Source organism: Drosophila teissieri, chromosome 2L (assembly GCF_016746235.2).
Source record: "Drosophila teissieri strain GT53w chromosome 2L, Prin_Dtei_1.1, whole genome shotgun sequence".
In the NCBI taxonomy this organism is placed as follows: domain Eukaryota; kingdom Metazoa; phylum Arthropoda; class Insecta; order Diptera; family Drosophilidae; genus Drosophila; species Drosophila teissieri.
The window spans coordinates 16,952,295-17,016,103 of record NC_053029.1 but is presented as its reverse complement, the minus strand read 5'-3'; the positions used below and the strand labels follow the sequence as shown (position 1 = coordinate 17,016,103).

The 63,809-nt window shown below is 42.5% G+C and overlaps 10 protein-coding genes across 12 annotated transcripts; 5 read left to right on the top strand and 5 right to left on the bottom strand.

Moving 5' to 3' along the window:
* Window positions 1–7,128: 7,128 nt before the first annotated feature.
* LOC122625909 (matrix-remodeling-associated protein 5) lies at window positions 7,129–9,227 on the bottom strand. The gene is made up of 4 exons (XM_043805968.1): window positions 8,966–9,227; window positions 8,796–8,898; window positions 7,749–8,706; window positions 7,129–7,680 (listed from the first exon to the last, which is right to left on the bottom strand). The coding sequence occupies exons 1-4, from the start codon at window positions 9,145–9,147 to the stop codon at window positions 7,271–7,273; spliced, it is 1,653 nt and encodes a 550-aa protein (XP_043661903.1). The 5' UTR covers window positions 9,148–9,227; the 3' UTR covers window positions 7,129–7,270.
* Window positions 9,228–9,732: 505 nt separating this feature from the next.
* On the bottom strand, window positions 9,733–10,634 carry LOC122626338 (seminal metalloprotease 1). The gene is made up of 2 exons (XM_043806556.1): window positions 10,418–10,634; window positions 9,733–10,343 (listed from the first exon to the last, which is right to left on the bottom strand). The coding sequence occupies exons 1-2, from the start codon at window positions 10,632–10,634 to the stop codon at window positions 9,796–9,798; spliced, it is 765 nt and encodes a 254-aa protein (XP_043662491.1). The 3' UTR covers window positions 9,733–9,795.
* Window positions 10,635–16,506: 5,872 nt separating this feature from the next.
* LOC122626448 (odorant receptor 35a) lies at window positions 16,507–17,938 on the top strand. Its single transcript, XM_043806720.1, has 4 exons — window positions 16,507–17,388; window positions 17,452–17,547; window positions 17,613–17,795; window positions 17,845–17,938. Exons 1-4 carry the CDS (start codon window positions 16,507–16,509, stop codon window positions 17,911–17,913), a joined length of 1,230 nt encoding a protein of 409 aa, XP_043662655.1. The 3' UTR covers window positions 17,914–17,938.
* A 4,497-nt stretch (window positions 17,939–22,435) lies between these two features.
* Window positions 22,436–23,221, bottom strand: LOC122626568 (zinc metalloproteinase nas-4). The gene is made up of 2 exons (XM_043806878.1): window positions 23,014–23,221; window positions 22,436–22,950 (listed from the first exon to the last, which is right to left on the bottom strand). Exons 1-2 carry the CDS (start codon window positions 23,219–23,221, stop codon window positions 22,436–22,438), a joined length of 723 nt encoding a protein of 240 aa, XP_043662813.1.
* Window positions 23,222–23,840: 619 nt separating this feature from the next.
* Window positions 23,841–24,832, top strand: LOC122626337 (seminal metalloprotease 1). Its single transcript, XM_043806555.1, has 2 exons — window positions 23,841–24,064; window positions 24,122–24,832. The coding sequence occupies exons 1-2, from the start codon at window positions 23,854–23,856 to the stop codon at window positions 24,670–24,672; spliced, it is 762 nt and encodes a 253-aa protein (XP_043662490.1). The 5' UTR covers window positions 23,841–23,853; the 3' UTR covers window positions 24,673–24,832.
* A 609-nt stretch (window positions 24,833–25,441) lies between these two features.
* Window positions 25,442–26,316, top strand: LOC122626309 (seminal metalloprotease 1). Its single transcript, XM_043806509.1, has 2 exons — window positions 25,442–25,685; window positions 25,755–26,316. Exons 1-2 carry the CDS (start codon window positions 25,469–25,471, stop codon window positions 26,300–26,302), a joined length of 765 nt encoding a protein of 254 aa, XP_043662444.1. The 5' UTR covers window positions 25,442–25,468; the 3' UTR covers window positions 26,303–26,316.
* Window positions 26,317–27,064: 748 nt separating this feature from the next.
* On the top strand, window positions 27,065–27,935 carry LOC122626279 (seminal metalloprotease 1). The gene is made up of 2 exons (XM_043806476.1): window positions 27,065–27,300; window positions 27,354–27,935. Exons 1-2 carry the CDS (start codon window positions 27,099–27,101, stop codon window positions 27,905–27,907), a joined length of 756 nt encoding a protein of 251 aa, XP_043662411.1. The 5' UTR covers window positions 27,065–27,098; the 3' UTR covers window positions 27,908–27,935.
* Window positions 27,936–28,604: 669 nt separating this feature from the next.
* LOC122625997 (seminal metalloprotease 1) lies at window positions 28,605–29,592 on the top strand. The gene has a single exon (XM_043806093.1). The coding sequence runs from the start codon at window positions 28,640–28,642 to the stop codon at window positions 29,423–29,425; it is 786 nt and encodes a 261-aa protein (XP_043662028.1). The 5' UTR covers window positions 28,605–28,639; the 3' UTR covers window positions 29,426–29,592.
* Window positions 29,593–37,494: 7,902 nt separating this feature from the next.
* Window positions 37,495–38,850, bottom strand: LOC122626683. Of its 2 annotated transcripts, none has more exons than XR_006326726.1 (3): window positions 38,709–38,838; window positions 38,442–38,643; window positions 37,495–38,070 (listed from the first exon to the last, which is right to left on the bottom strand). XR_006326726.1 is itself a non-coding variant. In XM_043807039.1 (3 exons), exons 1-3 carry the CDS (start codon window positions 38,771–38,773, stop codon window positions 37,883–37,885), a joined length of 411 nt encoding a protein of 136 aa, XP_043662974.1. In that variant the 5' UTR covers window positions 38,774–38,850; the 3' UTR covers window positions 37,495–37,882. The 2 variants fall into 2 exon arrangements, 1 of the variants encoding a protein (XP_043662974.1); XM_043807039.1 differs by having other exon boundaries at window positions 38,442–38,599; window positions 38,709–38,850.
* Window positions 38,851–50,498: 11,648 nt separating this feature from the next.
* On the bottom strand, window positions 50,499–54,990 carry LOC122619916. Of its 2 annotated transcripts, XM_043797147.1 has the most exons (3): window positions 54,648–54,989; window positions 52,837–54,434; window positions 50,499–51,832 (listed from the first exon to the last, which is right to left on the bottom strand). In XM_043797147.1, exons 1-3 carry the CDS (start codon window positions 54,756–54,758, stop codon window positions 50,656–50,658), a joined length of 2,886 nt encoding a protein of 961 aa, XP_043653082.1. In that variant the 5' UTR covers window positions 54,759–54,989; the 3' UTR covers window positions 50,499–50,655. The 2 variants fall into 2 exon arrangements, with proteins under 2 accessions (XP_043653082.1, XP_043653073.1); XM_043797138.1 differs by having other exon boundaries at window positions 52,837–54,990.
* Between the last annotated feature and the right edge of the window lie 8,819 nt (window positions 54,991–63,809).

Below are 63,809 nucleotides of genomic sequence, written 5' to 3'. Positions count from 1 at the left end.
GAGCAAGCCAAGCCAGAGGCAAGATGGTTACGGGGATGGTAATGGTGGCTTTTGGGAGGAGGGTGAAAAGTGCAGCCAGCCAGCCGTGACAACTCAATCGAGGACAGCGCGCATACGCCACGTTGTTCGTTGTTCGCAGTCACCTTTGGGGAATGAAATCGGAATGGGGATGCCAGGGATGGCAAGGATGGCAAGGATGTGTCGCTTGGTCAGTCACCGATTTCGCCTTGTGCTCTCCTGCTTCCGGTTGCATTTTTTGGAAAGCGATTTATAAACGTTGCAAGCATAAATAAACAAACAGATGCTGGAACAAAAAATAAGACCAGGGAGGACACCGCATAAAGAACTGAACGGCAACATGTGCCTGGCCTTCGTTTTTCGCGCTGTATTTATTTACTTTTGCTCTTTTATAAAATATTTTTTAATGCAGCCACAGGGCTGCCAATTTGTGCAGATTTATAGAGGCTGCCAACGTCATGGCTCCCGGGAATAAAACCGACAAAAAAATACATAACCAACGCTCTCTGTTGACAATCGCCACAGGAAGTGGGCAAGCAAGTTGCCAAGGATGCCAGAAATGTGGATGTGCATGGTTGTTGCTCGTGCTGCTGCTGCTGCTGCTGCTGCTACTGCTGTTACAAAAGGGTCATAACTGATTGCTGCAAACACTTACGGGGGGAGAAGGGCGAAGAGGAGGTGGGACATGAGGACACTAGCCGGTTGACTGGACAGCAGCGGCCAGCGGAGAATAACGCACGAGCAGGACAACGGACGAGGGGAGAGGACAATGCTGCGCATTGAATGAGCATTTGATGGCTGTTTTTACAACGACTCTGGGGCATTCGGGTTACTCGTACCTCAAGAGCCCCTCGAACAACATCTGAACAGTTTTGGAGTTAGCATGGCAACTATTTTCCGGAACTTTCTAATTTTCCAATGCTCAGCTTCAGTCAGATAATGCAGTTCATACATAATGGTTTTTGAATTCTCAATTTTAACTCTGTAACTTATGTATTTTTAATTATATGGCGAAAACAGTATGAATAATACCGTGAAAAGATGTAAAAGCATGTATTTTTCGATTTAATTGTTTTCTCTGTATGGCATCACAATATTTAAAATATTCGTGGAACAACCCCGGAGCCCCCAGAGTATTTGTGTCGGTAAATATTGAGGGGATAATAGATTTAGTATGTTATGCCTGACATGGCTGTCAGCCACTGGTTGATGTTTTCCTTGGTTTATGGCTGTTTGTCTTTTTGTGCCGTGGAGACTGCAATGGAATTGCACTCCACCCATCGTCTGGCCATCGCTGTCGTCATGGTCATCATTAACATTGACCAACGTCATCGACATCGTTCCAGGATGTGGTGCAATTTGTTGCTGCTGTCGCTGTGTAAGTGGGCGTGACTGTCTGCCAAATATGAGCACCGGAAATTAGCACACAACTGCCACGCCCCCGCCCTGATATGAGGGCGAAAATTGAATGGACATCGGACCAACCCCTGGCCGTATAATTACTTTTGTCCCTGAACGGGGAGCAAGTGCTTTTAGTGACCAACAACCGCCAGCAATCCATCCCCGATGACCCGGCGGGATCACCGGATCTTAATTAACAAAGGGCCTCAAATTAAAGGCTAATCACCCACTTGACCACTTTGTCCACTTGACCTGGACCATCGAGCTCGTCTCGAGCTCCAGGGTGCGGTCATGGATTTATGATGCATGGCAATCAAGCCGGGCACTACTTCACAAACTTCACACACACTTAGGCAATAGCAGCGCTTTCCCGTTTTCCATTTCCATTAAACAAAGATCTTTCCAACCCAACTGCAAATCAGACGAGTTCGATAACTTCAACAAAGACTAGGCAGAAGTTCATAGAGATGGTGATGGTCAATAATTACGAATTTGTTGAATATATTAACTTCATATTCAGATTCATATTCTGACCCTATCGTTTAACTGACTTAGTATTACCCATCTGCGCTTGAAATCAAGAAATATTTCAGTTCTTCTCGAGCGTTCAGAGAGAGAAAAGTTGTAGAGTGCGAAAAACTTTTACCACATATCGACGGCACAAGGAAAGTAAAGGAAAAATGAAAAGCAGAGCACAGATGCAACTTTGCGTGCTCTTGTGCATCGTGCTTTTGTGAGCTGCAACTTCGTTTGCGCCCATTTTGAAAATCAGAAATATGCGAGGGTATGGGTGTGGGTGCAGCGTGTGTGTTTGGCATACATTAGCTTCTCTTGTGTGTGCTGCATACATTTAGGCGCAGCGCAGTGCAGTGCAGTGCACAATTGCTTATGAAATTGAGCAAATAAAATTGTGGAATGCTGTAAAATGGCAGCTAATGAGCCGTGTTGCACTTAGAGGTTAATGCGAAAAGGCTAAACTTCCTGGAGTTTGTTCTTGCACTCCAAAAAATGCATGGTCCCTAAAGACTTATAGAAATTTGTTATATATTCTTTTATGTTTTCTGCTTAGATTGTTTGTAAAAAGATTGAGGTGCCAGAATTTTGGATTATGTGCATTTTCTAATTCCTACCATAATTTACCCTTTTTCTACATTCATACATACATTTATACATTTAACTCTTTCTGCTAAAGAAAACGGGGAGTTTTTATGATTAGCTTGAAAAATATCGACGAAGCCATGAATAATAAAAAACAGCTTCCCCTCTTCAGGCTTCTGGAAGGAAACAAACTCATTAAAAGGTTGCCGGCTAGTCAACCAGTCAACAACTTTGGGCCACAAAACAAGCCATTAAAAAATGTTTAGTACATCGACTATGGGAGAGACAGCCACAGAAAAAGCAACAGAAGCGACAGCCAACTGCCAAACAAGTTGACGGTAGAGAAAAAATAGAAGCACAAAATTGAAGGCAAATGTTTAGTGGAAGTTTAGCAGAGTGGCGAAAAGTTGGAGCAACAGCGAAAAAACACGAAAGTCCCCCGGGCACATTTGAGGGGTTTTTCGCCCCCCTCTCCTTCCCATCCAATCACCCTCACCTGTCACCTGTGCAAAATGCCGCCAACGGCCGAAAGTCCTTCATCCCTGTTTCCTCTGCCCGTGTATCCTTTTGTGCCCTGTTCATGTAAATTGAAAACAGTCGCCAAACGGCATCAAGAAAGCGAATGAGGCAATGAAATGGGCTTTGTGCCCTTGTGTGTAAATTAAAAATTAACTGTCGCCGGGGATAAATTTTCAAATTGTATGAACGACACGAATTGTAGCGATTGTTTGTTAAATAAATTCATTTTTTGAGTCGAACAAATAAAGGCTTTATTCGCGATGTAAGCTGGTGCGTCAACAACAACTTTAACAACTTTAATGTTATAAGTGAAAACTTAGCATGTATGTATGTATAGATTATATATAAATGAATATATTTTTATGAATATATTATTATTTACCCTGAGACATTTTTCCACAATTAGCACAAACAAAATCTAGTAAAAGTGGCAGCGTCCAGATGTGGTATCCGCCCACTTTTATACATTTTCGCTCATATACTTTCACATAGATTCTCAGAGGGCAGTCGGGCATATCTAGAAATAAACTTCAAAGCATTTAACATCTGTCCATTGACCAAGAACGCCCCGACTCGCCGGCGATGTAATCTACACAATGGTATGGCAGAGTTTTAATTGCTATGACACAGCCAAGACACGGCTGACTGGATAAGGGATACCGAGTGGTGACGAAGGGATCGGAATAGGGATTGAGACTGGGACTGGGATTGGTTCCGGGATCGGCTGGGTCCGCTTGCCGTTGTCGTTTTCTAATTTGATAAAGATAAAAATCATTTTGTAAACGCCCTCGACGATGTCGCCGTCAAATATGCATGACCCTGACAGACGGGCAGGCCAAGGGACGGACTCCGAAAACAGGACACTCCCATTCCAGGACACGCTCTCGCAGCTCCTTGGCTGTCGCTTAATTGAATGCTCATTTCAACGAGGACCAGCTCCTCTGCTCTGCAACATCGCTGGGTTTAATTGCATTTTTATTTCATTTCCCAGCAATTATCGCAAGTTCGTGTGCAAATTCTATAAAGCAGAGGAGAAGCAACACAGGCAGAAAGCTTATCTACCATTAGCTCTAAGCTATATGTTATATATAATAAAAGTCATATTTATTAATCTGAACACATTTGTTGTATCTAAAAGTTTTGCTGGAACTAATTAAATACAGCTTTATTTTATTATAAATAGCTATTTTGTAATTAAAATTGATTTGAAATTGACTATCATTTTTAAAAGCGGCTGAATTCCGGTTGCGACTATTTAAAACTATATATTGTACTAGATTATCAATTATAAGCTGAATGATAGCAGACCATCTGAATAGATATGGATATTGGTTACTCCAATATTCAAAAATTAAAATATACATTATAGAATCAAGTATCTAAAACGCCTTTTTAAATAAATCTTTATTCTTCCAAGGTGATTTTCTCGCAGTGCGGAGTACACTAGCTTGAAGCGTTGAGGATGTGGCACCTGCAACATCCCAAAGCCAAGAGGTCAATCGTGTCATGAGTGTATCTGGGCCATGTGCAACTAGTTAGCAGCTTGTGTGAGTGTGCAAAAGTGCGGTCCGGTGTCCTGCGAAACCGTAATTAAAGGTAGCCAGGACTTTTAGCCAGCTCCTTGCCAGTTCCTGCTGATGTTTATTGTCGTAGCTGCGCTTTCTGCCCTCTTATTGTCAGTGCAAGTCCAAGTTGCTGCTGTTGCTGTTGCTGCGAGTTGTTAGCAAAGCAATTAGCATGAGTTTGTTATTGCAACACACGGCAAGCAGTCGGCAGAGAATAGATAGAAAGTTGCAGGGGACACGACCATGTCCGGCACCTCCTGAAAGTTTTACACCGAACCCCGGGGCGAAAGGCGCCGCTCCGAATGCCAGCAAATGCGAATTTAATTTATTTACTCTGCAGAGGTAAAAGTGCTGGCAAATAGCCATGTAGCGCTTTACACTCCATAAACAAATCACAAGTAACTGAAACTTATGAAATGGAGATGTACAGACATGTATGTACATTTGTATTGAATTGGAGTCATATTTGTAGTCGCGGAAACTGGAGGTATAATTGTGCTTTCTATAAAACCAAAATCATTTATCACACATAATGATAAAGCATTGGAATCTTTTTTAAAGTTGTGAAGCTATGTGACCAAAAATAAATAAAACCAATCAAATAATCTTAATGTAGGTAATGCCTCGAAATGAATTGCTAAGGAAAATGACCCGACCGGTCGTAAAGGCTTGTTTTCAAAGGGCACCTCACCCCTTTGATCAACTCTCAACCATTTTCCAATCAGTTTTTCTTACGCCAATTCCCTTTCATATCGAGCTCCATAGGTTTTCGAACCATGGCTTAGATTTAGTGCAACTTTCGCCCTGAAGTCTGAGCCATCTCATCACTTACTTCTTTCTTTCGGGGTAACCTTCAGCACCTTTTAAGCCGCTTGCCATGTCCTTCAATGCCTCAAAAATCCCATTCAACCTCCACCTCCCGGCGGAATCTGTTGCTTTGTTATCCTGGCCCTCTTATATTGCATTTTATTCACTCGATGGGGAGTTCCTACTCCGCTTGGCTGCATTTCCTTTGGGGGCAAATGGGGGTTTGATTTTGGTTTGCTGCTTTTGCCACCGCCAGCTTCATCGTGGATTATGCAAAAAGTTTTTCATTAATGTTGGATTTAGATATTTTTTCACGCTCTGCAACTCTGCTTCCTCAGCCCTCCTGGTGAGAGCATTTTTTCGCCAAGCTTCCTCGATTCCAGCTCCTCATTTCCCCACAGCTCTTTTCCCAAATCCGCTTTTTTCCTGCGTTTTGGTTGTTGACAACGCAACTTTGGTCCCAGGATACGTTAACTTTTGTGCGCCACAGCGTGCTGCAGCGCCGAGCTCAGTGCAATGAAAGTTGGCACCGCAAAACACAGATACGTTTGGATAGATAGATAGACAACTAGACAAACACTTAACAACAGAACCCATGAAGATGCCGCGAAGCAAATTTGCTTCGCAAGTGATCTGGCAAATGGAGAACGAATTAAGGGAAAACGCACCATGATTTCCAATGTCGTTTAGTCCAAGAAAATGCTGAAAAGAGATTCTTTAAAATGGTACTTACAGCCTTTTATTTCTAATTGGAATATCGACGGTAATATCACTCTTTTATCAATAATAACAATTTAAAAGATAGTTTAGCAATAATTAAATTTTGTTTTTAAATATTGCCTAGTGACAATTTTATATACCTATGGGTAAATGAATAATTTTTTGTATTAAGTTGTATGAAGATAGCTCTTAGCTCAGTGCACTGTCACATGCCGTTTTTGCTACATGATTTTTTTACCCATTGCAACATAACTTGGACCTTCTTTCTTTCCCTATATATATATTTATTCTTTTTCCGTATCTGGTCGGGGTTGTGTGGTTGTTTCTTTGGAGACACTTTTGCCGCTTTGCAGTGCAAATTGTTGGGTTTGTCGTTCTTTTTTTGAGTTTTATTCTTGTGGCATTTTTTGTGCGGTTTTATTTTCCTTTGTGGTGTTTTCGATTTATCTGCAGGCAAGGATCGGGGGAAGGGAGCCTAAAAGGACCCATCTTCTTTCGCGTTTCAGCATTTATTTGAGTGTGTAAACTTTTGCTACTTGAATTTTTCGGGGATTTTCCTGTGGCAATTTCACAGTTGGCCATGCCCCATCCCCACATTCCCGCTTACGTTGCCAACTTTGATAGTTTTGTCAAAAGTTTTTATTGCGATTTGTTGCAGCTGCAAGTCCAAGTCTTGTAAAAGTAATGCTTATCCAAAACGAGAAGCAAAAATGCTGGAATTCCCAACTGATATTTTTGTGTGTACGCAGAGAATGAGGAAACATTGAAGTTTTCAAGGGCATTTTGAGCGCCATGTTGTGGGCTCACTGAAATATCGTTTGGGGCCAGGTGCATTACATGTTGTACTTGAAATAGTAGTAAAATAATAACTTATTTCAAATGGAAACCTAATGTGATCTTCCCAACAAAGACTTTTGATAAACACTGTGTATAAATATTGATTAAACATCAAAATTAAAGACGGCTGGTTAGGCTATGCCGATTGTAATCATGGTTTTTAGATATGAAGTTTAATATTTTGACATTATTATTGTAATAGTCTCATATAGATTTGTATAGTAAATGATTGAGGTCGAGAAGAGCGATAACTTAGAATACTTTTACTAATACGAATGATTGGCTATATTAACAAGCCACTCCCTTCACTTGTTATCACAATTCTCGATGACCACCACGTCGCCGTAGTTAGGAGGCGGTGTCTCCGGTCTTACCGCCCCACTTTCCACAACATCCGTGTAGAATCTGGCCGTAGAAGTGGGCGGTTCAGCGGGGGAACTCGGCTCCCGGTCGCGACTGGTGAAGAGGTTACTCCGACTGAGGCGCCTTATGAGGGTGGCTGTGTTCTGATTGATTGTCCGGTAGTACTGACTGCGGGCCGGACGACCAAAGAGCCGGGACACAAAGTTGTCCTGCGGTCCGTAGGGTTGTCGGACTATGGCATGCGATGGAGTACTACGGGGACGCTGGGGATTGGATCGCCTGGGGTTGCGAGTCCGCTGTGGTGACCAGGTGTGTATGGTGGGCAGGCTATCCAGCGAGGGGTCCAAAGGAACTGGGGGAAAACCAAACAGGGAGGAACTCTATCAAATATTGGTCAATCACCTAATTGACCAGACCTACCTGAATCCCCAGTGGCCATCCCCGGGTTACTCTTCTTTTTGCGCATCTCACAGCAACTCTTGAGGCACAGGGCAAAGGTGATGATGAAGATGACCATGCAAACGCCCGTGGCCCCGCCCACCACAAAGGCCAGCTTCAAATCATCCTCATCGTAGGTGTGCGTGCGTAGGATTTCATCTTCCAATTGGGAGTTTCCGCCAGCCAGGAGTTCATGGCTCACACGCTCCAGGCAAATGCGGTATCTCAAGCACAGTTTCTCCGGACTGCCCTGGCACACATCGCTAACCGATGACATCTGCTCGTCATCCTGCTCGCTGTCCTGCTCCTCACTGGAGTCCAGCTCCCGCCAGACGGACAGCACGGATTGGGGTCCTCGGGTGCTGGGCTCCACGATCTCCATGCTTTCGAACTTTTCGCTTTTGTTGGGAAAATTCACAACTTCCGCATCCTGCTGCTGATCCTGAACCTCCTCCTCCGTGCAGTCGCTCATGAAAACGTCCACTCCACGCTGTCGCAATCCAGTGGCCACTTTGGCCAATGCCCGATCGCAATTGAAGGGATTTTCCTCTACATTCAGTGAGGCCAGATAGCGGGGGGCATGGAAGTCACCAGGACTGAGGGTTACCAGCAGATTCTGCGCCAAATCCAGCTGGCGCAGTTGAGGCAGCGCACTCAGAAGCTGGCTTCCAAGTTGATTTACCTGCGAGTTGCGCAGATTGAGAGAGCGAAGCGATGGACTCCTTAAAATGGGTCCTTTTCCCAGAGTGGACAACTTATTGCCCTCCAGATTGAGGTGTGTCAGTTGATTGTTGGATTCCAGGATATGCTCATCGATCTGCTCCAGCCGGTTGTACGAAAGATCCAAATAGCGTAGTCTGGTCAACTCCACAAAGGCATCTCCATAAAGTGTGTGGATGGCGTTGTGGGCCAACGTAAGATTGAGCAGGTGTATGGTGATCTGCAGGAAAAGACAAGAAAGTAAGCTATACTAGACAATGTAAAAACCTAAACTTTTTTATAACAATTCTTCTCCATTCTATGACTTACTTTAAAGGAGTCATCATCAATAGTGGTTATATCATTGTAGCTCAGGTCCAACAGCTCAACCGTTGTAGGTATTTCTATATTGGCGCTTATCAAGCGCTTTGCGCTGCACAAAGAAATATATATAAGAAAAGTTAAGCAGAATTAACTCCCAAAATCCGATGACAACTCACCTGCATATTGCGCGATTGCGCTGGGCGTGCAGATCACAGTGGCAAACAGAGGGGCAGAACATCTGCGACTGGGTCTTACTCCTACAGACCTGAAGGAGAACGCAGAGCAACAGGCCTACGTAGAGGAGGATCTGCTTGAGACCCAACCACATTTTGGGTTTTATGACACATTGCAGAGCCATATGTTAAGTTCAAATACTGCTTTCATCAACCGAAAGGGACCTTCTCAATTACACTTCTTCGTCATTTTCGAGATGGTTGGTAGTTCTGAACTGACTGAGTGTTCAAAACCCGACTCCCCACTCACTTCATGACTAACAGCTGAGCTGCTTTCCAGTGGTGGGTTGCCTTACATGTACTGGGATCGGTAAATATATTAAAGAACGAAATTCATTCGATTATTAATGTGCTCGGCTTGTGCTCTACACTTCCACTGAAGATAAGATACGCGTTTTTTATTATCTAATCAGCTGAGCAGACTATGTTCGTGTTTCTATGATAGAGCGCCAAGTTTCGGCCTTTCGTTTGTTTGCAAAATGCAGAGCTATAAAATTTGGGTTAACTTTGATGCTTTACATTTGCTTATCTTCAACCTAGGGGTATCATTACTTTTTTTAACCTAAGAGATGAAATCTATCAGTTAAGACTGTTAAGGAATGAGTTTTAAATAATCGTTCATCGCAGTGCATATATTTCTAATTGTTATGTTAAAAGATAAAACACAGGCAAGAAGTCAATGACTGAGAATTTTATTGTACAAAACAAAAACATATTGCTCTGTTATATTATATATAATTGACAGGCCTTTTTGACCTTGATTATTGTTATTTTTACAATTGAACCGGACACTTGTACATGGTATTGAGTCGTTTGATATCGGTTTCGCTCATTATCAAGCGCTGACCCATTTGCGCCTGACCCTCCGGATTCAGAGCAACAATGGTCGCTTCTCCATTTATTGAAAATGCCAAGGAGCTGTAGTGTAGAATGCTTCCGTAGTCATAGGGCTGATCGAAATCCTCCACTTCGTCTTCCTCGTACTTCACGAAGTTCTTCTCGTGACCCTCCGAGATGTTCTCCTCCACGATCCTTACGAACTCATCTCGATCAGGGGAGCACTGCTGGTGGTGGAACCCCAAAGTGTGAAGCAATTCGTGCTGGACGGTTCCCAGTTTGAAGCAACCTGAGTCCAATGGGTCGGGCCGAAGTTTGACGGTTCTTTCACCTGACTGATAGCCCACTTTGGAGCTGCATCCAGAAGTGGAAGGAAGCACAAAAAGATAGTTTTCCTCATCCTCATCAGCGGGCACAAATCGAATACACGACGAATACTCGATGAATTGCATGCCAAGCTTTATGTATTCCACATGAGCAGTGTCTAAAAATAGTGAAATTGTGAATAAAATGAGTAAGTAAATTAGTTAGCAAGCCATCTATCCATCGCTGTCTTACCAAACTCTTCTGAGATCCTATACGGAACGGTGGCGTTTGGCCAGCGACGCGTCTCGGACACCTGTCCGTTCCGGACGTAGTCCACATCCATATCACCCTGGAAGTATCCGGCCGTCAGCTCCGGATCTGTTTCCTCATAGTGAGTACTAAAAGGGGCTGAGAAAATGCCAGAACACAGCGTGCCCAGCAGGAACAACTGAAACCCAGCACCAATCATTTTTGACTGACTTAAAGCGAATTAACGGCTAATGTACTGCCAATTATCGCAGAACTACTTGTGATTGATTAGCGATAAGAGACCGCATAATATAAAATACAGCCAAATGCGAACATTCGCACAAACGGTGGGTGCTGAAGTACTTCCATCCGTTGTTGCTGAGCTCAAGAAAAAATTAGCAAATTCGCTTCTCAGTAAATTTTGGGAAGCTCACTGGCAAACAAGAAGAAAATGACAGCATATGTAAATGCAGGAATGGTGTTGCATCTGATTTGCATTACCATATAATCATTCTATCAATATATCTATATACATTATGTATTTATTTTAATTGTATAAATATAGTTTGGTAAACAGTCGTTTGAGTATTGAAACACAAGCACAATGTTTAAGGCGACAAGTTGCCAGTCTATTTGTGCTCCTGTGGGGAAAAGAATTAGTTTCCTTAAAGAGATGTCTCTGTTTTCTCCGACTGGACAAGTTGATCGTTAGCCAGCGAAGCTCGAGGCTACTTAGCAGCCCAGCTTGCGCTTCCGTTTGGTCACAGTCCCAGGCTCAGTCCCATTCCCACTCCCATTCCGATTCTCATCCCCATTCCCATTCCTATGGCAAGATGTAATGGCTGAAAGTCCACTCGTCCGCTCTCCCCCATTTCCCCCTAGTGAATCTGCTTCCGCACTTGGTTTGTTGGCTTTAATTTATGGCCATGGCCAGACGATTGCGCCTGAGTCTTTGGCTGAGACTTGCACTGCGACTGCAAAGGCGCCTTCTGTCAGTCACAGTGGGCGTGTCCAGTCGTCGTCACATCCGCTGTTTGTCAGGGGTTGGCATTGTGGCCCTCTTGGACCACTCCACTCCTCTGCAGCACCTCCCATCGTATGATCACCGCAACGGGCAACCAAAATGGAAACTTTTTCACACACATTCTCAGCTTTTGCCGCTCGGGATTTTTCAGTTTTCAGTTTTCAGCTTTAGCCAGCCGGCCCGGTCCGTCGGAAATAGTTAACTTTTATGCGCATTTCAAATCGGAAAGTTTTGCATTCAAACTTTATTAAAATTACGCTCGATGCACGTCCAACGTCCAATTGTGCTGCCGTCCAAGTCCTGAACAAATCCACTCCGAACTGTTGGTCGCCATCTTCAATGCCATTGTCGCGAAGGTCCGCAGAGGTTGGTTTTCTTTGTTGCAAAGCCATTTGGAGCTAACTGGGCATTTGGACATGGAGCTGAAGTAGGACACATTGGATAAGTTCAAGCCACTTAAATTACGATGCTGCCCGATAGGAAACACTGTACTTTTATCTAATTCTACTTAAGTTTGGAATAAAGAGTAAGAGCTCAAGAGTCGACGGGCTTACATTAAAATACAAAAATAGTTTCTGATAATAACTAGATTGGCTTTACCAGTAGAGCTATTACTTTGTTTACAATAACAGGCATACCACTGATCCTTAAGCTGAATTTGTATGTTTATTAAAGCTGTGGAATTGATAAGGTATATCTTAATTATATATTTGGAAGATATTATATATATTTATAAGAAATAGTGTGGCGTAGTGTCTTTGGTAATTTTGTAATTATCTCGCGCCGAATTCTCCCACTAATTCCGAAAGTGCATTCCATCTTCCTCCATGTGGAAAGTAAACTCTGGAGTTTTTCCCCACAGCACATTTGCATTATTGTTTTGACTGCCGGCGCCTTTTTGTTCCCATTCCCGAGTCTCTGTCCCTCTTTAACCCTGCTCTTGGCCAACAGTTCCCGCACTAATGACCGACATTGCTTCCTAATTACAAAAGTTTTGCATGCACTCGGTGCAAAAGGGTGGATGGCCGAATTGCTTGCCGAAAATGGCAGAAAAAAAATCCAAGTTGTTAGTTTATTTTATGTTCTTTATTTAACATTGGAGCGTTTAAAGTTGAGCTTTTCATTTGGCTTTTAGTGGCCATAACTAACGACTCCATTATCCCAAGGCGGCCGCAATACATATGCTTGAGCAGTAAAAAAGGGGTAAGCCGAACGACAACAAAAATTGGTTGGCAGTGGACAAGGAGCACTAACACTCAGTACATTACAGTTGTACATATGTCATGTGACACATGCTGACCCGGGAACTGGCCGGATCCCGATCCTAGGACTCTTTCTGGCCACTCTCTCTAGCCATAGGCCGCACTTAATGATAAACAATGCTTGCGGTCAGTTTAACAAGCCGCGCTATTACCCTGCCACTCAGCCTTCCCACATCGTCCCTGGCCCACCACCCCTTGTGGCAGGACCAACAAACCCACCGCCCGCCCCTCTCCCGCATAACGAGTGGACAATTTACACGCTGAAACTGAACGACAGCGGAAGTCGGGTGACAGTGCGCGGACTTATTGATACCTAAAATCTTGGAGGGACGACCTATTACCTAATAACCTGCAACTCATGAGATCTTCATCTCTTCATACCTTAAATAATAATGGTCTCTTACTGCTGTTGTCGGTGCTTTTGACAAATTCGCTGTATTTAATTAAGAAACGATTTAGCACAACAATTAACAGATTTAGTCATTTACAATTGCAATAAATAAATAAATACCCTTCTTTAAAAAACCTGCAACGTCGCCATACATTCTTGTGCATAACACCCTTAAAGTCCACGATTCCCCGATAATCCCACACCAAGTGTAGCCGGCCAACCAAGGAAAAGAAGAAGCGACAAAAACAGCATGCTTAAAAGAGCAGTAAATGAGAATTTATCCACTTGCTGACCAACGAGACGCCCCTATTCCCATCCTCGCCATCCTATTCAGTGCCACGCCCCCCATTCGCAGACGGAGACACAAAAAGCGGGGCGGAGATATAGGGGGTGTATAACTGGCGGACACACGCACATCGTAAAGTTTTAATCGGATGTTGTCCAGCTTTACATGACGCCATCTACTGGCTTAGAGTGCAATATCCTGTGGCACGCGATAACATCGAGCAAAAGAGTTGGGTGGCGGTGGCCGAGACCTCGTACAAAGGACGATGGGAGGGATATGGGCAGGGGAGGGGAGGCGTGGCCACCCTTGTTTATGCGAAACGCCCGGCCGAAACGCTTCTGGCCCTTTGCTTTTTGACGGCATTTGGCATTGCCACTGCCACGCACAACAACTACGAGGATCCGCCAGGATGCCCAGCAGTTCCATCTATGGTCCACAAAGTCGGCACAGTTTCGGGCCCGGCTGCAGATACAGTTATACAGATACAGATGCCAAGGCTAAAGCCAAAGCAACAGCCGCTACAAAGGCTTAAAAAGCGCTCAACACGAGAAAAAATGAGCGAAATACTGGGAGGGCGAAAGACAAAAGGAGGTTCTCTTGAAAGCCGACTTATTGTGGCTCTGCAAACTACTCAATTGTCATAGTTTTTATCCAATGATAAACCTTTTTTATTGAAGGTTTTATTGGTAATCTAGAAGCAATCGTATTTCAGCATGGATAAGCAAATTACTTTTATTTTTTACATATATACTTTATGTTTATTATTATTTATTTTTAAAAGCTTGTACATTTAATTTGCTTTATTATACTTAGCTAATCTGCTGTTGACAGACTTGACCTTTTGCCAAGATTAATTTCAGACAACAGACATGGGTAATTTAAATTTATGAGAAATATTCCCACGATGCCTTCATCATGCAATAGTTTCACCTAAGCCTGCTTGAAACTTTGACTTCAAGTCAGCCTGGCGACAAGCCTCATAAACAATACATTGTATCCTTGCCGGTGAAGTGCATACAAAACGGAAGTGAAATGTGTGGCTCTCGTTGTTTTCTGGACTTCGGTCAGCCGCTTGGCTAGACGCACACTTGGCTGGATGTCCAGGATTGTCGGGATTTCGCAGAGCGGAGTGGACTTCAGCCATTACACACGAAAGCAACCCACTGAACCACCAAGGCAACGAACCTCGTTGTCATTGTCGTGACAGGAAATTAAGATGAATGTGGCGAGCAAACTGCAGTTTCTACGCCGGGGCCCCAGCTCCTCGTCGCTCGATGGTGTCCTTTAAATTTCGCCCTCAGCCCGCTGCTGTGGCCCTGTTGCCTTATTGTCGTTTTTCTATTCGGTTAGACAAGCGAGAGACAGACGGCTGCCTCTTAAAATATTCATAACACAAACTGTTGCCACTATCTCCAGTGCAGACCGCAGCGGATGCAGGCGGACCGGCACAAATGGCATCGCTGGGAGTAATCCGGGAAAGCTGGAAAAGCTGGGAGAGCTGCAAAAGCGTGCGAAAGTTGCGCGTTTGAATTAATTGATTTTTATGAATTTGTTAAGTGAGTTTTTCATGCCGCAGTTGACAGAAGGGAGTTTACGGCTGCGGAAATGTTGGCTTTATAAAAACAGCAAAAATATGTCACGAATTAACAATGTTTTCAATGGCAGGATTTTGAGCAAGGTTAGTAATTGAAACGGAAATTTATTCTTGTTTTTTGTAGTTTCCCAATTGTAGTTATAAGCTCAATGCTTGTTTAAATTATATAAACAATCACTTTTAATCATGGTTTGGTGCTCATTAAATGTAGGATAGTAAATCAAACTTGACTCATAAAAACAAACGACATTTATTTGCTTGTACATTTGTAAATGTAACACTAATATAAGTACATATATATTTATTCCCCTTACTCGTAGAGTAAAAGATTCGTTGTACTAGATTCGTTTAAAAGTATGTAACATGTACTGTACTGTAACAGGTAGTAGAAAGCGTTTCTAACCCTTTAAAGTACATAGCTATTATCTTGATCTGGCCATGTCCGTCTGTCCATCTATTTTTTTTATCCGTATGACGTAGAGATCTCAGGAACTTAAAAGCTAGAAAGTTAAATTGGACATGCAGATTCCAGAGACATAGAAGTTGCCACGTCTACTCAAATGCCCACAATCCCCAAAACTCCCACTCCCTCACTTGTAACATTTTTGTTAGATTTTGATCTTGTCAATTTATATCGATATTTTAAAAAGAATGTCGAACATTCTCGATCGGACTTGCAGGTGATTCAGTCGACGAGTGAGAGATCGCATTGTTGTGATAAAGAGTGATCCGTCGAGGGCGGGTGGTTTTCCTGTTTTCTTGGAAGACAGCTTACAAACAAATGAAATTGTTGAAGTTATAATTCACTGTTTTACGTTGTTCTAGTGGTACGATTGCGACATGTCCAGTTTTTCCGAAAAAACAGTCGATTATTTGCATGGAAGTGCTTCGTGCGCGAGCAACTTTTGTTGGATTTGGCTCATCCTGAAACACCCAAACAGTTGACTGCTGTTTACTTTCCGGCTCATACGCGTTAATCCACGATTCATAACCTGTCACGATTTCCTGGTAGTGTTTCGAAGCACCGCAACCGTATTTCTTTCGACCAATCTACACGAACTTCTTTTGAGCGATTGACAAATTGAGCTTTACGATGCCGCTTTCAGTTGACAGATTGCAACCCTAAAGTTGTCCATTCCCGAAATATTAAAGGCAACCCTCATAAATGTAAACAAACATTTTTGAATAACAATAAATAAGTTTTTACATTTAATTGGCTTGTTTACCGCTGCTTACATCATTACCTGCGTTTAATAACCCCCAGTAAAGGCCAATTCCCTGGTGGTGGTCCTGAAAGTTGTCTCAATTGTACGAGGACAGGCCATTACACCGTAAATGAGGCAATATTAATGTGAGACTTTCAAATGTTTCCGTTCGGCTTGGAACTGGAGGATAATAACTTAATTGAGCCATTGCACGCATGGGAGACTTCATTTAAAAGTTGAGAAACTGCCATCGTCTGTGCTCCCGTCTAATCCCTGGTGCATATATAAGTCGGAGGAGAGCAGCCATTATTCAACAGTCTTGACTTCAATATGGTTCGTTACGTGCCCCGGTTCGCTGATGGTCAGAAAGTTAAGTTGGCCTGGCCCTTGGCGATTTTTCGGTTAAATCACATCTTCTGGCCATTGGATCCGAGCACGGGAAAGTGGGCTCGATATCTGGACAAGGTGCTTGCTGTTGGGATGACATTGGTTTTTATGCTGAACAACGATGCAGAGCTGAGGTACTTGCGCTTCGAGGCGAGGAATCGGAACTTGGACGCCTTTCTCACGGGCATGCCAACGTATTTAATCCTCGTGGAGGGCCAATTCAGGAGTCTTCATATTCTAATGCACCACGAAGAGCTTCAGAAGTTTTTAGAAATATTCTTCGCTAATATTTATATTGATCCCCGGAAGGAACCCGAAATGTTCCGAAAAGTGGATGGAAAAATGCTGATAAATAGAATGGTTTCGGCCATGTACGGAGCAGTTATCTCTCTGTATCTAATCTCTCCCGTATTTTCCATCATCAACCAAAGCAAAGACTTTCTGTACTCCATGATCTTTCCGTTCGATTCGGATCCTTTGTATCTATTTGTGCCACTGCTTTTGTCAAACGTTTGGGTTGGCGTCGTAATAGATTCCATGATGTTCGGGGAGACTAGTTTGCTGTGTGAATTAATTATCCACCTAGATGGAAAATATCTGTTGCTTAAGAGGGACTTGCAGTTGGCCATTGAAAAAATCCTAGTTGCAAGGGATCGCCCTCATATGGCTCAACAGCTGAAGGTACTAATCATCAAAACTCTCAAAAAAAATGTGGACCTAAACCATTTTGGCCAGCAGTTGGAGGCCCAGTATACTGTACGGGTTTTTATTATGTTTGCATTCGCTGCGGGCCTTTTATGTGCTCTTTCTTTCAAGGCTTATACGGTGAGAAATCTCTTAAAACTAAACATAACTATAGCTTTTAGTAACTCTTTAACTTTCCAACAGAATCCTATGGCCAATTACATCTATGCGATTTGGTTCGGCGCTAAAACCGTCGAGCTGCTTTCTTTAGGGCAGATTGGTTCAGACCTGGCGTTTACTGTACGCTAAACTATTTATTACTTTTATATATAATCAGGCTATTATTATTTTTGTTTCCAACACAGACGGATTCCCTCAGCTCGATGTACTACCTAACCCACTGGGAGCAAATCCTGCAGTACTCTACAAATCCCAGCGAAAATCTGCGACTACTAAAGCTCATTAACTTGGCCATTGAGATGAACAGCAAACCCTTCTATGTGACCGGGCTAAAATATTTTCGCGTTAGTCTGCAGGCAGTCTTAAAAGTAAGTGAAAAACGAGTGCAAAACCCATCAATTGTCCGCTGTTTTTCAGATTCTACAGGCATCCTTCTCGTACTTCACGTTCCTCACTTCGATGCAGCGGCGACAAATGAGCAATTAAATAATTCACATTTTTTTAATGGCGCACTGCCTCCTTCTGCGACTCTAGTCCGCTGATACAAATGATTGCATATTAAAAGTCAATTATTGGTGAATTAATTTTAATTAAATTGAATTGATAAAAGGAGCTGGCTTACACGCATCATTGGCTTTTCCTTTGCTGTTTTTTTGTGCCTGTGTGTGTGAGAATGTGTGAGCATGTGAGAATGTGTGTGTGAGTGGGTGGAGGCGCCTGAAAATATGCAATAAAATATTCATGATTTCTGTGCAGCAAAAACTTGCAGAAAGTTAATAAAACTTTTGCCACTGCTGGTGGGTAATGAAATTAGAATATCGCAAGCATTCCGAACGCAAAGAGCCAGAAAAAAGTATAAATTTTCAGCTCTCCATGTTTTGCCATCTCTGGGAATGATCAGCGGCCATTAAGCCGGGCTTGGATGGCGTCTGTGGCGTAAGCCATAAATCTTCAACTTCAGTGGAGCTCTTCCCCCGCTGCCCTGCTCCTTCACCCACTATGTTTCAATTTCCTCTGGCACGAACATTTTGGTAAATTAATCCATTAAAGTTTCGCCATGAAAATGCACAAAAGTTTTCACATAAAAAGCCCATGCATCCCGCTCGCACCGCTCCTGCCGAACTTAGGCTGTCTCCATCTTCCGCCCATAACTCCCTCATAAGAGGAAGTCGAACTTCGACAGGCGTCGCGCTCATTGATAATTAGACCCTGTCGACGTCTCCATGGCCGTCGATTTAGGGCTTCGACCCGCCCCATTAGCCAATTTGTACTTCATTAGCACCGTGTTGTTCCACTGGCGTGCCGGCACTCGAACTGGCTGCCCATACTGACGACTAATGAGTTTTATTTATCCTGAGTATAGATGGGAAATGGGTTAGTTCTACCACGCTTAGAGTGATAAGTTTGCATCAGTTACATAAAAAGAATGCAGTTCTTTAGTTTGCAAGCATTAAATAATTCAATGAATTTGATAACAGTCGTTAACAGTTTTGCACAGTCGACTTCTGTTCAATATAATTTGGAAATTTAAATTGGACTATTTAAATAGCTTAATAATGAAAAAAGACACAGTTGCAAAGTTTTAACAACAGTTCGTGTTGGAAATAATTCAATGCTGAATGGAGACCACAAATACACCACATTTATTCACAGTCGCCACTCAACTGCTGGACCGTACTATGCATTGAGTGCAAGTCGAAATAATAACGCTTAATTAGACAGACAGTCCGGGGAAAGACGAGGATCTGCGGGAGCTGAAATATTCCAGTTATGGACTTACTACCCCTTATCATTCCCTCTTAGCACTGAACTTTTGTGCTAACCACTGAAAATTTGATATTTATGCTTGTGTTGCCAACTTCAGCTAAGGCCAAATGCACAAATGTATAGGGGGGCTTAAGTAAATGCTGCAAAAGTTTTTAGCTTGTAATTATCATTAGCGATATTGTGTCTAAACTTTCCAACCCGCGCATGGCGCAACAGCATACGAATAAAGTTGGACAGGATTGTGGCACATCGCGAAATTAAACTTTGATTCGAGGGCCTCAAATCAATTACAAGTGAAAAAGAAAAAGAACTTGTTAATTGCTAGATAAAGCAGCACGGAGTCTTCTTAATTCCCGTACCTGTCATGCAATACTTTCTGAACTGGCAACACGTCGTATGCTTAATTAATTTTAAATGCACTTTAAAAGTTTGCCCTCTCGAGAAGAGTTCTCCTGGGAAAACAGGTGGCGGTGAGTTATTTTCACCTTCAAGTCAACCCTCCCCCAGCCCCGTTAAAAGTAAAAACAACCTAGAAACAGAAAGAAGCCCAAAGAAAAGTCCATTCATGTGTGACTGCATTTGTCAGTCCTGGTCGCAGAATCAGAATAAGGCTCGGAGTCCTTGCACTCGCATTCCTTTGCCCAGCTCCTGTGAGTTGTGTGTGTAATTATGTCTGAGATTATGCCCACAGCCACGGCGGTGCTCCTACTACAGCTGTCTGTCTTTAATATGCCACCGCAACGCCAACTCCCACCCTTTTACACTCCGCCCTGTTTCTCAGCAGTGTTGCCCAGCATTGCCATCATAGACAGCACTTGAGGAAATTTCCATAATGCAGAAATACAATATTAATTTAATTAAAAAACGAGGCACAGAAAATAATTTAACTAATCTGATTAGAATGATATTAAGTAGTTTTACGAATGATTTATGATTAGAATGATATTAAGTAGTTTTACGAAGTACTTATATTTTAAAAGCCCATTGTTGGTATACACACTAGTTCAAAAATGGGTTATAGCTGTCATAAAAAGCCTAATACTTTCCATGTTTTCCCTTGTTAAATATCCAAATTTGGCTTGGAAAACGTTAGTTTGCCAGGACTTTTCCGCAGGCTTTCCGCCTGTCGTCAGCGTCAAAAGTTTCTGCGGTCTGCCAGCTCATCCACCCTTAGCACCGCTGATGTGTTGGCATTTGCTTTTGCTTTTACTCGCTGGCTGCTTTAAGTGGAGGTCTTGAGATATTTTTCAGGGCTTGCCTTCGCCACGTTGTTCATATGCAGTTCCTCTGCAGCACTGCGAAAAAGTGCAGAGCTCTTTCAACATAAAGTGCCTTTTAAGTTCGATTTCCTGAACTGCGAAATACCTCAAATAGTATTTATACTGAATTAAAGTAAAAATATCTAATGCTAACTAACTATCTTATGCTAATTATAAATCTATTTATTATTTATAGCATTGTCTTACTGAATAATTGAAATAATTCTTCACAACAAAGCTCTCAGTTACTCAAAGAGGTGTCAAAAATACACCTAAAAATTAGTTAAAGGAACCTGAAGGTAAAAGTTTGAGCCAATGCAGCCCGCTAAGTACCAGCAGCCTTAATAGCAGTGTACTCTGCTTAAGTATTCTCATTTCCCTTTAGTTGCCGCTGCTGCTGGTGCTGGTGCTGGTGGGTTTTTGGCTTTTGCCTTGGCTCGTAAAGTCGCAGGAAGTTATTATCCTAAAAACTTTACCCCTGAGGGCAATACAAACAAAGGCGTAGCAGGGCAACAAAGCGCAGCATTCATGTCTGACTATGAAATGGCTATGGCTGCACTCGCCCGCCTCCAAAACCACCCACGCCCCCGCAAAATCACCCACACATGCGTCTCGTTTGCTATGCATGAAAATAGAATGTCATAAAATTAGAACGATCGCAAGAAGAGCAAGGGGCCAAACACAACACAAAGGGCCCGGGAAAAGAAAGCGAAAAGAAAGCCGAGCTCCAGCCTGCTGACTTTTTTACTGCTCTTGGCGAAAAGTTGATGGCCAGGCGTCCTAGTGGCCGCCTTAACCCATTAAATTCTCTTTATTATTCCAGCAATATTTTCTCAAAATAAAAAGCTGCAAATTCCCCAGACAGTATGGCTTGAGAGCGTAGTAATCGCGTTGGCCTGTGATAACATTTTATAAAAAACCTATTTAATTGAGCTCAGGGTTGCAGGGCTGTCAAAAATTCGGATTTTCAATGATTAGAGATTTTGGCTCTTCCGGCAACTGGCTTCGTCTAAGAATGATCATCATCACTTGGCTTTTTAATGCTGTACAGCCAAACAATCTATAAAAGTTAGTTTTTATAAGATTTTAAGAGATTAGTTATTAAAATGTGTAGTTTTTTCGTTATGTTTATAAGCCCTAACACCCTCGTAAAGGTTTTTGTTGAGGTAAGTATACATTTAAAATGTCCTGTCGCCAAGGCAACACACTTGAGCGTTGATAAAACCGGCAGCAACAAAAGCTAAGCCACCTATTCCATACTGGATGACGTTGGCCCATCTTTAGTTGCAACTAAAAAAGCGAATGCACTGCTTGCATAAATTAAATGTTTACGACTTCCGTTTTGTGGGCAGGCAGCTCTGGAGGAGCTTTGGCTTTAGTACAATTTGTGCCATTAAAAAACCAAATATATGTATATGCCATGCCGGTCCTTGTGTGAGAGAGATAGAGAGTCGAGAGTACGGGACGGTCTACGCAGATAGTTGGTCCTGGGATTACACGGAAGGACTCAGCCGGCAGGTAGGTAGGTAGCTGTAGGTGCGCGGTCGCATGGTTAGTTGCCTGGCGCGCTAATTTTTAATTACGACCACTAAATATTCAATTTTTAGTTGCTGGCAAAGGCAAACACTTCCTCTACGTTGGCCGGGGCTTTTTGTTTTGCAGATTAACCGGCTTGTGGAATGTGGAAGAAGTTTTGCGGGGCAGGAGACTGCAGTTTCCTGTCAAGTGCAACAGCTCGTTAGAATTGCAAATGTTGCGATTACTTCGAAAGGGTGTAGTCTGGCTATGTATATGAAATTAACACCGTTATTTGGTTTTTTGTCTTTATATTAAAGTCCATATAGTTATGGGGCGAGACAAATTTAATATGATTATGATTTCAGTTCACAAACCCTCCAATACGATTAACATTATTTTCTTTATTTCAGAGACAGCTAGTCTGCAGGTTACTGGCTTCTTGTGTTATTTATCTAAATATTAAATTAACAGTACATGCGTTTCAGTGTTTGCACATCCCTCGGACTCATTTGCGTTGCCTGGCCGATTTTTGCATCCGATTTGAAGGGAACAATTGTCGGCTTTCCATTCTCGGAGAACGCAAATGGACCATAGTGCATGATGCTGTCGTAGTCGTAGCCAAGGCCATAATTTGTCACTTCATTGGCCCGAAGCTTTTGAAAGTTACGTTCATGACCGGATCTGATGTTATCCGTTTGGATCCTCACATATCTATCCCGTTGCGGATCGCTGTGTGTGTGATAGAAGCCCAAGGCGTGAAGAAGTTCATGCTGAATAGTTCCATTCGACATACATCCACTGGCTAGATTGAGGGCCTGGTCTGCCCTTCCCAAGTATCCTACATACGACCAGCATCCTGAACCCTCCCTTTGTATTACTACTTGTGGCTCTCTCCTGTTTTCTGTTTGGCGAAATTTCACACAGGTTTTGGATGATATTTCCGCCATGGCACTTTTAATACGAGCAAGCTCTGAGTAAGCTATGATGAATGAAAAAAATTAAATAATATAAGGAATATATTTAAATTACAGTTTTTACTTACAGAACCCTCTGGCAAAGCTGTAGACCAAGGTGCTTTCCTTCCAGTAATATTCTGACCAAGATTTCACTATACGACCTTCTGGACTTCCTTCAAAATATTGCAGTTGTTCTGATATTAGTACGATGTCGTCTTCCAGAATTTTAATGGAAGGACGACCGTTGGCCGAGGTCCCAAGTGCAAAGAGCACAGCGAGTGCAAGGTAATGCATTCCAGAACTGATATTACATTTCTAAGAACAAGAGGCTTTTATACAATTTCTGTATAGATATACACAGAAAATAAATGAATAAAGATGACTTCCCATCTCTTTGTTTACAGTAAAGTTTTAATTGCGATTATCTAAAAGGAAGTGCGATTTTTAGCAAAGTTCTTCAGATTACGTAAAAAAACCAGCGACATTGCCGAGTTTATCGTTTTTATCGTTTTGTAATTGTCAGACAGTTAAAGCTTATAATTATTTAATTAGTATGAAACCATATTTATTTGCATATTGTAAACTTCCCCCGTTTCACTACTGCTTTATTTATTTCAAAAGTATCAAATATTTTTAAACAAATTATTACATTTTCTCCCAGAATGTAACATTGGACTGCAAACATAAATTTGTAAATTTCGTCTCACTAGTAAAATTCAGCATGTTGACTTTAATTGCCCGAGATTATAAACTTTTATTTCTTACTTACTTCTGCTACCTTACTACCAATGATTAGATATCATTTGAAAACGGCACTACTAATTCAAAAACCATAAATTCTAAAGATTAACTATAACGTTGGACTTGACCAACGCTCGTGTATTGAACTGGCCAGACAGTATTGAACGGAAAGTCTAGCAACCAATATGTATTATTACAGTATACTACTTCTACTTTTGGTTGTAATCAACGTCGCTTGGTCAGCCCCATCTATCCGAACGGAAACAGATCCGGAGCTGACGGCTGGATATATTGAGGGTGATATGGTGCCCAGTGGATCCTCGAGGAATATTTGGCGCAATGAAACCTATAGATGGCCCAATCGCATTGTCTATTATCACATTAATAGCTATATTGGTAAGAACTGAATAGCAAATATTATGCTATGTTATAAATAATATCTTATCCCAAAAGATGAAGAACACCGTAACCACATCGTGAGCGCTATTCACAAAATCGAATCCATTTCCTGCCTGACCTTTAAGGAGGCCACCACTGATCAGAAGTATTATGTAAATGTGACTTCCGAGGAGGGCGGTTGTTTCTCCTACATCGGTTATCTGAACCGCGTCCAACAACTGAATCTCCAGAATAACGAAATAGGGGTCGGCTGTTTCCGATTGTATACGATTGTACATGAGTTCCTGCATGCCCTTGGATTTTTCCACCAGCAGAGCGCCGCCGATCGGGATGATTATGTGCAAATTGTAGAGGAGAATATCACCGAAGGCATGGAGTTTAACTTCGATAAATATGCCGAGGAAACCGTCAACGATTTCGGTGAAAAATACGACTACGGCAGTGTAATGCACTATGGTCCCTATGCATTTTCCAAGAACGGCGAGAGGACCATTGTGGCTCTGGAGGAAGGAAAGGAAGATGTCATTGGCCAGAGGCTGGAGCTGAGTGAAACCGATATCAGAAAGCTAAATGCCATGTACAAATGCCCCTCCGCCAGAGAATGAGTTATTTTATCCTACCTCCATTCGGAAATTTCTACAGGCGCATTTGCAACGTAATGATGATAAATTTCATTTTATTATTGTCACCTTTTCTCGCGAAAAATATAATCTCTTTTTTGTGTTGACAAATGCAATTAGGAGAATGTTCGTCGCTGTCATTTGCTTCCGGATTAATTCTGACACTGATTTTCTATACTTTGGGGTGGGAAGGCGTTGTAACTTTGATTGAGACTGGGTGTGTTGCAAGATGAAATTGCGCAATGGGAGAGGACGTGGTTCGTAGCCTTTGTTATATGGGAATCGAACAAATATTACACGTGATTTGGGTAAGAAAGGTGTTTTTCGCCAGTTAATGATGATAAATTACAGAAGATTTAATATTTTATTCCTTAATTTGAGCAAGAGACGCTTTCTTCTACTTGTTACATGTTACTTGTTCCTTTACTATACAAGTCAATAAAAATTAAAATATAATTTGTGACGAAATATTTTTAATTTCTCAATTATGTACTCGTAAATGTTTAATAGCTAAATAGCTTTTATAAAAATAAATGGCCCTGGGAACTCCAAAATTTCTAAAGAAACAACAATGAATTAAGGTTACGTAGACGAGATTATGCATTCGCACGCATCATTGACCGATAAGATAACAGCATGGCGCTGACCATTGGGCAATTTCTCTGATCATAAAAGCTTAACTGTGGCAAAAGTCATAAATTATCCAATAGCTAACCATACCTCTTTATCACCCTAAGCTAGGCGCACCAATCAGTAACCTTTTGATCGCGGAGCCATCAACATGAAGAACTGGGCCCTAACTTTAGTGGTCATATTCCTGGCCAGCTCCTGCTCGGCAGCTCCAGCCAACCAGCAGAGGATAGAGACCGATCCTGAACTGACAGCTGGCTATATTGAAGGCGACATGGTACCCAGTCCGGAGGCAAGAAACGGACTTCGTAATGAAACCTACAGATGGCCCAACCGCGTTGTCTATTATTACATCAATCGCGATATTGGTAAGGCAATTCGAGTGTAATAATACTTACAATTTTGTATTACCTAGCTGAGTAAACATTTTTATTCAGACACCGAGCACCGCAACCATATTCTAAGAGGTATTCGCATAATAGAACAAAGTTCTTGCCTGGTCTTCAAGGAGGCCACCACTGACCAGGAATATTATGTGAATGTTACCTCGGAGGCTGGAGGGTGCTACTCATATGTAGGCTATCGCAACCGGGTTCAGCAGCTGAATCTGCAGAACTACGCACTGGACACAGGCTGCTTCCGGCTGGGAACAATTGTCCACGAGTTCCTGCATGCCCTTGGCTTCTATCACCAGCAGAGCACATGGAACCGCGACGACTATGTCCGAATTGCTGAGGAGAACATAACTGAGGGCACTGAGGGCAACTTCAACAAATACGACAACGAAACCGTTGAGGACTACGGAGAACCCTATGACTACTCAAGCGTACTGCACTACACCGCCTATGCGTTCTCGAAGAACGGAGAGATGACCATTGTGCCGCTGCAAGAAGGCGCCGAAGAACTCATGGGACAGCGATTGCAAATGACCCAGTCCGATATTAACAAACTAAACGTAATGTACAAGTGCCCCAGACAGGTGTAATAAGTAAGAAGAGTTCATAGAGCAAATATAGATGATTTAATGCAATTTTAATATTATTATTATTATAAACATTATACTAGATTCGGTGAAACGTATGTAACAGGTAAAAGGAACCGTTCCCGACTCCATAAAGTATGTATATTATTGATCAGGTTAACTAGCCGAGTCGATCTGGCCATGCCTGTCTTTCCGTTCAATTTCTATCGATATGCCACAAATTGTTGAAATTTCTCTTTCGCATATTTACTAGCTGATTAAGGGGTATCTGATAAACAGGGAACTCGACTATAGCATTCATTCTCGTTAAATACTAAAGACGTTTTAAAAAAGCTTTTGTGTTATAAGTTCTACAGCCGAAAGTATGCAAATACTTTTTGTACATTTGTACGATTCATCTTTTAGGCATTAAATAAAAAGTAAATATTGGTAAAGACCACAACATCATCAGTGGTACAGTGATTTTCAGAAAAATCACCTATGATTTCAAACGAATTAGGAATATGTTTGTGTGCTACTCTACTACTATATGCTACTATATGTTAGAATTATAATTGAAGCTTTTTATATACATTAATTATGTAGAGGATCATATAACTTTTACCTTAACAGTAAGAAGTCTATCCTGGTATCTTATGGACGTTATCTACTATAAACATTTAGTTAAAAACTACTGTAATTACACTCGTTCTCTATAGGCATGTCGAATTAAATTGATATATACCCACTGGTCCAGTCATGGTATATAGCCACACTGGCATGGGTTAATAAAGCGTTCAGTTTGCTTTCTATCTTCATCATGTTTCCGCGGACACTGGCTCTTATTTTTTTGTTAGCACCTATTGTTTTGAGTGAACTTTTTAATGATCCGGAACTGCTGGCAGGATTTTATCAGGGGGACATCAAAGCTCATCCAATTCGAACTCGAAACGGAATGGTCAATAAGATTTATCACTGGCCTAATCAAACTGTGCAATATTTGATTGATAAAAATGAATTTGGTACGTTATGTATATCAAATAAGATCTGACCTATCCTGACACAACTATTGAAGCCGACAGTCATCATCGGGAAATTCTCAGAGCCATTTCCATCATAGAGGCCAAGTCGTGTGTTGTTTTCAAGCCAGCTACTGAAACCGAATTTCACAAGGCGCTCGTCATTACGTCCAAAGGCAAGGGCTGCAATTCAGTTTACTTGGGCTACAGGAATAAGAAGCACGTGGTAAATCTTGAGACTTACCCACTTGGCGAGGGCTGCTTTCGCATCGGTTCCATAATCCACGAGCTCCTTCACGTCCTGGGCTTTGAGCATCAGCATGTGGCCCAAAATCGAGACAACTACGTCAGCATCCAGTGGGAAAATATAAATCCGCAGTACAAAATCAATTTCGTAAACAACGACAATTCTACTGGGTGGCACGACTTCGACGAAGGCTACGACTATGAAAGTGTTATGCACTATGTGCCCAAGGCCTTTTCCAAGAATGGCGAACCCACCATTGTGCCCCTAAAGGATGGGGCTGCCAATATGGGTCAGCGACTGTATATGAGCGAAAAGGATATTCGCAAGCTGAACAAAATGTACAGATGCCCTGGTTATGTTTAGGCAAAATACATTTGAATTTATCATACAATTTTTAAAGTATGTTTTTTAAAATTAATATTCTTGTAAGTTTTGTTTAAAAGTGCATTGGCATGCCAGTCCTTTCCTGTTGAACATGCAATTGAGAACCCATTGATTGCCTTCAAGACTTATCACGTAGTCCCCAGTGTGGAGAATCAAAGAGAACGTTGTTCTGCGATAAGATTTTGAGTTCTAACACCTCTAGGCAGCCGAGCGAACTCTTGTATTTGGCACAACGATTACGCGTGTCGGCGTTGTTGGGCAGTAATCAGTAATCAAATGACGATTTTGGGGGAATTACTCATACTGGGCTAGCAGTGGTTTAAATTACTTATAATTGTTTTTGCTATTTTGTTGGCCACTTCAGAATCCAATCACTACACCACTTGAATTTCCGATTTCTACATATAATTCGCTATCTATCATTGTGAATTGTGGCAATCCAAAGACAACTCGTGACGTATGATAGAGATATTTATCGAAAACTTACATGACTAATGGAAGGTTTTCACTTGGGCGCCGCCCAGGAAGGTGATATACCATAAAGCTTGATCGAATTGGACAGTCCGATTGTCATTATCAATTTGCGAAAAAGGTTTTTGCTGGCTGTATCTAATCTGAGTTGTATGGCTAGCCTTCCTGCGTGTTTTATATTTAGCTTGCCGTTTTCCCTTGCGACTTTATTAGTCTAGTTCGTGGAACCCAACTGGCAAGATGTCGAGGTCTGGAATAATATACGTGCTGCTGCTGCAAGTAGTGCTTAACTCGGGCAAACCCCTGCCAGCAGGTGTATACGATCCGGAGGAGGCAGGTGGCTTTGTCGAGGGGGATATGATGCTGACGGCGGAGCAGCAGAGAAATCTGGAGCAGAATGGTCCCCAGGCTCGCAATGGCCTCATCAACACGGAGAAGAGATGGCCCGGGAATGTGGTGGTCTACAGGATATCGGATGACTTTGACACGGCGCACAAGAAGGCCATCCAAACTGGCATCGATACCTTGGAGCTGCACACTTGTTTGAGGTTCAGGGAAGCCACCGACGAGGATACGGCCTACTTGACGGTTACGGCCAACTCTGGAGGATGCTACACAGCCGTGGGCTACCAAGGTGCCCCACAGGAAATGAATCTGGAAGTTTACCCGATCGGCGAAGGCTGTTTCCGCCCCGGAACGATCCTGCATGAGTTTATGCATGCCTTGGGATTCTACCACCAACAGAGCTCGGCCATTCGAGATGAGTTTATAGACGTGATCTACGAAAACATAGTGCCCGGCAAGGAGTTCAATTTCAACAAGTATGCCGACACAGTCGTGACCGATTTCGAAGTTGGCTACGACTACGACAGCTGTCTGCATTACCGCCCAGGAGCCTTCTCCATCAACGGCGAGGATACCATAGTTCCCCGGGACTCCAGTGCCGTAATTGGACAGCGAGTGGGCCTTAGCTCCAAGGATATAGACAAGATCAATATTATGTACAAGTGCCCTATTTTGCTGTGATCATACATCAGGTAGACTATTTAGCTAGTCAATTGTGATATGTATATGTATTTATACCTGTATCAGCCACTGGCTGAAGCGATTAGATCGGTTTTATTGATCTACGCTGTCATTGCCGCGGTCTGAACTATTTATAACGAACCGTAAATTAAAGACATACCCCTTAACGACATTGTCTCTGATAATTTCTTATCGGCAAAGTACAAAATTCAGGCGGACGCAGAAACTATCAGTGTGTTCCAGGTCTCAAGGCTCGGAAATACAAGCCCAAACCGCATTTCGTGTGCCCATGTGTCGAGGTCTAGTAATTGCGTGCTGCTAATGCGATTTATATGCGAGATGCAAATGTCTAGCAAGCATCTGGGCCCAGGGAATGGAGGACACGTCCTCGGAGCTCCAGGACCTCGGCACAGGCACTCAATTCTCGCATTTTGACAGCGCTGTTAGACCATAAATTCGATTCCGTTCGTTCAACGACACGGTTTGCCCTCTTCCTCCTGTTCTCCTCATCCCGAACATCCTGCAATATCTTCCCATGCGCATTGTTTCATCCGAAATTAAGAAAGGACCTCAAGACGGGTGCGAGCATGTTTGGGAAAATTACCATACACCAAGAGCAGCGACAAATTTTCAAAGGCTTTTGCATCGCAAAATTAGATTTCACAAGATGGAGATCGATGCAGTTTTTGACACGTGGTGCCCAAAACGAAATTCCATTTAAGAAACAAAGCCATCGGTGTGCTAGTAAATTATAACCTTTAACAAAATTGCTTACACTACAAAATGACAAAATATCCTTGAGGCTTTTTTATTGAACATTACTTAGTTTAATAATTATGTGCTACTTTTATAATACATATCACTGAAGTTTTAAGAGCTACTTGTCAATCCACTTCGGTTTTTCAATGGTACCAAAATGAATGGTGAGCTAATTCCCATTATCAGAGATTGACCATAAAGGCGAATGTAATTAGTATTAATTGGCGATTAAAAGTCATTGAGATTATTTTGAGGCCGTCGATTTTCTTTGGAAATGTGGTACACGTTCTTTAAATAATTGTGGAAATGGGCGCTCTATCTAAATTGTATGTACGACGAAAAAAAAGTACAATGAAATGTATTGTAAAATTTACAGGAAGTTGTATATTCAATTGCCTTTATCTTGAGGATGAGTAAACAGTTAATTAAGTTTCGTTGCCTTTGATACCACAATCAGTAGTACAAATCACAAAAATATTTACACGGTGTAATTACAATAAACAATAAATTTAAGAGGTCTATTACAATTACAGGTCTATGGTAAGTCCGTCGAATTTTATGAAATATATTAAGAAGTGTGCTAGCTACAACAGGGGTTAGCTCAATTTGGAAGTCCAATGTGCGGTAAGTGCAAATATAGAATTATAACAAATATTTCAACGGTTCTAAGCAGTAAGTAAAGAAAACTCTAGTCTGGAGTTTATTCAGGTTATAAAAAGATCATAAACCACCGATTAGGGGATATACCAAGCAAAATGGTGACTCATTTCCCATCAAAAATTTCACAAGGTACTTTAATTGGATAGACATGACTCCCGTAAAGTATGCCTTATTAGTGTGGCTACTAAGACGCAACTAATTGCGCTTAGCCCGAAAGTGAGCCATTTTAGCCGCGACCTTTAAATGAGGCAGCAGTTTCAGTTTCGAATACATATAGTATGCAAATCAGCTGCAAACAATCGCAATTCCGCTGGCTCCTCCGTGGATACCCGTTTGCCAATAATAACTCATGGAGGAAACTGCGCTCTCACAAACAGAAGCGGAAACCAAAAACCCAAATTCCGAAGCCACATGAAATATGAAACGAATTGTAGCAATTTCCCCAAAGGCGCAAAAGCGCATATGTGACTGAGTTCGGAACCGAGAGATCCTGGCTTCAAGTACGGCCACTGAGCTGCAGGAACCGTGTCCTTTGGCCTCAGCGATTTATTGCTGACGAATGCGTATTCAATTTTAAATCATCGCCGAAATGATTTATACATTTAATTTTATTTTTCTCGCCCAGCCGCTTAGCTGAAATGTGAAATCACTTGCAAGGACCTGCATCCTGCTCTCTTGGCGTCCTTATGTTACGATGTTTTCCATGTTTTGGGCACATTTTTTCATCGTTCATATTTATGACTATGACATCGTAAAAAATTATGCTTTAATTTGATTATGGTGGTGTGACACGATGTGTGTGTGGTTGACGTAGTGTATACGCAGTGTGTCTTGCTATAAATTCGGCGAAGATTGTTGGGTCAAGGCTTAAGCGATTCTTACTTGCAATTGAGTTTTATGAGTATTTAAATATTAAGCCGTTCAAATAGTTTCTTGATAGGCTATAACCTTGTGATACTTCCAATTTATAAGCAAATCAAGCAAATATTGGTTGCAATTATTAAAATTTAAAATTCAAATCGTACTCCTCTTAGAGCTCCTCTTTAAATGGGGCTAAAAGTAACTCTTTTTGCGTATCAATGCCATTAACAGCGTCATTACCCATTTCAAAACCTTTATCAGGAATACGGTTTCGGTAAGCTACTGTAACTCAATCAAATGGCGAATTAATTAATTTGCTCATGCATTTCTTTGGCTTCCCTTAAAACACACCCACTACCACGCCCCCTCCACACACACACACACACAAACACTCAATTTCCCGGACCCACCCACAGTTGTATACATTTAAAATGGTTATTTTGGCATGGCCGCCTTTTGTGTGAACATTAAAAACTTAATTTGAATATGTAACCGCTTGTCTATGCCACTTTTAATCCCCATTTGGCACACTACCCACCTGTGTGTCCGTTTCGTCCTGCGGGGCTGTTCCTTTGTGTGTGTGCGTGTGTGTGTGGGTGTTAGATTGTTTTCCGCACAGCTAAAACTAGACTGTTTGGGCGGCAGACGGGCGGCATCATGTTCATTTAAAGAGGTAATTTCGGCGTTGAGCTTATTATGCTCATTAAGTCATCAGGCGGCGCCCCAAACGAAATGGGCCAGGACCTGGTCCTGCAGGATCCTGTTCCCGGGCCAGGACAACATTATAAAGTGCACGGCGACCACAAAACGTGTGCACTCATTTGCTGATGTTGTTTAGCTCATCTTTATACACTGTGAAATAGTCGAAGACCTTAAATATTTATACTCTGCATTCTGAAAACATCAACTTAATTAAAAACTCAGATCGGCATATTAATAGAACTTTACTTTCCGTGTATCAACGCACATTTTATGGACACTAATTTGATATTTTTATATTAAGTATATTTATCATATTAAATAAACAATTACAAAATAAGTTAATTAATTTGTAGCAAATACTTGTAAAAGTAAAATACAATATATTTCTCTCTCTGTACAGGAGCTGTTGGACTGCACTTCGCATTACTCGTCCCTTATTTTTTAGCAGGCACAGGACATCGAGCGTGAATTAATTTTTAATGATGTTGTGTGCGGTGCAGTGAAAGCTGGTCCCATTTCCCTGCTATCTGCGTGCGTGTGCCGTGGCCTGTCCAGGATGTAGGTCATTTCAAAAAATTGTTTGCTTTAAATTGCATTTGCGTCGGCCGTACGATGACATGATGCACTGCATCCAGCTGCCTCCCATCAGCCACAAGGTTTTTCATATGCACCATCAGGGGGCAGGGGGCAGGTGGGCTTCGAGTGGGGTTCGGAGGTGGCATCCGCGAAGAGTGTGTACCACGCAACCACGCACAACCATGTCACTGGTTTAGAGGTCCTGGGATGGGAACCAGATGGCCCTTGCTTAGCCATTACCGGGCAGAACCTGCTGCAAATAGTGCTGGTCACATAGGGTTCATCAAGAACGTATAATAGAATAGAAGTAGCTATTGTGTATATCTAGAGTTTACAAAAACATTTTATTACTGTTGTCACAAAGTACTTACAATGCATGGACATTCACCTACTCAATAAATTATAGGTACATTTTGTGAACACAAATTAATTTTGACATTCCTCTGTACATCATTAATTAATTGATATGTAGTCAACGCGTTAATGACGCCTGCCTTATTCGTTGAAATAGCAGATATTAATAATAACAGCAACATCGTGTGACATTTTGATTAAGTTTGGCTTTGTCACGAAGCATTCAACATTGTTAAAATTATTCAGTTCTTTTAGGTATATTTAAATAGCTAATATATAAAAAGAAGGACTCATCTTAAATAATTATTTAATTTAAATAATTGTTTATACTGACAGCACTGCCGGAGGTAGTGGGTCAACTGCCTAATTAAAAAAATTATATTGCAAGAGCTGTCATAACGCCTGTCCTGGATTGTGCAGGACTAAAGTACTCCACGGTCGTGGACCGTGGTTTTCACACTTAAAATCCACCTTCTATATGAATATCTTAATCTGGGCACGCACTTAATTTACTTGATCAACTCCCGTGTTTTAAATTCCCTTAGTCCCGCTGGCAAAGCAATTAAGCGATTAATTCGCATTCATGCCACTCGATCTTCGGCCATATGACAGCCCACGAATAAATCAAAAAGGGATTTTTATTGTGGCAGCCGCTGGCTATTGCCAACGGTTTGTTGGCCATTTTATTGCCAGGATTTCGGCTTTGTTGCCGCTGTTGGCCGGGCGGCCGGGCGGCCGTGTTGTCGCCGCTGTTCTTTATTTTCTCAACTTTTTGTTCTTTGGCTACTTTGCTGCTCGGTGTTGATTCAATTGCACGCACACGCACGCACACGGTTTATGCAAATGCAATAAATAACATTTTATTATGAAAATTTAAATGCTCCAGCCCCGCAGGAGAGGTGACAATAACAAAAAGGGTAGTAAAAATCCAATTAATTGTAATTTTATTTGTTTATTGTTTTCTGATTACGGTACGAGCGCGACTGCAAGAGAATATTTTTGGGTTCAACGTCGCCTTTGATTTATTGGGCAGCACGTATTTTTATAATTTAATTAAAGCATTTATGGTTGACGCATTAATATGTATAATGTTTGTGCTGTCCTATACTTATACTAATTAATTCATGGAAGTTTTTCTGTTGGAAAGGATAAGTTTCAGTTGTAGAATCAAAGAAATGTTATAAAGCACATTGTTGAGTAATTGTTTTTAACCTAATGATCCCTTCATAGCTAACGGCTATGTACATCGAAAACAAATGATGTGGTTGCTGTGCTCCCTTTACAACTCACTTAAAAATGCGAGCAGCACCTTTTTTGTACCTTTATTTGAGTTGTCAGTTCTACTCATTTATCACTGGCAAATGTCTCGGGTTGCTATTTATTTATACCTCTCCACGGGGACGGCTTAGGAGGGCCGACCGTGTGTGATCCTCCCACATTCAACATCGCTCAGGTTGACAAGCCGCGCGAGCAAGATAAATTATTATTTTAATTGCATTTAAATTACACGCTGCTGCAAGGGGCGTATGCGCAATAACCTACGAAAAGTCAAGGCTGCCTGCTTCAAGTGACACTTTTCAGGGGGCTGAGTTGAGCTGGGGCGTTCCGGACCCCCCGTAGCTTTATTAACAGCCACCCATGGGCAGGGGACTTGACCGGTAGATTGGCCGGCACCGTTTAGGGGATTTATTGAGACTTTTTAACCGAACCTATGGTTTTGTACTCTCTTTCGGGGAAATAAAGTGATCCATCAAATCCCATGGCTTCCTAAATATTGATTTGATTCTACTATATTTAATTACATACAATATTTTATATTTTAAACTCCCAATATTAAGCAGTCGATGTAATAAAATATATTTAAAAACTCTTGTTAAAAAAAAGCATTAACAGGGCAACTGGAGTTCAAGCAAGAGACTTTCCATTCGGCTTATTTGATATATGAGAGCCCCTGGGATCTTGCCGCAGCCTTGAGCTACCTTAATAAATGCTGGCATTGCTGGGGTCCTTAAATCCCGATTCACCTGCTCCGTCTGCTTTTTTGTACCTACACACACATTTTTCTGTGCGTTATAATTGCCAACCGCCCGCGGCGACCTCAACTTTTGTGAACAATCTCGCCGAGCAGTTGGCGGCTCCTTTCGGCCAGAAAGTGAGGCGGCAATTTATATTCATGAGTTGTTGTAATGCATGTACAAGTTGTTGGTTGTTGGTGCTGGTTTCCCCAAGAGCATGCTTATTGTTATCCGTGAATTAACTTCTCTTATCGCGTCGCCTGGGCTCCTTGTTCGCTGCTTTGATTTGCGTGCCCTGACTTGTGGTTTATATCGCATATTAGGCTTATAATGGCCATACGCAAAATGTCCTTCCTCGTCTTTGTGACCCCCTTCCCGCCCCATCCAAATGCGTCTTGTGAATGTGCTCACGCAGGAAATAATTGCCAAAATATAAACTAGTTATAAATTATTAGCCTAGCTCTGGCAAACGCATCCAAAGCTCCAAGTGACAACGGCAGCAGCAACGACAACTCCATATCCTGGCCAACAGGCAAAATGGCAAAGACAAGCTCAAGATGTAAGGGATAAGCATGGACACACATAGAGCTGTTGACTGCCATATTTTATAAGCCTGTGTGGTGCGGTTGAAATTTTAAACAAAACCCAAGCTACAAAATCTCAGAAGAAGGGAATATTCTACTGAAGTTATTTCTGCAGGATGCAGGGATTCGAATCCTCAATACACTTTCTATGGCTTAAGTTGCAAAGTCATTGAATACATTTCACACATTACATTAAATACTACGTCGATATTAATAAATGATTGTTCAAAATTACTAGGTAAATAAGTATTCATAAAAACCAAGTATATAAAACGGATGTTGTAAAAAAATATATCATAAACAGACATAATAATTTAAATAAAAAAAATTCAGTAAACGCTTTAATCCAATGCGGTGCAGGATTGATCCTTTTCAGCTCGGCAAGCTCCTTGTCAAAGTTCTAATGCCATGGAAAATGTGTTTGGGAATCAAACAAAACAGGGAAGCGCATCCGCACAGTGGCAAACCCGTCCCTTGACCACCGAACCATGTCGTCAGCAACACATTAAAGCATCTTCATTGTCCTTGGATGAGTGCGAGGACTCGGATATGGGGATATCAGTGGATGTTGGCGCTTGTGTGTCGTGAGGGGGGATTGTAAGCAGATAAAGTCATTTGCTTTGATATCTTTCACTAATTATTGCCAAAACGTAGTCTAAGCTGGTCTTGTGCGGCAACAACAGGAATAATAAATGACAACAATTCCAGCAAACTGCGGCTGCTCGAATCCTTTTTTCTCTTCCAGCCCAGCAGACCACAACATCCTTGCCGGAGCGGGAGAGAGAACATTAACAGCATATTATCCTGCCAGAGATCCCATACAAAACAAAAGCCAGCGAAGCGTAGACCCAAACAAGGATACGACGTCCTAGGGCTGGCGATTGAGTTTTCCTGGCGGTGCTGCCGTTGCCGCCTGTTGTTGTTTTTAAGAAAGTGAAAAATATGATGAAATTAATTTCTGTGTGTTCGGATTTAAGCACTCGCTGCTGAGAGGTTGAAAACTGAAATGCCGTCAGATTAAATTTAATCCTGCTGAAATGTTGTCATTTATAATTTTGCACAATTGCCGCTAATCAAATTGTTGCCAGAAAATAGAAAAGGGTAAACCGAATTCCCTGCGCCGAGACTCGAGACCTTTTTGCACGCTCTTTCTTTTTAATATGCCATCAAATTCAGTGGGGGAAACTCACTGATGCCGCAGCTTATTCTTCTCCGAAAGCAGCATGCTGCCAACCCACTTACCCTCTCACCTCTCCCTCTGGCCATCCATTTATTCTAACGAATCTATTAAGTGGAAATTTATTTAAGCCAACGCAAAAAGTTTAAGCCATAAAGTTCATCTTGTTTTTGCTTTTGCTGTGGCTGCTCGAGTACATAAAAATATTAGACAAATAGCAAACAGGCCACGGAGTCAGCCAATAATAGGAGGGCGTTGCCATTTTTTTTGCATATCCCTGCTCGTTCGCTGTTGTTGATATTTTTATTGCACTGCCGGCTTAGGATCGGCAATTTTCCTCAACCAATTCGACTGAACGAGACGCATGGAATTTGCGCCGGATTTAGCCTACAGCCTGCTTAAGCTTATGGATTTTCGAGCGAAAGAGATAGTGGTTCCGCTCATAAATTGCACTTGAACGCGTATGCGTAATATTTTATCATATATTTATATTGAAATATTTGCCATGACCAAAAACTTGGTAACTGTTGGATTTGGGTTATAGCATTTTAGCTGATAAGTTTTCGGTATGTGGTATATGTGCTTAGTATACTAGGGCTTTAGAATATATTCTGTGACATCTTTTAGTTTTATGACGCTATCAAAATTAGCTACTTATAAATGCACCAACTAAACATATAATAAAGCTATCCAATTTTGTTGTATTAGTAATCCTTGATTATCCCTTGATTATATGTCCATTATTTCCTTGCATTACGCAGATCGATTTTTATAAAGCCCGCTTAAATAATTCCCCCTTTGCAGAAGCAAACCCATTATACATTTTACTTTCCATAGCCTTAAAGAAGGGCCGAGAAAAAAGGATTTTCCTTACCACACTCTTTCCCTTTTCCCCAGCTATTGAGGTAATTTGACTGGGACATAAAAGGACAGACAAAAAGGATTCGCGAGCCAGGCCTGTAAGTGAGAAAGAGACAATTAAAAATCCATTAATTTGAGTAGCGGCAACCATGTAAAGCTACTTATATCGCACCCCAAACCGAATGGAAATTTACATTACATTATACTCGCATTTAAATAATTTTTGCAAAATTAAAACGTAATGCATGGGACGGTTTCGCTTGGACTCGTCGGTGTCCAAGGCGAAACTTTATTCATCGGGAGCTTGTGTGTTTGTATGGGGGGAATAACGAGTGTGTATAAGTGCATCCTTGATGCATTGACCGTGTGCTCAACCCGGCCCATGGCAGTGAAATTATTTATGTGTCGCACATTTAACTTGCACATGGCAAAACATATATGTATGTACTCGTATATTTTGCATTTACCGAGTGCACTTCCATCATTATCCACCCGGACTGGACTTCGGGCCACCGGCTCACCCATCCTCAAAGATCCCTGAAGCCTGGCCGGATGCAGAATCCCAGCCCTTTTGGGCCGCATGGGCATTGTTTTTTGGCCAGGCCAAAAGAGCCCGGACTGCCGCCTGCGGATTAAAATGCATGGGTTCATGAAGTGGTCATCTGTCATCTTTGCGGTAGGAAGAACTTCGCATGTTGACATTGTCGCAACAGTTTATATATGTACAAACATACGGGGCGTGCACCAAAGGGAGATATGCCGGCAGGCTCTCGAGGCAGATCCAACCATTCATGGCCATCTCAAATGGGCGGTGCCGCTGCTTGACTTAATTATTTTTAGCGGGAATAGTTGGAATGGTATCGGGTAAGATTTTTTGGTATATTCAGATTATTCGATTTGTTAGTATATGTCTACTATATACTATACAAAACAGAATTTAGAATAATGAAAATATGCACATATGCAAATACACATGCTAATGATGTGTTTAGTGAATTCTGCTAGAAAGAAGACTTTCAATGCTCAATTCTATATTGAAGGCTAAATAATAGCTGATAGCTGAGTATCCCAAGGTCCTTCCCCAGACTTTTCTGATTCCCATTCCTAGTTATTTATACTTTTGCTGTTTTGTTGCCTGCGGAGCATCGCTCGGGCAGGGTAACTGGTGCGCATTTCCCTTACAAGCCGGATTAAATATGGCTTAAAAGTCAGTTGACACGAGTTGGCCATTTCTCGCCGACTGCTGTTCACTCAACCTCTGGTGGGCCAGCTCCTCATCCTCTTCTCAGGGCAAAATGTTGTTGTTCGTCGGTGTGAGATGATAAAACATTTATGTAGATAGCCCAGGCCCAAAGTGCACCAGCAATCATTCACATTAAGTGGATAAGCAATGGGGTGGGAGCCCGGGATTGAGGCGAAATGTCTTTTAGATGTCGTTTAAATTAATTGCAATGAAGAGATTATTAAAAACTGCAAACTGATTTAATGCACACGCCTTAAAAGCTTCATATCTGAATGAAGGTGGACCGAATTGAAGCTTGGGGCTCATCTTTCAATATTAAAGGCGTAATCTCTTACCGTTTGCCTTCGACCATTTCATCCAATCTTATTTTCCAATTACCAGCAGCTCTATGCCAATTAAATCACCTGCAAAATACCCAAAAGGGAAAGCAGAAACCAGATGGGAAAACCCTTATCTGGCCAATTATGACCGTCTATTTGGCAGGAAATATGTTGTGAAATATTTTCCTTTTGCCTTGATGCCTCGTTTAATTGCTCGAGTAGGTATTGGGTTTTAAAAGCAAGAAAAAATCGTAATTCAAATTGAAATTGAAAAAATATACATCGGCTAGTCCGCAAAGGAAATGGACGAGTTTTCACATGCGAGGTGTTGTGAGGTACGAAAAAAGGATTCCCTTCGTTGGAATTTTCACTTTCTGACACGTTTCTAACCAGGCTTTTGAAGGCTGAATTCTGCTGTGTGAGAACGGAAATTAGCTTGATTAGATAGTCTGATGACTTCAGACAGTTGTGGTGTGGGTGATTGAGATTCTTGTTGTTGAGTGTGCACTGAGTTGATTTGTTTCTGTGACACCTTAAACTGACTGATTCAAAATGTAACCCCAAATTGAAGATGTGAGCTCTAGCATATGACTGAAACTAATAGCTTCTTAAATATGCAATTTCCCTACTTATTTGATTATTGAGTATTCCTATCACAGTCTCTTAATAATTCAACAGTAAAAAAGTTCAAAGTTATGAATTGGTCCTGTGTAATATTTGCTAATTAGACAGAATTTCGAACTCAAATCCTGTGCTAATGGATCACGATCTGCGTCCTAATTTTGCCCTATGATTCTGCGGTACTCAACGTCCATTCTGTGACCAGCTGGCGAGTTCTGGTCCTGGCGTCTGGTCCGGCTCCTTGTGCCTTGTTCATCCTGCATGTCGCACAAATGTTGTATTACCTCCTGACATGCAACATGAATATTCACTTTGCACTTTGCGGGCGCATTGGCTGGGGCCAGGATTTGGGATACAGGTGTTTTCGCAGACTGCCCCAGGGACAAGCACAAGCCGGGGAGCACGAGGTGGATGCTGATGCTGAAGCTGATGTTGATGTTGATGTTGTCCTTCTACCCGAAATTTGCATCTTAATCTCTGCCGTCAGCGCCGCTGTTGACAAGCAGCAGCGGTAGGACGAAGGAGCAGGACCAAATCGCCTGCTTACGAACTCGAGTGTCCTGCACGGTCTCCCCTGCTGATTGCTGTTTAGTTTTGCAATTTAAATCAGACTTTCAGGTGCAATGGTCGGACATTCCCTGCTTAAATTGGCAGGACATCTCGGTCCTGGCATACTTATCATCATCCGCCCCCAAGGACGAGATGCTGTATCGGAAAACCCTTTGAAACCTCCATAACGCCTTGGGGGCGGCTGGCTAGTTGGCTTTTATTTTTCGGTTCTGCTCTTTGCTGCGAAATAAAATCAAATGAAATGAAATGTAGATGCATATCCTTTTTTCGGCTGCTATCTTTGTATCGGCGCTGTGTGTGCGCATGTAAATTGTATAAATGTGCGCATAAATTTTCGTAGACAAAATTTGAAATTCCGATTTTCGACCAGATTGGTAAACAATTTATGTAAGCAACCGAACTGAGCCGAACACATTGAAAATCTGGTCAGAAGTGTCCTCTGGCTTTGTTTTGTTAGCCCTTCCCCTATCCCTCATTCCCCTCTACCCTCGTTCCGGATGGTGCTGGAAATCATGTAATTGCGTAACCCTTTCGATAATAGGGCCCTTGAGTACTCGTATGAGCGCTGGGTCCTTGCTTATGGTTATGGCCACACAGAGAGGCAAACAGACTCGCCCCATCACTTGTGCTTATCTTAAGTATTTTACTTATGTCCTGTCGGAATACCCCCACTCCTGCTGTCTGTCCCCAAAAATGTCCATGTTTGCATTTGTACATTTCCCACTTTCCAGGCCGTTTGGGTGGAGAATCATAGGCTGAGTCTGAAAAGATTTCCTACGCAATTTGGTGCAGAGAAAGAAAGATGTTGGTGTGAATTACAAATCTCTTGTTAAATAATGGAAAATCTTTGTTTCCCAATGTTCAATAAACAAAAATTCAAAATCAAATGGTCACCTACTTGACTTTGATGGACCAACAATTTTATGAGTTTAAATTGTTCATTTAGATTATTGAAATATTTTTGACGCTGTAGAAATTTTGAGATTTTTGGACAGATGCTCAGATTATTCAGCAATTGATTTACGGCAGTTTTGAGGTGGTTAAGCCTTAATACTGAGACCTGCTTTGGTAAAAAATTCAATTTCCAGCTGATTACTCCCTCCATAGAAAGTACGTTATGCTAAAGTTTCTTAGCTATCCCTTGGAAAAGCCTTATTCATGCGTGTTTTTTTTTAATTTGTACAGAAATACTCTCATGGAAGCTCGTCTGTGACCCCTCAATTCTGCTAGCCGACTTGACTGGCTGAGCAGCTTTGCGTTCTCGACAATTTGCCATTAATTGAAAACAGATTTGCCACCGAGATTGCATTGTCGACAGGCATCTGATTTCCGCACAAATTAATTATAACTGCTATTGACATGGCCCAGACCTCGGCTGGCGATTGCCAATGGCCGATTGCCCAGCATGGTAGCCAAAAGCTGCTGGGACCTCTGCGATAAGGCAACTGCCGAGTTTAATTCAATTTTATTGAGATTTATTCAGGCAGAAGTGGAGAGTCGAGCGAAATGACAGTGAAAGTGCTTTGGTTGCCCATTTAGTGGCGTTTTAAATCGCGCGTGCAAAGTTTCTCAGCTGCAACTAAATGTATAAAATATTGTAATTGCAGCTATATAGCTATGCAGCGTTGGGCGGAAGCGGAAGTGCCAACGTGTCAGCGGAAATGCAGCAGCGAAAAAGTGAAATAGAGATCTGCAGCCAACAGAAAAAATTAAGTATTAAGCTGTGAATTTGTCATTAGAAGCGAAGGCAAAGTGCAAAGTTGCAACAATGAATGCAGCTTACATAAGATAATGCTTTCTAATTGAGATTAACGACCGGTTGACCTGTCAGCTGTCCGATTTGGTCCGCATTGCTCTCTGACCCAGGCCAATAAGCAATTGAAATCCAAATCCGTAAATTAATACAGATGTTGGGGTGTGTTGTGTTTGCCATTGGAAGCATTTAAATGGAGACAACAAATTAGTTTTATGTTTAGTGTTATGCAAATAAAATTATCGTTTAGTCCGACACTTTGGGCCCATTGAATGAAATAGCTAAAATGCTCGAACGGACAGTTGGATAGATTGATGGCTCTACATATTGATTTGTTTGCCGGCCATATATATTCCCCTCGGTGCAGCCATTTCAATTATTTAGTTTTGGCAAGGCAGCTATGCAGCTGCATGTGTGAATATTTGTGCCGAAAAGGATCTGTGTAGGATTTTAATTAAAAATTGATTTAGCGAAATTTGCATAAATTATGCATATCGCAACGGTAAGCCAGCAAAGCACATAAACTGGGGCTGTGTCAATAAATTAGAAAAGATTAATTGCAAATTATATAACTATTTTCGGAGACCTACGTGCGAGGCCAGAGTTAGCATTTAAGATTTATAATTAACTTTGCCGCATTTTACTCAATTCTGCAAAACGTATACCATGTTTTATTGCAAAGGCATAATTAAAAATCATTTAAGCTCGCAAACTCCACGGAGAGCCTTTTGAGTCTGGAAAGTCGACCAAAAATATGCAAAGCTCACAGAATGAACTTTTTGCAGTGGGGAAGCGGGAGCAACAATTTATTGTGGCAGCGTGAAATATGGCAAAACTTTGGATATGAACTTGGTCGAAAAGGACCGCAGCTACATTAACAAATGAATGGGTAACTGAATAAATGAATGACAAAGTGAGTGATAGAGCGATGAAGTTACTTTTTATTCCCAATGGGTTCTCCGTATTGGTTCTGATTAAATTTGTATAAGCTTATAACACTTGAAAACCCCTCCTCAATGTATCTTTCTACAGAGCATTACAATATCGCCTCCATATTATTACATTTTTATTTTTTTTTTTAATTATTTACCGCCTACCTGTATCTATCATTTTGTGCTCGGTGGCATTCAATTCATATACAAATGTAACAGGGCAGACAAATAAAAATCTATCCGCTTAATTCTTTTAATGTTGTTTGGTTACATTTTACTTCAATTTAATGTACCTAGGGCAAATATTTATCGATGCTCCTACCCAAAATGCTATTTATATGCAGTTCTGGTGGTTGCTGTGATTATTTTTCTGGGTTTTCCTACTGAAGAAAACATAACCTGTGGCTCTTTGTGACCGAACACTCAAACACTTTGGTTCACACCTGCAAGTGGTTCGTTGGCAGCATGGAAATGGACTTTGTTAGTTTTTTGAATTTTTTTATTTCCATTCCGGCACAAACAAACTCCCACGTTCATCGATGGCAAATCCAATTTAAAATCAAATTTTACCCACCGGCCAGGCGGAGGAAAACTCTCGACATGGCTTCGAGTGCAAATTAAATAAAATCGTAAAGTGGCAAGAAAAATGTAGTCCCCTCTCTAGTTGCCGGGCGTTGATTGTCTGTGATTGATTTTAATCGCCTCAAGTGATTTCACTAAACGATTCGACTCCCAAATTGGTTACTGTGCATTGTGTCTGTATCGCCCTGAATGTATGTATATATATTCAAATATGTGTAGATACATACGTACTTCTTGTGCTTGGGAGTGGTGGCTTACCTTTTGCAGAGTATGGCGCTTCCGGCAATTCTGGCTTCAGCATCGAATTACTAGAGTATTTGCAAACTGTCCGCAACGCACTTGCTTTCCTCAAAAGTGGGCAGCTCTTAGCTACCAGTTGGCTGATGGACTTGAAAAGCATAATTAATTAAGCAGTTTAGTTAAGTAATTCCATCTCGATATCCTCGAGAGTAGAGTATTTGAATCAAATCAAAATGCTCTTGCTCTAAGCTTTAAAATAAGGATTATTTTACTGTAAAGGTTTACTAGTTTACTTTGCAAAGGAAGTGTATCCAATTTTATAAATCCAGAGTATTTGAAAGTCCTTGTCGCTTTGGTACCGAGTGTTGTGGGCAACATTTTTTCACATTTTGCTTTTGCAACAATTTCATAAAATTCAATTTAAATGCACACACTCTCGCGCTGAATATGCAAATGAATTTCAAGCGCAACTTGCAATTGTACTCCACTCCTACTCCACTCTTTATTAGTGGAGCGGAGTATACATGTATATTGTTCCGCTGGCCAAAAGTGCTGTGAAGAGTGCAATCTTGACACCGCTCTGATTGACACTTTTCGGTTTAAGCTCGCATTTAACTCAGCTCGCTTAATGAAAGTGGTCCCCGAAAAAATGAAGCCGCTGAAAAGTTGGCCAACAAAGCCGGCCGATGCAGCTGAGCCACGAACAAAAGAGCCGAATAACTGCGGCCGACAAAAACCTGGCAAAAAGTTTTTGGGGCCACAATTTGAGTTTTTTTGTTTTCAACTGAACTCAAACAAACGGAGGCGACGAAACCAATACAAACGGGCAACAGCGCCAGATAGAGTCACACCAAAATGAAGAAGGAGGAGCCGGAGAAAAGGATACCCGTCAGATTATCCTGTCGCTGGCAAACAACAAATTTCAAGTGCAGTGCAAGGCCGTAATCCGCTAAGGCTTTCAACTAACCGTAACCGCCACGAAGGTTGCGGCCTGGAGACTGCCATAACATGGCTGATTACCCGCTACAACTTGGCCAAAAACCGCTAAGCGCCCGGCAAAAGTTTTCATTAAAGTGGCTCTCGGCTTTCGGCCTTTGTAATTGCTCGGCATTGAGGAATTCGCCGCGCTGAGAGCTTAGCCCCGTTTCGGCTTTTGGCTCTGACTGACAGTCGCCAGGTGTGGTCTAGTTTGGCCTACATTGGCTCCAGGCCTTGGCAGCAAATATTTGGCAAACAGCGACGAACGAATTTATTGAAGAATCTTCGCAGGTTTCCCGGCCTTTCAATAGTTATTCAAAACTTTGTGAGGGCTTTTAAGAAGAATGCCCATGCGAATCGATTCGTAAATGCAAATATTTTCAAAGCTTTTATCAATCATACACTTTAAAGTTGAATTAGTATCCGCCGCTATTTGTAGATAAGTCTGTATGTTTTTAACATATTTAGGTGTAGTCATTAAAGTATATAAATGTTGGATTTTTGCATTTTTGATTTTTGGCTACACAATTGATTTGTTTTGTTCAAATTCTTGTCATACCAATAATTCATACTTTTAACACATATGCACAAAATATCATTCAGAATAAGACCCATAGTTTTCTCGGTCAATATTTGACACTGACATTTTATAGCAATCAATAAAATTTCAGTCATTTCCAATTAAATTAAGGCAGCAGAAAAGTTTTGGCACATCCTCGTTGCCCTTCCAATGACTGTGCCATGCAAATAGAAATTAAAGCTGAAATCGTCCAACCATTTAGTTTCCGGCAGCCGAGCACTGGCACATTATCCTTGACATTTTTCCACCAGCCTTTTGCTCTTTGCGCTGAGATTTTGCTTTTTTTCGGGCCGTCGTCTTCTCGCTTTTTGCCCCGCTTTGTTTAATGAATTATCAGTGCGCTCATTACCAGCACTTAAGGGGCGTCTCCCCGGCAGGGAATACGGGGCGTGGCAGTGACACTGCAGCTTGAGTTTGTTTTATGTCACCGGTGTCCTTGCGCTCTCTTAACCGCAGGCGCCTGGAATGCCAGATATACCCCCTTCCCTGCAGCGGGATTCTTTTCCTGCAGAGGATTATGTGACATTGATGCGTTGACTTGTTGAACTTGCGGTGGAGAGGACAATATCTGTTGGCTTTGCCAAACAGGAAAATTAAATTCAAGTGACATTTAAGGGTGCACTTGATGTATCCCACTCCTGGCGGGCTAATCAATAAATGCGATTGCCATTAACTTTTCGGGCGCAACTTTTACCCAGCGCGCTTGTGTTTCGTTTGCGAACGGGGGACGAAACTATTTTTCAATTTTCGCCGCTGCAAAAGTTTTTTGTTCGTACAGCTGCCTCTGAAAGTAATGCAACATCCATTAAAAAAGGACGACAGCAGCGGCGTCGAGGGGGGGAAGGATTGGACGGGCAGGCAGCAGCACATTAAGCAGCCGGCAGCATCCTGGTTTTGAGTCCGCCCTCCTCCTACCAGATCGATTGCCATTGCGATGTGGCCAATTGAAAATAAATTTGAGGCAGAAAAGTACTGAAACAGAAATATATAAAAACACCATTTTTAAATATAGCTAATAATCGATTTTCTAACTATTTACACATTTTCTATTTTATTAATAATATGCATGAAAAAAAAACAGAAAAGTACTGAATCAGAAAAATAGAAAAACACCATTTTTAAATATAGCTAATAATAGATTTTCCAACACTATTAAACATTCCATAAATGAACATTTAATTCAATTGTGCATTATGTTTGCTTACATCTCAGTGCATTACAGTGTTTTTCTATCACTCCCATTTTCCCCTTGCAATAAGAAATATTCATTTCCATCCCAAGGCCATCAGTTGGCATTTGGTGGTCGGTCGAATGTGGTACCGGCCAAAGCTATGACTTCCCACGCAGATTAATCAATACCCTTACTAGGTTCATGTACGCTATTTTTCTTTTCTACCAAAAATATTGGCCACAATGAGAATGATGCTGGCTAAAAATAGACGAAGCAGCTGCAAAAAACACGAGGGAGCTGGCAAGCTGAAACTGAAACAGGTAGCAGCTGCCTGGCGCTAAAGTGCCAACTTATGCCACGAAAATGCTTGACTATAATGGCCGTTGTGGGGGCTTGAAGAATGGCGTTGGGGGTGGCTGGGTGGTAGGGCGGCAGGCAGGGCAAAGTGGGCGGTATGCAGTTGTGTGATGCCACCACAAAGGCCGCCAAGATGACGACAACGACGACATGCAAAAGTGGGACGAGTGCTGCCGTGCTGGTGCGTCGGCATTAAGTGGCATGTGGAAGCGGCTACAAGGACACTGATAATGATGGAAAAATTCCCTGTGCACATACACATAACACACATTGCTCTGTTCCTCCGCTCATCGCTTTATCAGCACCAGGAGTCAACTAGTTGGTACTCAGCTTGAAAGTGCTTCATCGCCTTGGCGACTACTCAAAGGGAACCTTAAGTCAGTTTTACACATTTCAAAATAGTAGTAATTTGGGGTATCATTAAATTATGTCGATATTGAGACATTAGTAATTTGTTTAGCCTATTTCTTTGTAGACTAAAATGTTATATATTTCCTTTTTGAATAAAGTAAGATGAATAATTGCATTCCAAAATTAAACTTAATTTCTGGTTAAATAATTAGTTTATTGGCATTTTTAATAAGATTATTGAAATGTTGTTTCTAAACTTATGGGATTATGCTTATGGTTTTATTTACAGTGTGTAAATATTAAAAGTATCCATCGCAGCTCGGCACTTCCAAAACCACAAGGTCACGTATATATCCCGAATACCCTGCGCTAGCCACATATAAAAATTGCACTGGCAGCCGCAAGACAGTGACAAAAGGGCACTTGCCGACCTTCCTTCCACTGCCTCCCACAATCACCCACTACCACCCACCTCCTCGACCTGTGTGCCTCTGACAGCTGCAGGCAAGGATAACAGGAAGGGGAGGTGGGCGTGGGAGGAGGGGCTACGAAACGAAATCGACCTTGACTGACAGCTTGACATGAACTCGACTGCTCTCGACGTTGTTGCTCTTTACTCCGCTTCACGCCGAGATCCAGCATCGGGCTCATTATTTTCGCTTTAGCTGGACAGCAGGCGGTCAGGTGGGTGGAATGTAAATGGCTTTGCTCTTTAAAGCCGACAAACCGCAAGGGCTTGGCGTGCATCTGGGCCCGGTCCACGGTAAGTAACTCCTAGCAGCCAACTTACCGCCGGCAGATGGAATCCCTTTAAATGGCCAACCATTTTCGGTTACTTTTGCCTTCCGACACGTCTGCGTGCTTGAAATTCATAAGCCCAGTGAGTTTTACCAGCCAGTCATAGCTTAATTACATGTTATTCACGTATAAATCAAGGCGAACGGAACGGAGTTGATATCACGGAAGAAAAGTAACTGATAAAAAGTTCGGCAGAACTGGGCGTAAAATAATAGTATAAGGTCTAATAACTTTATTTCATTTTTAATTTCCGTAAGCAAGTTGTGTGACTTAAAAACTGTTGTACTGCTTGTTTATAAAAATTAAATATAAATATGAAATATATGCTATCAAAAGATTTTTAAATAAATATAATAATATATAATAATAATATAATATTTTAATAAATAAATATGGATGTGGATTTATTTTCTATGTGATCTTTGACTCAGCTGCGACCTTAAAATATTTACAGCTTATGCATGCTTAAGTCGGGCCTAAAATATTTATGGGCTCATGAGCGAAGGACCCAAATGAGCTATTGATGACGAGGCCACAGGAGGAATGTCCCCGATTCGGGATTGCCAGGGCGATTTTCATTTTACACTATGTATCCCGGAGAAGTAGGCAACCGCTTTCATTCAACTGCCTGCGGCTCAAAGACAAAGTCAAGCTCTCCCCTGTGCGACATTGTGTGTGCGAGCGCGCTTAAATGCGAAGGATGTGGTGTGGTGTGGGGAGAGGTATAAAGCGGCTATCATGTCGTCGTTGGCGTCGTTGTCGTCGTGCCAAAGGTTCATAAATTCGTTTTAATCCTGCTTTATGGCGACATCACATCGAACATGAACTTTAACGCGCATGTGACTACGGCGACGGCTTCATTTGCATTTTACAACTTCATTTGGCAACCGGAATGCGAGGCGAAAAATAAAAGAAAATGGGCGCCGAACCAATTGGCGTAGTTCTGCTGTGTGAAGAAGTTCCTCCCCTCAATTTTGCGAGGGGAGTCCGAAATTATTGTTTAATCTTGACCAACGCCCCCGCGAAAAGTGAATGTGGCACGACAAGCGGCAATTCGGAAAATTGTACCCCGGATGTGGACATTTGCACGCCCCTCGATTAACCCATTCGAACCAGTGAAACTCGCTCTGCTTTTTTGTTTATTTTCTTTTTCAATTCTCAACTAATTTTATTTTTGCTTTCTCGCTTGTTGTTTGGGTGAAATGCTTTCGAGTTTTAGTTTAGTGACACCCTAAAATACGTTTTCGGTTTTGTTTTTATCGTTTTAAATTACAATTTAGAGTTTGGATCTAATTGGCGTACAATTTGTGACCTGAACTGCGGAACTGAAAAACAAACATCTAACAATCAAACAATATGTCAATCTATCGATCTGCAGTCTGTGCCAACTCATACTTAAGATAATTAGGGTCATCTATATGATCCTTGTTTATATTGAGATCGCTTAAAGTACAAAAACACTTGTAGTTAGACTAACACGAGAGTTTTATTTTGGGACTCTAGGATTAAGGATTCAATAGGTGTTTTCGTGAAAGTATCTTTTTCTAAGGGATTGCTGTCTATACACTTACAATATCTTATGTTGTCCGACCTCCGGCTTCTCCGAATCGTAATTAATATTGCATAGTAGCGAGTATAAAGAGTGGAAAAGTGTTTCTATAATACAACAGAGGGGCTGGGTATCGAACCAGTTCAATGTCCTCTAGCTATCTAGCTAACTATGCAGACAAATGCATTAAAGTCGACAGGGAGGAGCTTGCAGGGAAAATGTGTACTTCGTTGTTAAAAAAGTGATAATTTACAGAACCAATTATAAGATAAGGGTAACATTGATACTCAACTCATAGATATGACGTATGAATTATAAGATAAGGGTAACATTGATACTGTCAACTCATAAATAGGACGTAAAAGTAAATCTAAATGTTTTAGTTTTAAGAAGTGTACAAATAGCTTAAAAAGATATTCTTTTGTCATTGTTTTTTTTTTGTTGAGCTGGTATTTGATCAATTTAGAAGATTAGGAGTGTAAAACTATATAAAATATATGTATTAAATTATAAGCTTCTAAGTATTGACAACAGACTCTGAGATTCCTGCAAGCTCCTGCCCTCTTCGGCGGACCAAAGTCCCTCGAAGTCTCCTCCTGTCCTATCACTTAATCCATCGGCTGTACACGATTGCGATTAGCTCTTGAAAATATCCTGTCCGGGCTGTGGAGAGGCGGGAGATCCACCTGAGCCATTGGCACCACCACTGCCATCGCCATTCAGCCGCTTCAGCATGGCGTTTCGGTGTAGCCAGTAGGGGGGTGGATCGGGTGGTTGTCCTGGGAGAAGGGTCTTCGTCTTCAGATTGCTGGTCGCCGGCGGCTTTGGACTGTGCGAGGCTGCACTGTACATCACGGGGTCCGCCAGCTGCGCAGCCGACTGGCCAATGGCCACTCGCAGAGGAGTCTCCTTTTTTCGGATTGTATCGCAGGTCTCCTTCATCTTGCACAGCTGATCCTGCAGGTTACGGTACTCTTCCAGGAATCTCTCCAGCTGCGCGGCATGGTAATCATAGGCGGCCACCGATGAGTTAGCCGCTCCGGCGGCCCTAGATGCCAGGGCTGAGAAGTCCAAGAGGGGCGTGGCCGCACTCGACAGAGATCGCTGATGCTGCACCGGACTCGAGGGCAGGCTGGGCTTCTGGCCCAGGTGACCCGGCAGCAGACCCGGCGGATTGCCCTTGTGGGCGCCACTTTGCACCAGGTTGAGGAAACTATTGGCCCGCTGGCCGCCGCCCGTGTAGGTGGCCGTGCTCGAATAGTTGGCATAACTCGACTCCGCGGAATACCTTCTGCCCAGACCCATCGCTTCGTTCAGGAAGCTTCCATCGCCCAGAGTGCTACTGCCATATTTACTGGAGTTATCCGCCAGCAGGGGGGATTGGCTGTCCGAGGAGTTGCGGAAGTACTTCCCACTGGTCTTTAGTTTCCGCGGGAGCGTGCACAAGCCCCCATTGGGAGTGGTCGTGGCCTGGGCATACCCCTGACCCCGACCTTCCTGCTGCGCCTGGGCCACCGCATACTTGGCTATGTCCAGCAGATCCGGATAGTTGCTATCGAACAGGTCGCTCTCCTGCCCCTCGCTACAGAACACCGAGGTGGCGATTTCGTCTGCCGTGTGGTTTCCATAGTGGGCGTAGGGCGTGGCCTGCGTATTCAGAGACGACGGTGCCGCCGAGGTCACCGGCTTGCTGTGCGGGGAATTGATCTTGGTGGTGGCAATGGGTGTGGTCTTCCAGGTGTGTCCGGCGTAGCCCGCTAAGCGGGCGGCAGCGTCTACCTGGCTGGAGATCGAGCTCGATGCGGAATCGGTGCTGAAAAAAAAGTAAGATATGATTAAATCTACTTCATAAGCTGCTAAGAAAAAAAAACAAGGGCAGGACGAGAATATATTTTTGGAAAGGATAACTATTTTAGAAATGAATAATAATAATTTGTATAATTCCAAAATCAATTAAAGTTGCTCTCTTTTGTTTGTTCAGCCCAAGTAATTGCCTGCATCCTATATTGGTTAAGTGCTCGACTTTTCAGATTCTCGTTACTCGGCAGTGTCCTCGTCCATGAAGATAGCCGGCACCGCACATCCATTAACCCGCACTCGTACTCGCGACCGCGGATGAATTCCTTTTACATGACAAGCGCCAATCAGGCAGAGTGAGTTCTCAGTGTGCCCGAAATAAACCACTTCTCCGTCCGGATCGTGTGTTTGAGGATGTGGATGTGGATGTGGTCTTGGATGCTGAAGGTTGGGTGCGGGGGGCTGGACGTTGAATGTGGATGTGGTCTTGGATGCTGAAGGTTGGGTGCGGGGGGCTGGACGTTGAATGTGGATGTGCTCGCATATTTCGCGCGTCATTAGCACGCGCGTTCTCATAGTCGCCGGAGATGGAGGCGGATGGCTGTTGGGCAATGGGCGTGGGCATGGACGCGGGCGTGGGGTTTTTCGGAAAGGAGGCCCGAGCTCAGAGTGGAAGTGTCAAGTGTTGCCCATAATACGGACGCAATACGGAGATCCGGGCGCGTTCCGCACTCGAGCATGACAGCTCTTTGACAGGGACACGGACGCCCGGTCGGAGGACAATTGCCACTCGAAGTAACGAGAACCGCAGAAACAAAGGGCACCCGAGGCATACACTGAGTGAAGAAAACCTGGTAACCGTAATGAGGCAATATAACCAATAGATTGTAGCTTTCAGTGAAATCTAAGCATATATTGAACACCGACAAATGAAATTAAAAGCATCTAAAATTAAAACCTATTTCAATGTTTTCAATTGGAAGTACTCGCCCACTTTTCGCCCGGTGTTGGGCAACTTACCCGCCGATGTCGATGAGGCGCGGTATGTGCAGATCCGTTTCCTCCAGCGGTGCTGAATTATTCGCCCCGGATGCGGAGACAACATGGCCCTGGGAGCCCTTCCTCTGCTGATGCTGCTGCTGCTGCTGGTGCTGCTGCTGATTGGGATGGGGGTGGTGCTGGCTCGCGGGCTGTGGCTGTGGGTGGTGGTGCAGCTGTTGCTCCTCCTCCTCGTCATCGCAGTGGGTGGACACGTGCAGGTAGTCCCCATTTCTCCGCTGCACACTTCCTGCACTTGGATTTACGATGGCCGCCGCCTGCCCGGCATCGTTGCCATTCAGTGGCGTATGAGCTGCCCGCAGATAGCCCTGCTCCTCGGCATCGTGAAAGAGTCCGGCGCCCGTGGCACTGCCGCCGCCGCAACTTGCCCCTCCCCCCAGATCCGGTCTCGTCCTGGCCGTCATCTCGATCTTCTCGTAGCTCTCACTTCGCCTCACCGGAGGCACAGAGTTCCAGAGCCGCAGTTTTCTTCGCCTCTGCAGGGAACACAAGCAAATGGCCGCAAAGGAGGATCCACCCACGAGGAGCAGGGCGGCTACAGCCCCCAGCAGGATGATTCTTACGCCCCAGGGAGCTTCCGGGGGTCTTCGGGATACAGCCAGAGTCACGCTGGCCTCCACTTTTCCAGCCTTATTCTCCGCCGCACACGTATATATCCCGGCATCCTGCATGTCAGCCGTGAGAATGGTCAGGTTCGAGGCGTTCCTCAGCATGTTGACCACATAGGTCTTCCTCCCCTGCGTCGCTGCCGCTGTTCTGGGCTCCGAATCGGAGTCTCCATCCCCGCCGGCACTGAGATTGGCTATCAGTCGGTTTTTAAGCAGCCACTTGACAGCCGGTTGGGGAACTCCTTCCACGTAACAGCTCATGGTTATGTTCCTGCCCTCCACTCCGTGGGCTGTGGTGTCTGTGGCCACAATTTGTGGAACACAAGCAAAGTCGTCCACATCGAGCTTATCCCAGGCCCTGCCGGACAACCTTGGAGGAGACTCACATGTTGGCGGTATGCCACTGGGTATATTTTGCTGCAGCATCCAGGCCCTCAAAGGACGCAAGGAGCAGCTGCAATTCCAGGCATTGCGGGCCAACTCCAGGCCATGCAGTGAGGCCAGCGAGGTGATGGTGCCACTCCTGACCTCGCTCAACCGATTGCCGTCCAGCTTCAGCCACTCCAGACTGCTCTCCAGCCCGGCAAATGCTCGCACTGCGATGTGCGACAGGCGGCAGTCGCTCAGCTCCAGCTTCACCAGTTGTGGGACATGACCAAATGCATCGTCCGGCACCCGAAGTATGGGGTTGCCACTCAGTCGGAGCTCCCTTAGCTCTGAGACGTGGTAGAGGGCCAGCGAGGGTATGGCCGAGAGCAGGTTCTGGCTTAGATCCAGCTCCACCAGGTTGATCAGCTTACGGAAGGCGTGGCGCTCGATCATCCGGAGGTGACACCTGGCCAGGTACACCTTCTGCAGGTTGAGCAACTGGGCCGCCGCGAAGCTATCGTCGGGTATTACTTGGATCTCATTGCCGCTGAGGTCCAGCAGCTGGGTTCCCGCGTCCAGCGGCTGCGGGATGTGGGTTAGGTTGGCGTTAAGGCACAAGACGGACTCCTTGCCGCTCTTCCACTTGCACTCGCACACCGCCGGGCACTCGGCCCTCAGCTGGCCCAGCTGGGAGCAGCAGCACAGCAGCCACAGTAGCAGGTGCAAGTGGAGCGGCAGGCGGGGGCGCAGGGGCGGGTGCAGGCGCCGCTGGGGGCGTGGCCCTTTTCGACGCACCTTCGTCGCCAGCGTGCGGCGCTGGGCGCTGTTGTCGCTGGCTATGTCCTGACCGCTGGGCGGACCCGGACCCGGAGCCTCCAGCGTCGCGGCTGCTCTTCCCGCTGCCATCGCATACTCGGACTAGAATGATTCCGGATGAGTAGCCCGATTGCTGTCCTGGTGTGGTGCCGCCTCAGGTCTGCAAAGAGCAGGAAAAATGGAACGTGGTTAGTGCGGCTGTCGTAAACTCAGAACTGCGGACAGCTTAATGAACTAAGGGAAGGGTCCCTTTATATTCCCGTTGAAGCGCCACTACAAATAAATAAATGAGTGTAAAGCAAGCGAAGAAAGAAACAAGTCAGTTTTGATAGATAAACCCTGACGGGTTTTCAGAAAATGTATAACATTTTGATTTAGTGTCTCTCAATAAAGTTCTGACCAAATATATAAATTCGATATAATTATTTTTATAGTAACCTAATACTTTTTCTGCCAGTGACTTCCTAAATCTCCTTGTCTTGGCCACATTAAGTCATAACAACACCCAGCCAGGAGTTCCGCAACAGACTTCCCTCTCCCCCTCGACCATGCCAAACTTTGGCATAGCTAGAATTTTGGGTTTCTGTTTTTTCAGCCTTTTTGTTTTTGGTTATGCCCCGCGGTTTGTTTGACTTGGCTGGAGTCTCAAATCGCCCACTGCGATGCGCGCGTGTATGTGTTTGTGCGGCATGTTGCAATTATGGCCGTCAACCATGCAAGCCAAACACAACAAGTTCCCGGTTTCACCCCCTGCGCGACACTGCCTCTTGCCTGGCTTAATACATGAAATTTGCATGCAGGCAACGGGGCGTATGCACAACATTTTGGCATTTCCGCGTTAATTTTTCAAGCCCGAACCGCATGCCTGCCGAGTTCCTATCTTGGTGGCCTTTTCGCCAGGCACCTGCTGCTCCTTCTAGTGTAGTACTACTTGAGTTATATAAATTTTAAATTTCATGTATGTACATAGGTATGTAGGTAACATTTTTTAGAGGATAAAAGAACAATAAAATGCATTATATATCAAGAAACTATAAATTTTTTAAAATACTCATATTCAACTACAAGAATTATAGTTCGTCAACCAAAAATTCTTTTAAAACACATAAAAATAGTATTTTTGTTCAACGGAAAACAGACAAATATTTATTATATCACAAACTCTTTTTTACGGATTTCGCAACGAAAATCGGCTTGTTGACTAGCCGTTGGCATTGCACTGGAATCATTGATTCGATTTCAAGTGGCAAATATCGAGGCTGCTGCAAGTGCCTGTTGGGCAAATCGATCCAGTGATGCCTTAATTATGAATAAACGATGCATACATACTTAAATTAACCTGCCCGGCTGGTCAAATACTCGATTGGGCTCAGAGCAGTTGACTTTTGGATAGGAAAGTGAGTTTTTTAAAGTCGGATTCCAGAGAGAAGCAGAGTGGGAAACGGGAACAGAAACCGCAAAGCAAACAAAATGCTTGCAAAAACCGCGATGGTGTCGAAATGAAAGGGGGTGGGAGTAAAATGGAATGGCTTTGTCACTTACGTGGGGCTGTGGGTGTGAGTGTGGGTGTATGTGAGTGTGAGAGTGGAGGGCGTTTAGGGGTCAATACACTGGACTACAGCCGCAGAAATGAAATGAAGTTTTTGCATGTAGCTAAAAATACTCAGCTGCATTTTTGCCCGGCCAAAACAAAGAAAAACGAGCACGAGTACGAGTACGAAGCAGATACTGAAAAAGGGAAATACCCGCAGACACAGATACATATACGAGTGTGTGTATGTGTGTGGCTCTGTGGTTGTGGGATTGTCGTTGCCGTTTATCATATGTGAGCACTACGCCGTGAAGTATGCAACATGCAAATGCAAATGCTGCTGGCTGGCTGTGTTGTTGGTTGGTTGGTTGGTTGCCTTTGTTGTGGCCTTTCTACGGCGCCTCCTTCGTCAACCAAGTCCAAGTCGTGTTTGTTCTTCTTGTGCATTTGCTGCAGACACTAATCCTATTTATGTTGCATTGCAGCGGGGTTAATAATTTCATTTCCAACTGCAGAGCTGCGGTGTCCGCTGCAGTTTTCCATTGCCGTTGTCGCTTCCAAAAGCCGCTTTCCCTGCTTATGACACACGATACGTGCCCGGAGTTGGAGAAACTTTCCATGGAGTTTGTCAGTTCTTTCTGACGCAACCACACACACACAGACATACAGAAAATCGGGAGCAATGGCCCCTGTTTGGCACGTTCAGCCCAATGAAACTCGCATTAACGTGGGCTTTTACAACTCACAAATGTTATATGTCACATGTCACTGATTGAAAATGTATATCCAAGATTTGCATAGATATTGTGTTCTTCAAACAAACACTTAAATCCGAACTCAATAGAACATACTAAGTTTCAGATATAAAATTTGGAAGCCAGTTCTCCATGACACAGTATTTATATCTTGTTATTACAAGTTTTGACCATTTTATATAATAATTTATATAATAATATTATTATTAATTAATAAATGGTAGTACAATTGAAGACCACATTAAATATTTTCGTCAAACAAATGTGCTAAAAGGAAAATCCCTATTTTGTCGGCATTACTTAAACTAATCCGTTCCTATTAGAAGTCCATAAGTTATGCTTACTCGGTGCGAGATGTATTATGTGACAGCTGCCAAATGTTGGCAAACTTGGTTTTTGGTTTTTGGCACGGATTTTTTGCCAACTTTTGTAGCTTCTCTCTCGCACACATTCTTAGCCCTTGCTTTAATGTAAAAATAATGTCCTTTCGGACCGCATTGATTGCAAATAAATTACGCACACACAGAGGTGTCGGGGCAGAAGCGGGGATAAGGCTGAGCTCGGCTGAGAGAACAGATTAAGTGGCCCAAAATGCTGCCATCGTTGACTTCATAAAGCCACATATACACACACACAACCAAGCATACAAGCAAATGGGGGAAAATGGGAAAACCCGGTCTGGGCAAAATGGCAGTGCCATTAATTTCACTTTGGCGCCGCGTTTCGCTTGCTGAAACTTTAATTAGAAAATCCCGGCAAAGATTTTTGTGTAATTTTCCCAGCTTGAATGCCTCGACCAAGCCTGAATTTCCACTCGACGAGCTGCTTCGCACAGATAATGAAGTTCTTTCTTCCACTTTCCTTGTATTCTTTGCATTCACACTTCCGGCTTCATTATGCGCAAATTATTTTAGCTGCACTTCCCCAGCCGATTTTCCTCCCCCCAGGTTTGGGGCAAATATTATTTCACTTCTGCTGTTCGGAGACTTTGATAGTAAATTCCCTTTTAATACCCTTACTCGGGGATAGGGGATTATGTCTTAGCTATTTCTATAATACGCGGAAGTAGAGGGAACTGGAATCGTTAACTCAGTTAAAAATGTTGCAGTGCAGTTATACGCGTAGGTTTGGTTAAACTAAAAGAAATAAATTTGAAAAGAATCCAGTTTAATATTCTTCGATTTGAAGGAGTTGGTTTTGCACATTTATTTTTATAGATTAAAAATTCTGACTTTTTTTTTGTCTTATGTTTATAATGTTTATCTTACTAACAATCTGATTTTATCACTGAAAGAGTGTTCGGGATTCTCATTATTATCACCAAAGAGCAAACGGAGTTAAAAGTAATCTCTAGACTATTCCCTCCAGCTCGCTGTCATTATTCATTTTTGTGTTTATTTCTTTTTGTGCTGTGTAACCTTTTTTGCCGCATTGTTTTGCAGCTGTAAAGCAATTTTCGCAAGCATAATAGACCTTACCAGCTAAAAACAAAAAAGGGGAAAAACAACTGGCGAATGAACTAGTGAGTGGGGAAACTTCCAGCAAAATGCCAGAAAAATAAAAAGCAAGAGCCGCGGTAAAGCAGTAGCTAAGCGTTATTTCTCAAGAGTCTTGGCTCGAGGAGAAGTCTCGCGGGAGCCTGGAAAGTATGGCTATCCCAGCTTTTCCCCCCAACCACGACCTGCGGTCAGCTGCAGTTTCAGGACGAATTCCCAAACTAGGCCTAGTCCTTGCTCTCCCGCTATTTGCTCCGCTGCATCCTTTCAACTACGCCGACCCTAGCTCGCTCTCGTTTTCGTCAAGGACCACTTCACTGGCTGTTGTTTGCTATTAGTTTCCTTTCTTTGTCAACATTTGTCCTGCCATTTGCTGTTGATTTTAAGTGAGGCATTCCTGCAGGGGGACCGAAAATATGCCAAAAAGCGTCACTGCATTTAATCACCCGGTTCGTCAGTAGCAGTACTACCCTTTTCTTTACTTTAACCCAAATAGGTAAAAATAAATTTACATCACAAAAAAAAAAGTAATTTAAAATGCTAGCAATTATAGCTAGTTTTAGGAAAACTACAAAATTTTGAATATATTAAATTTTATACATTTTATTTATCTAATAGAAATATATTATAACATTTTATGAAAAATAAAACGACTGCTTTACCAGTTATGTTTATTTATATACATTTATTTAAATACAAGTGAATACTGAATACATACTGAAAGAATTCTCCCTAATTAGGAAATATAAAATTTATCGAATTAAATTTCCTTGGGAATTCACCATAGGTGAATAATTTTTTCTTAATCGCCAAAAGTCAGGCATGAGAAACTTCAGATGAGAGAGCATTTATATTTATGCATTACAAGTAGCCGCACTCAGACTCAAGTTTATGTTGAGTTTGACATTTATTGGGCATGATAAATCACTCGTGATGGTCTGGCACAATCAATAAGGTAATTATTACCATAGGCAAATATAAATTTATTGCCACTGATAAAGGGGTTAGTGTATTGTCAACGCTGTGAAAGTTTTGTGTGTGGCAATTAAATAAGCGTTTATCTTGACCCGGCCATAAAAAAGTTGTTGGCTTAAGTTGCCGATAAGCATCCTTGGCTTGGGAAGCCTCGCGAACGTGTGTCTTATTAAGCCATAAATAGAGAAATAAAAGTTAAATTATAACCGGCAGCTAGACAGGCACGCGCACCTTTTCCGATCCCTATACCCTAAGTATCCCTGCCCAATAACCAATAATACCGAATGCCAATAAAAGTAAACAGACCGAACCAACAACAACAAGAAAGCAGAGCCGCAGGGCCGCCCGCATATTACGTATACGCACACACCAGTACACGTTTACAATATCCTTAACATAAATATCCAAAAATACTGGGGGTGCTTCAATTTTACGACGATGCGGAGTCAAGTCCCTCTGACAACGTGTTCAATTGCCGCAATAAAACTTCTTGATAATATGTGAAAATCATACAAAGCACAATATTAAATTAGCCCACAACGAAAATGAGAACGGCATTGACGACAACAACAAGAGCGGCCCAACAAAGCACATCGTACATTAAATTGTGGCCATGGACCATAAAATGTGCAAATGTCAGCCGAAAAAAGCCAAGAAAAGTTGATCAGCATATTTTTAGGCCGAGAAGAGGGCGTAACCAAAATCAACTGCCGCAAGGTAAGGCCATAGAATCGAATGGTTCCATTTTAATGTGGGAGTTGAGGGATGCCATTCCATTTGGACCAACCGACAGGGGGATGTGTTTTAGAAATTAAATTAATGTTGCAGATATTTGGGAAGGACGGTCGATTGTGCGGATGATTTTTTGGGAAAATGCAGAGAGCCTAATCCGCATTTTTGTCTACGCTAGCTGGGCCATCGCACCAAAAGCCACAAGTGTATTATCGCTTTTTGCACATTTAAATGGTAAATGTTGTTGTTAAATATCAACAGTTTTTCATGAGTTGTCAACCCACAGCCAATTAGTTCAAACCGGCCGAACCAAATTAACTTATCCAACCGTAAGGACCTTCACATTCACCTCAGTGCTGGTGTAATTCAATATTCCATTTTTCATTGGGCAATCATTGGGCAAGCATTCACCTTCATTTGCTTGAACAAGATGCCAACCTCAATCAAAACAAATGAAAACAGCGCGGCACTTTATTTGTTGGCTGTGTTTTGGACACACCGAACTTTTGTCAGCCGGAAAGTTTCGGGTGCCAGGAGCCCGAATTGGTTTTGTGTGACAGTTATTGATTATTTAGTCGGAGTCCTCGCTGATGGTCTGAAAATGAAATGGAGTGGCAGGTGAGGCTGCTGGGAAATCACCGAAATTGGAACAGATTTCGGGATCGAAGGCTGCAACGGCAGCAGCACAACTAATTGTCCAGGTTCCAACTGAAATGCCATGGCAACGTCGTCGAGGACGAGCAGATGCAACTTTAATGACGGAAAGTGGGTTTTGGCCAAGGAAAGGATTTTGGTCCGGAAATTTGATTTGCTCTTTCAGCTGAAGTGGCAAGTTTTCCACAAAAAATGCACACAACAGCAGCCCTTGGCTAAATACAGTTTTCCCTACGCCAAAGGACTTTCAGCGCACAAAAACTCAATAATAACATAATATATACACATTCCGTTTTTTTCCGTTTTCACTTTTTTGTTGGCTTGCGATTTCCTGGCGCGTTTTCACGCCAGGCTGATTCGATTTGCACTTGAATCGGTGGTTGGCGGTCACAGGCTTGCGGATCCTGCAATATTTTTAACTGTATGGCGATGCCAGCGATTGGGCCAAATTCCATTGGAATTTACATTCAGTTTGCGCAAATAGTTACCAAATCCGAATGCAAAAATTACACATGCATTCTGCAGCCAAGAATTTTTTAGAAACGGCTATTATGCACAAATCAAACATGCTGATTGTTGATTGTATTTCTGCCAAGTATATGCATTCTTCCATAAACAATTTATTTTTGCTGACTAATTTTTGTTGAATAAAACTTAATTTAAGTTTAAAAATCTATTTAAATATTTCTAAGGCTAAGCTAATCCAAATTTGTCATCAGCATGACTCGGAAATCCTAATTAAGATGTATTTTTAAATGAAGGGAACATGTTCTATTCATTTTATATACTGTTTTCAAAAAATTATATCAAGCTTATAACAGTTCATTTCACGATCATGATCATCACCATCATGGAGTTTTAGGGGGATTATCTTGACCAATTATAACAGTTGAGCCATTCCAAGGTATTTCTATATCAAACATCCTTACTGCAGGGAAGCTGGTAAAAATCTTGGTAGAAATCCTTTTATGACAACAAGGAAAACTCAGACAGTAACCGACTTGATTGCATTTCCTTTAGTTTCCACCTGCCTGCCGTCTGCAATTCTGTTTTCAATTTCCCTTATATCTGCCCGCCTTCCAGCCAAAGAGACAATATTGCCTCTGGCATTGCACACAGCCGTTGACTTTTCCAATTGCAGCATCAACATCAGCCGTTGGAAAGCCCTCGGCCCCATTCCTCCGCCCACCCAGCTGATTGCTCCGGGAAAACTTTGAAACAACATGTAGTGGCAGCTAAACTAACAGATAACAGATAACGGATAGCGGATGGCGAATGGCGGATGGCGTAGCACTCTCCTCCTGGTTCGTCAAGGATTTCGACTCTCCTTACATTTCTACTTTGTCGCAGGCAGCCGGGTTTTCAGTTCAATGGCAATAATCAGCCAACTGAAAGCCTTTGTTTATTAGCGCTGCCAGTGACAAAATGAAGTCCTTGCGGAGGGATTGTGATACAGATTGAGCAACTTTTTGCTCGCAAACAAACTTGATTATTTACCATTGTTTAGTTAAACAGGGAATCAGTTTTAGGTTCAGAATTAATAATCGTATGATTTATTAAAGCATTCGATCGAAAGGAAATTAATCACTATAAAACACCGAAGGGAAGATTACAAAACATAAGTTATGACCAATGCATTAGAGTACGAGATTGCATATCAATATGTAAGCTTGCAGTGTTTACAGCTTATCCTGCTGGGAGCGACATAAAAAAAAGGACTCTTTATGATTGTCATCATTGAGCTCACTCGACGAAATGAAATGCAAACACATATCGGCCCATTTCTCATAATTGAAATTGTAACGGATCAGAGAATGCAAATAAATACAGTTCCCGATCCTCGCCCCATTAAAAGCCTTTCAATGCATTTCCCACCCATCTATTGTGCACAGTCATGAATTATTGGCCATACAACCCATAATCTACCACCCCAGCAGCCTCTCGTTTTTTTATCCCATGTTTTTTGTCCTTATAAAGGACTCTCGGGTGACCCACATGGCATTTTTCAGTTGTTAGTTGCAGTCAATTAAATGCAACGGATTATATCAAAATCTTTGCTATTTTTAATAAATATGCAAACATTTGCATAGAACACGACCATAAAAGAAAGATAGCCAGCAACGAAAAAACAAGCTTTTTTTTATTGTTCGCCCGGCCACGAATGGCAATTTATAATAACCGGTCTATTTTATAGCTTCAACAGCGACAATCGACAGGATAAAGCTAACAACATTTTGCAGGACAAGGACTAAGCCCGCTCAAAGCCCACTGCTGGCTGATGGAACTGAAGAGAAAGCCATTTCCCAGGGACTGGCATTAGTTTGGCATAAATTTAAGGGCTTACCCACCTCTAGTTTTGGTTATTTATGCTGCATAACAAAGCGTCCGCTCAGAAAGTATTTAAATATGCATATGAAATGCTGGGCTACATCGGGGATTAGTACAGTGGATTATGCCTACAAGGGAATTCATTAAAGCGTTCTTTTCTTTTGTATGCTTGCTTGACCAGCAATTTAAATCTAGCGCACGCCATAAATATTTGTATTTAATGTTGCCTTCACTAAAACTCACTTTTAATAAATTTGATATTTTCTTTGCTCTTTACAGTGGGCTGATTGGCCTTATTTCGTCTATGACATGGTGAAAACGGAATTCAATAAATTCCCGATAACAGCGAATTTTGACGTTATAATGTATATACTGTATCAATTTAATTACCTACGTATATTATAATGGTGTCACTCAATAGTAAATTTAATTCAAACACATATGTGTATATCCTCTAACACTTTATCTTTATGGGGCATACCCACTGTAGATCCTGAGGTATTGCCAATATAGCATTTTTAATACCTTTTTGCTGTATGCACTGGCACAAAAGAGCTTCACACCTGACCACACACACACAGGTACAGTTCGTCCCCCTTTTCCAAGCCACTCCGATTTCCATGCCACTGTTCCCCATATGTATGAACATATATATATCGGTTATTTGCCT

Excerpts from the sequence above, each read along its gene's own strand:
- LOC122625909 (XM_043805968.1), bottom strand. The coding sequence starts at position 9,147 with ATGGCTCTGCAATGTGTCATAAAACCCAAAATGTGGTTGGGTCTCAAG. Across the intron at positions 8,899-8,965 it reads CGCAATCGCGCAATATGCAG|CGCAAAGCGCTTGATAAGCG; the intron begins GTGAGTTGTCAT and ends TTCTTTGTGCAG. Across the intron at positions 8,707-8,795 it reads TTGATGATGACTCCTTTAAA|ATCACCATACACCTGCTCAA; the intron begins GTAAGTCATAGA and ends CTTTTCCTGCAG.
- LOC122626338 (XM_043806556.1), bottom strand. The coding sequence starts at position 10,634 with ATGATTGGTGCTGGGTTTCAGTTGTTCCTGCTGGGCACGCTGTGTTCT. Across the intron at positions 10,344-10,417 it reads TAGGATCTCAGAAGAGTTTG|ACACTGCTCATGTGGAATAC; the intron begins GTAAGACAGCGA and ends CACTATTTTTAG.
- LOC122626448 (XM_043806720.1), top strand. The coding sequence starts at position 16,507 with ATGGTTCGTTACGTGCCCCGGTTCGCTGATGGTCAGAAAGTTAAGTTG. Across the intron at positions 17,548-17,612 it reads GTTCAGACCTGGCGTTTACT|ACGGATTCCCTCAGCTCGAT; the intron begins GTACGCTAAACT and ends TTTCCAACACAG. Across the intron at positions 17,796-17,844 it reads GTCTGCAGGCAGTCTTAAAA|ATTCTACAGGCATCCTTCTC; the intron begins GTAAGTGAAAAA and ends GCTGTTTTTCAG.
- LOC122626568 (XM_043806878.1), bottom strand. The coding sequence starts at position 23,221 with ATGCATTACCTTGCACTCGCTGTGCTCTTTGCACTTGGGACCTCGGCC. Across the intron at positions 22,951-23,013 it reads CAGCTTTGCCAGAGGGTTCT|CTTACTCAGAGCTTGCTCGT; the intron begins GTAAGTAAAAAC and ends CATTCATCATAG.
- LOC122626337 (XM_043806555.1), top strand. The coding sequence starts at position 23,854 with ATGTATTATTACAGTATACTACTTCTACTTTTGGTTGTAATCAACGTC. Across the intron at positions 24,065-24,121 it reads TCACATTAATAGCTATATTG|ATGAAGAACACCGTAACCAC; the intron begins GTAAGAACTGAA and ends TTATCCCAAAAG.
- LOC122626309 (XM_043806509.1), top strand. The coding sequence starts at position 25,469 with ATGAAGAACTGGGCCCTAACTTTAGTGGTCATATTCCTGGCCAGCTCC. Across the intron at positions 25,686-25,754 it reads TTACATCAATCGCGATATTG|ACACCGAGCACCGCAACCAT; the intron begins GTAAGGCAATTC and ends ATTTTTATTCAG.
- LOC122626279 (XM_043806476.1), top strand. The coding sequence starts at position 27,099 with ATGTTTCCGCGGACACTGGCTCTTATTTTTTTGTTAGCACCTATTGTT. Across the intron at positions 27,301-27,353 it reads GATTGATAAAAATGAATTTG|CCGACAGTCATCATCGGGAA; the intron begins GTACGTTATGTA and ends CAACTATTGAAG.
- LOC122625997 (XM_043806093.1), top strand. The coding sequence starts at position 28,640 with ATGTCGAGGTCTGGAATAATATACGTGCTGCTGCTGCAAGTAGTGCTT.
- LOC122626683 (XM_043807039.1), bottom strand. The coding sequence starts at position 38,773 with ATGGCCATGAATGGTTGGATCTGCCTCGAGAGCCTGCCGGCATATCTC. Across the intron at positions 38,600-38,708 it reads CTCCCTTTGGTGCACGCCCC|GCGGCAGTCCGGGCTCTTTT; the intron begins GTATGTTTGTAC and ends TTTAATCCGCAG. Across the intron at positions 38,071-38,441 it reads TAATGATGGAAGTGCACTCG|GCCTGGCTCGCGAATCCTTT; the intron begins GTAAATGCAAAA and ends TCTCACTTACAG.
- LOC122619916 (XM_043797138.1), bottom strand. The coding sequence starts at position 54,758 with ATGGCAGCGGGAAGAGCAGCCGCGACGCTGGAGGCTCCGGGTCCGGGT. Across the intron at positions 51,833-52,836 it reads CGCCTCATCGACATCGGCGG|CACCGATTCCGCATCGAGCT; the intron begins GTAAGTTGCCCA and ends CTTTTTTTTCAG.